This window comes from Thamnophis sirtalis, unplaced genomic scaffold (genome assembly GCF_051295495.1).
Source record: "Thamnophis sirtalis isolate CommonGarterSnake01/CBP01778 unplaced genomic scaffold, rThaSir2_p1.2 scaffold_3, whole genome shotgun sequence".
NCBI lineage: Eukaryota > Metazoa > Chordata > Lepidosauria > Squamata > Natricidae > Thamnophis > Thamnophis sirtalis.
In genome coordinates, this window is record NW_028261383.1 from 33199242 (window position 1) to 33271330 (window position 72089).

A 72089-nucleotide genomic window follows, 5' to 3' on the forward strand; every position below is an offset into this window, starting at 1 on the left:
GCATGGAGAATACAGAAGAGCCAAATTATTTAAACCATTGGCAATCACAATCTTTCAATGCTCTTTAATCTCTCCTTTTTTATTTTAGAACCTCACTTGTGTTCCCTCAGACTGGATCCCCCTAAAAATCAAGATTTTTTTTCCTGAGGAGCACCCTCTTAATCCATATGCTGGGTGTCAAGAACAAGTTTCAATCCTTCCCTGATTAGGTATAATAAAACAAAGGGAGAAGTCTATCAAGATCCTTCACTGTATGTTTTATTTGTTGCAGTAGCCTAGACAAACCATTCTTATTTTAACATAAGGATTATTTTATTTGATGATACCAGGGTTGAGGGATAGAGGAACCTGATGTGTGAATTATTTTGATCGTGACGAGGGGAGCAGTCATGGCACATGCAGTTATCTCTACCCATAGGCAACCAAGCTTCATTGGTTGCCAGTTTGCTTCTGCATTCAGTTCAAGGTGTTGGTTTTAACCCTCAAAGCCTGTATGGAATGGGGTTAGGTTATTTGAGAGACCACCTCTCCCTGGTTACATCTACTTATCCCAACAGGTCAGCAGGAGAGTTATGTTATGGGTAACATATGCTAAGGACTTGTATCTGATGGAACCTGCTTTCTGGAACATCATTCCACCTGATGTGAAATTAGCCCCAACTCCAAATGTCTTTTAAAATATATTTTTTCCCATTGGCTTGGGGATCCCATAGAAACAGGAACCCTGCAAGATGGTTACATTGCATATAGGATATTGATCCATTCTTCCTGTCTTATTTATACATTATGTTTTATGGTTTTAATGGTTGTTTAGCCTTTTTAACTCTTTGTTTCATTATACACTGCCCAGGGTCACATTTATGAGATGAACAGCTATATAAATTCATTAAATAAATAAAGGTAAGAATTAAAATGTTTTGCTGAAGCATACCAAAGTCTAACTGGTCCAGCATTTTGTTTCCAACAGTGCGTAGGATATAACAGATATATGTGACCAGCAGACCACGAAGGAACATCTTATTGTCATTTCTTATAAGTACTGTATTCAAGATGGGTATTTTAAGGAAAAGATCTATGTAACTGTCATGATGAGTAGAGGAATGAAGACTACAAATTATCGTGCAACATCATTCTGGTTTATTGTTAATAATAATAATTACATGTAACAAAAAACACTGATGGAAATGGCTGGACACAGCTTCTTCAGCCCTCATTTAACATACATTGATCTTTGCAGACCCCATCACACACCTGTCAAAGAAAAATATGTCTGCAGTATTCAGTCACTCACTCACTTATTCATGGGCTTTATGTTTGGCTGTCCCAGCAGTGCAAAATAAAAGGAGAAATGATAATTAAAAAGGGTGCACAGATAGATAAATTAGTAATGAAGGGAGAGAGAAGATATGCAATTTTCTCTTCTGTACCTTCCATTCAAACTTTTACTTCTTCATTCAACAGTTTTTGTTCCTAAAGCCTCATCTTTCTCCTTTCATACATTCATCAACTTCCTCTCAATCTGCATTCTCGTTCCATTGATGAGTTGTGCCATTCTTTGACTAATTTAATCGAGCACGTCAACCAAGCTTCACAGTTGGGGAAGAGAAGATTCCTGTTCAACAATTTAGAAGAAGTTTCAATTTTATTTGGACACTTCCATCTTAAGGTCAGATTTTCAGCCAGGAGGACAAAGGAATTATACTTTTGGTTCCAAAAGGTGGAATTGTGAACTATTACAGCCCTGAGACAGGACCTGGGTTGTGGAATAGGGTAGGGTGGAAGGTTTGGAGGGCCTCACTGGCCCTCAGCTTCCCTGAGTCAACCCACCTCCTCATTTTTTTACTATCAGCACTACAAATGATTTGCCCCCTGCCTCACTGCCCAAGGTGAAAGGTCATCCTGAGAGACCCAAAAGCTATATAGCTCCTCCTTCTCCTCATCAAAAATGAACATGCACAAGATGTGCAAGCTGAGCAGTAGTGCTCAGATTTTCAGGTGATGCATAGAAGTAGCCAGGAAAACATCTTCAAACAAATGCACCATGGCTTTGCTTTCCTTAACCTTAATTAAGAATTTGTCCTAGTTAAAAATACTATGCAGTATAGAATGGCAAGTACAGGTAGTCCTCAACTTATAATCATGATGGAGAGAGCAAAATTCATCATTAAGCAATGAGGTCGTTAAGTGAATCATTCATGGCTATTAAGTAAGCTATCATGTGACTGTGACTTGCAACCTCCTGCTGGCTTTTCCATCAATTTTTGCTTGTTGGAATCTGGTTGAGAAGGTCACAAATGGCAACCACATGATTGAAAAATTGATAAGAGTGAGCTGATTCAAAAGTGCCTGGATCACAATCACAAGGGAACACTGCAGCGTGTGGACCAGCCGTAAGTCTCTTTTTTCAGCACCATCATAACTTTGAAAGGTTGTTAAACTGATGGCCATTAAGCGAGGATTAACTGTACCTATCAAAATGGATGGTAGAATAATGTTATTAGTATTATTGCTAGTAGTAATAATACTGTTTTGGCCAAATAATCCAAAGTCCCCTGGGGTGAGTGGGGGGGGAAAGGTCAATTTGGTAGCCACAATTGTCCAACTGAAGGGGCAGTCCGAGTGTGTTGTGGACACCATCTAGACGATTCCCTGTGGCCACCCCTGAAAGCATCGCTTCTTTTTTTTTTTTTAACCATTCATGGCTCTGTTCACTTCACTTCATGCCCACCCATCTACGTCCATATGAGTTGTGAATTCTAAACATGAAATGGATGCAACTAAAACCAGAAGCTGTACTTTTCTCCTGATTCTGCTTTGTTTGTCCATTCCATCCCCCCCTGCCTCCCCCCCTTGTTCCGTTTACTTACTTTAGCCTGGCAGTCCCACAAGACCACCCCAGCCTGAAGTCAAAGAGAGAGAAAACACAAAATGCCACCACAAAGAACAACGGTCTCTGCCCCCTGTGCAGAGATAACTTTTCCCTAATTGCTCAATTCCATGCCTTACTAAGTGCTCTTGTTTTAAAACACAGAGAGGCCCATCCCCATTGCCCAGTTACATGCCATATTACTCACACCTAGAGTCATGCTATGTTGAATTGACTTCCTCTTCAATGGCCCCCCTCCCGCCCCCCGAATACTGATAAAAGCAGTGTGAAACCTTCCCTGCTCTCCCCTCCCGAAATATGGTGCTTTGCTTTGTTTTCCTTTAAACATCATAACAAGACAAGATACTTTATCAAAAAGAAAAAAGCAGAAAAACAACAACAACAACAACCAGACAAAGTTACATCGATGTCCCTCAGCCCGGAGCTGAAACTTTCAAATGCTGTGTGGTTGATGGTAAGGAGTAAAATAGGTCAATGATGTTAGCCCTTGGTGTTTGAAGGTTCAATGGTCTTTCCTTAGGGAAAGTTTTAAAACATGTCCACAGGCTCCTCACTGACTGATGGGAGCGGCAGAAAAAGCATTGGTTGAGATTCCCCTCTAAGATAGGACTGCATTTTGCACCATTTGGAGCCATCTAGATGTGGGATATTTTTTTCCTAAGCGAAGAGATTCTGTTTTCAGGGTCAACGCAAAGAGAAGAGCGGGTGAAGATGGTGCGTAACACCCGAAGAAAGAAACATTTGGCCTTCAAAGCTGTAGGAAAAGGCTGATAGGTCTTTATTGGTCCCTGTTTCTTTTTCCTTGGTATGTCAGTCATTGGAAGACAAAAAGAGATTCAAGGTCCAGCTGAAGGGTTTGGAACACGACTTCAATCTTGAACTGGATTCTACCTTTTCCTGCACCGGAAGGAAAAGCTATCGCCGACAGGACTCATCTAGAAAAAGGAAAAGAAAGAATACTGGCATAGTTAGCAAATGAAAACAACAACTCCTGAGTTTGCATTCCCCATTTCTGCACTTCTTAAAAAGGCCTTTAGATGGCACTTCAGTATTATTTCTAAAGCTCCTGTTTATGACTATTCTTCCAGCTATAGCATTTCTGGTTTTACTTCTCTATTTATAATGGTACAGGGGTTGGGTTTTTTTTGGTGGAGGGAGATCTGGATGAAAATTAGTGTTTCATCTGATCTCAATTACAAATACTTGTAGTCTGATTATTATTATTTTTTAAACTTTGCTCTCCTTTTGTTGCGATTGCTGGATATAGTTCTAGACATCAGAATCATCACACTGATATTCAGGGACAATCTTTCTTCAGGGTTGTCGAAAGCTCTGTCTATCATGGAAATAGATGGTATTATTCCTGAAACAAATCTTTGAATTCAGCTCAGTGAATGTGCTCTTTTGATCAGCAGAGGTTGACATTTGTGAGCCTTTCCAGCTATAGCATGCTTGAAAGTTCCCACTGTATGAGGATAAGCAGGGAATTTTTAACCTAGGGAAGCTTTCAAGCACTACATACAACATCTGCTACTGCAAGTCAAACAACAGACAGATGTGTGAAAACTCCTTAATCTCTATACGATGGCAGTTGTCTACAAGACCTTTCTTCTCTTACCAATAAACATAATGTCTGAAGTGATGTAGGGTTTCCTGCCTAAGCAGGGGGTTGGACTAGAAGACCTCCAAGGTCCCTTCCAACTCCTATTCTATTCTATTCTATTCTATTCTATTCTATTGTATTCTATAACAGGTTGTCACCCCATTTTAGCTCAACTCGCAATTTACAATTGTACAAGTTACAATTCAAAACCCAGAAAAAGAGACAGAATTTGTATCAAGTGTGATTGTGGAAAGGTTTTGTCATCCACTTTAATCCAAGCATTTCCAGGGAATTTCCAGATACTCACCTACAATAAGTGGTTTGCTCCTGAGCAGGCCAGGGAGGCCACGATGAAGCAGCAGCAACTCCTCTTCTTCCTCTTCCTCATCTCCAAGGGGGTTTGTGCTAACCAAAGACTCTGACTCTTCTGGGGGCCCAAACTCCTCCAGTAAGGAACTCTCTGATGGGTATTGGAATGTCCTCTCCAGCTGATTCTCACTGAATGAAATCTTAAGCTGCAGGTGGGGAGAGAAAGAGGGAGAGATGGATGGGTGGACATGGATGGTAAATACTACAAGTCCGTACTTGCAGTCACCCCATTGACTTCTGGCTATGCAAGATTATGCCCTTGGCCCAGTGGTGAAATTCAATTTTCTTTACTATTGGTTCTGTGGGTGTGGCTTTGTGGGTGTGGTGTGGCTTTGTGGGTGTGGTATGGCTTGGTGTGTGTGGCTTGGTGGACGTGGCAGGGGAAGGATACTGCAAAATCTCCATTCCCATCCCACTCTGGAGCCAGCCAAAGGTGACATTTGCAGGTTCTCTGGACTACTCAAAATTTCCGCTACCAGTTCTCCAAACTACTCAACATTTCCGCTACCGATTCTCCGAACTACTCAAAATTTCCACTACCGGTTCTTCAAACTACTCAAAATTTCTGCTGCCGGTTCTCCGAACTACTCAAAATTTCTGCTACTGGTTCTCCAAACTACTCAAAATGTCCGCTAACGGTTCTCCAGAACCTATCAGAACCTGCTGAATTTCACCCTTGCCTTGGCCCATCTCAAACTAGATTTGCTTTCTCTAATCTGATGCCTTTGAGATGCCGTACAAATGTGTTGGACTTCATCCCCTTAATCCCCAGAGAACAGAGTACATTATGGAGGACATCAGTTGGAAAGCCTTCACTAGATTAACAATAAAATCTTGTGCATGCACACTCAAAAATAAGGTCTATTAATTTAATGGGGTTTACTCTGTGCCAGGTAAAGTAAGTATAGGATGAAAACATGTACAGGCAGGGCCATTTTATTCCCACGGGCTCATCTTATGTATTGTACCCATACGGCAGGGGCAATTTCTAGCCTGCAAGAACTCTTTGTTCTTGGGAGTAAAATCCTGGTAGAGAATTGCCAATCAAAACTTGATGCAAAGAACATACAGGTCAAATTATCGAACCACATATATCTGATACACATATCTGATACTCCATATAATGGAAAATCCCCAGATATCAGCACAAGAAACCCTTTCTATTTACCCTCCATTTTCAATAGTATAATTTAGGAAATTTAGGAGAATGATCAATATTCACCACTTTGATACATTACCCTGAAAAACAACTTGAAGGGGCATATTATGCTAAATCATCATACAGTAGATCTGGCCCTTTAAGGTGCTTAGATGGAAGAAGCCTTAGAGAAGGCTGACCATGCCCCACATAGGATGCCTTGAGCTCCCCAAGGAAAGGTGGGATGTAAATTACATCATATTACCATATTATACATCAGGTGGCTCGGGGGCTCAATGGGGGAGCTTTGTACTGGAGGTAGTTGATTAATCAAAATTCAAGCATACCTGCCCCTCTCCACCGCCCTCTGTGTGTCTGGCTCACTTCTTAACCATCTTGTGTTAATGATTTTATCTGCTGTGCTTTTATGATGGTTTTAATGTTTTTCAATGTTTTTTATGTTGAAAACTGTCCAGAATCATTGGCTAAATCCTGAATCCCCAACCCTCGAACCCCAGCCCACTACCGGGTCAGGGCTTATTCGGAATTGGGCTGTGTGAGTGGCTAGATGGAGCACTCACCTGCAGTTTAATTTGCACAACTGGCACGCTGTCGTGCATGTGTGCATGCTGGCCCACCACTTGGGCAAGGGCTATGTGCTGCCCCCCCAAACATGGTACAGTTCCCCTCTCCCTCAGCCAAGCTACCAAGCCGCAAAGTTAGGGGGCCAATGAGATTAATAAACAAATAAACAAACAAATACATAAATTGTAAGTAAATGAATGCTACTGATATACATCTGCTTCAGTGGTGGGATTCAGCCAGTTCGCACTTATTCGGGAGAACTGGTTGGTAACTTTCTATGTAGTTCAGAGAACCGGTTGTTGGAAGAAATCTTTTGTTTTTTCCCACTTTACAGGGCTAATCCTGTAAGGAAGGCAGGAAGGAAACATTCTGGTGTTGTTTCTAGCCTAATCTTTATTGCCCTGCTTACAGAAACTGCCTCTCCAGTTAACCCTTATTACCATTGTAACAACTAAGCGAAGTGCCCATTGACCTGAGTGACATTGACTTGGCCACGGTCACATGATCACATGTCCACTGAGCCCCGCCTACCCAGCTGATCATTAGGGCAGAGAACTGGTCGGTAAATTATTTGAATCCCACCACTGATCTGCTTCTACCTTAAGTCTCTCTACTTAACAGGGATGGTCTTTAAAGTTTCTTGTTAACTGTTGTAGCAAATTAAAATTTGGTCCTTTACTTTTCGAAGGGAGGTTATAGTATACATCTGTGAGACTCTAGGGGTTAAGTCTCTTAGGAGGCCAAAGATGCCTTATAAGAAAACAAAGGCTTAATGAGTTTGAGTTGCACTTATAGTACAGTAACTACATTTAGAGCCATAGGAGAATTACACATGAAGAATCCAGGATGGGATCATGGGAGTAGAAGCACAGTGCGTCTGGAAAGCCCAGTAATGTTAAAGGAAAGTGTGTAATTGAGTGTGTGTGGCCTCTGGAGAACTAAATTAAGGGAAAGGATGCAGGCAAGACATCCAATTACGTCTGCCTTGCAACAGAACCCATTTATCAAAAACAGAATATTTGTAGCTCAGGGTTAAAATGAAGGGTCCTTGGTGCTCTCTGAGCTTCGTTGTTTTCTTGCAGAGGCTTCATTACCCAAATTATGTAGTATCATCAGTGCTAGCACTGATGATGTTACTTAGTAACAAAACATCTGCAAGGAAACAGCCAAACCCAGGGAATACCAAGGACCCCTCAAAACCCTCTTATGTGCTGCTTCCTGGGCTCTTCTCATCCTGAAAAGATTTACTGTAGTTTGCTTGGGTTCAACCGCAGAAATAGTAATATTAAAAAAAAAAAAGTTGAAGGACTTCAAGCAAAAGGGCTGCAGTGTCCTGGGAGATGTAAATAAAAAGGTTGCAAATGTTTTAGTCAATAAATCTTTCTTCCTTGGCTTCCTAGGATGTCTCCTCACCATCCCAGGTCACACCCTACAACCATTTTCCAGCCGATACGGTGTGCAAATTACAGCAGGTGAAAAACTTTCAGAAAATAATATTAGGCACTCCTGTGGCAAGGGGGTATCTCTTGTGTGAGAGAAGAACGTATGGGTTATGCCATCTTTGGTGATTTTTAAGAAGAGACTGAAAGGCTATCTTCTCAGGGATGGTTTAATTTATTTTCATGCCCTCTACACAGGATCAAGACTAGATGATCCTTGAGGTTCCTTTCATCATCTTTTCCAATTCTATGACGTTAGAACCAGGTGTGCTTTTTATCATCCTCTAGCTTAATATACAAGAAAGCCCAGCAGTCAAAAATAACAGGAGGAAAAAGAGAGGATGTGTACCCCATGAGAATTTCTCAGTCATCAGGAATTAGATGGTATACACATTTAATAAATTAATTAACAATTAATTAATTGTCAAGATGAGCAGGAAGGTTGTCGTAACTGATCTCAAGCCAGACCCCCCCCACACACACCCAAGGATGATCCCCATTTGGGGTACACATCAATATGTGTACAGTAGTGTGTGCTACATGACAAAAACCCCAGCAAGAACCAGTTTGGTGTAAACCAGGAGACCAAGTTCTAGACCTGTTTTAGGCATGAAAGCCAGCTCTGTGATCCTAGGTCAGTTTCTATCTCTCAACCCAACCCACCTCACAGGGTTGTTGTGGGGAAAATAGGAGGACGAAGGTGTATTAGGCAAATATATCCCCTTGGGTTATTTATAAAAATAATAAAGGAGGTACAAATAAAGGTAAAGGTTCCTTTCGCACATATATGCTAGTCATTCCCGACTCTAGCGGGCGGTGCTCATCTCCGTTTCAAAGCCGAAGAGCCAGCGCTGTCCGAAGACGTCTCCGTGGTCATGTGGCCAGCATGACTCAATGCCGAAGGCGCACGGAACGCTGTTACCTCCCCACCAAAAGTGGTTCCTATTTTTCTACTTGCATTTTTACATGCTTTCGAACTGCTACATTGGCAGAAGCTGGGACAAGTAACGGGAGCTCACTCCATTACACGGGGCTATGGATTTGAACCGTCAAACTGCTGACCCTTCCTGATCAAGCCACCGCGTCCCTTCAAATACATGAGTACAAACGCAAAGTTACCCTATCCAGGGAGCTTACGATGTTAAGTAAATGCATAGTGGGAAGGGGAGAGAGATCAGAGTGGCAAATTGACACCTTCAAGGCACATGCAGCTGCCTTATGCTGCATCAGTCAATTGGTCCATCTAGCTAGCTCCGTCTTGTAGACCTGTTCTTGAAGTTTCCAAAGAGTTTCCCAGTTGCTCCTGAAGATTCAGCTTCTCTTTAAAGCTTTCTGACTAAATCTCAAGAGACACAGCTTAATGGGTGCGTTCCGTAATAATCATGCAACAGATTGCAGAATTGATCTTATTTAGAATAAAAGCTATCTAACAGGATGGAAAGTCTGGGTCAAGGGCTTGCCCTGGCCTCGGAGATCAAGGGGCAGTTGAGAAGAACCTACTTCGATGGCAGCAAGCGTATGGAGCAGGCGTTCAAAAACACTGAAGTAACAAAGAGTGACTGTGAGCATGTATAGCAGGCATTTTCTGCGTCCCATGAATGCTTTTAATGAATGAGGGTTTGTACTAGTAGCAGATTCCATCTTGAGCTCCATTTGTTCTTATCCATGGGATAACCTTTTGTTTGGCAAATCATTGTATGCCTTGGGATTTTTATAGACCTGGAAGAATCTTCTGCCACAATACTTCACTGTAGCAAATGAATGAAACAGTCTGAAACAGATTACCAACTATATTAAGACAGCTGAGGTAAGTGCTTAAACTAGACTATGTGGCTTCTTAGCAAGATAAAAATTCAGCAATAGGAAGAGGTGGGTGGCAGGAAAAAAAAATACGGAAGAAAATGTTTTGTCCTTCAAATCTAATTCCATGCTAAGGGAAGTCAAGCATAAGAGGCAATCTGCTAGGTCTAACTGAAGATCCTGTTTTTTACCTCTTATGAAAGAAGGGCATGAAGATAACAATCTTGCCTAGTTTGCTCCAATACCACTTGCAAAATTGAAAGAAGGTGGGGAAAGTCTCAATCTGTGCATCCTTTCCCAACTCAAGATATAGGGATGTCAACTTCCAGAATTCTCAGCCTATGTGGCCACAGTCCCTGAATTTGAAATATATCTGTTGGCACCATTTGCCACCTAGGTTGGTATAAGAAAAGACACGAAGAAAGAAACACCAAGCATCTCATTTACAGTACACCGCTTTCAAATGTACTCTATAAATGATTCATAGCACAGGTTGAGGTTTGCAAACTCAGGAAGCCTATTTTTAATCCGTAAGCAGAGCTTCACCAATTCTGCCCAAGAAAGGTGAGGTCTTATCTGCATGCTTCTCTTTCCTGTACTGTCCCCGACTTACAACCATTTTTAATGACCCTTTGACGTTACAACAGCAGTGGAAAAAGTGACATGACAGTTTTTCACACAACTGTTGTAGCATCCTCATGATCATGAGCCATGCTGGTGCAGTGGCTAGAGTGCAGTACTGCAGGCTACTTCTGCTGACTGCAATTTGGCAGTTCAAATCTCACCAGGGTCAAGGTTGACTCAGCCTTCCATCCTTCCAAGGTGGGCAAAAGGAGGACCCAGATTGTTGGGGGCCATAGGCTGACTTTGTAAACCGCTTAGAGGGGGCTGTAAACCACTGTAAAGCGGTATATAAGCCTAAATGCTATTGCTGCCATGTGATCAAAATTTGGATGCTTGACGACTGGTGTGTATTTATGAGACATTGCAGTGTCCTGAGGTTATGAGATCCCCTTCCGTGGCCTTGTGACAAGCCGAGTCAATGGAGAAATCAGATTCACTTAACCACCGTGTTCCTAATTTATCAACTGCAGTGATCCACTCAAGAACTATGGAAAGAAAGGTCGTAAAATGGGGCAAAACTCACTTAACAACTGTCTTGCTTAGCAATGGACATTTTGGGCTCAACTGTGGTCATAAGTCAAGGACCAACTGAAATGGTATTAAGGATCCTGCTTTTGCCGCTTCCCCCTTTCAGTGCAGGTTCTTCCCAGCCCTGCTGCATAGAGTTCGGAAGAACATGCGATCTTTGACATTATCTCCTTCCCAAGCAGTTCCCATGGGAATTAATCCAAGTTAATCCCAATTAGGTGAAGTCTATTAATGACAAGCGTAGAGGTGAAGGCAGAGGAGGAGGAGAGGCAGAGATTGCTTTATAGATCAAGTTCACAGCAGGGGTAATGCAGAGGCTGGTTCGGACAACAATGTGCTCTGTTTAACCTCAACTTGATCTTCAAATACCTGCAAAAACTATCCAACGGGTATGTTATTAGGCCTAGTTTCAAGGTCCTTGTATTTATATGTTTGTATATGTATATTTCCTAATGTGATACAAAGTCTGTCCTCTCTCTTTTTATAATACTATGCGATCCCTGCAAGCAATCCAAACATTTTAGGAAGTTCTTTTTATTTGTTTTTATATGAATAAAATGCTATTGCATGAAGTCCAAAGAAACATGGATTCCTCAACAACGGTCTTAATAAAACTTTAAATCAATCTTCCCAATCACAGGCCTTCTAGATGTGTGGGGTAACAACTCTCATGGTCCAGCTCTCAACAGAGCTGGGTTTCAAGCCATGGAGTTAGGGTACTTGTGGGTGCTCTGTTCTGATTTTGAATGATGCACTGAAATGATTGACAAACTTAGGACCCCACTTTGACCGAATGCTTTATTTTCCCATGTACCTTATTTTTCGGAGTATAAGACACACTGGAATATAAAAGATTTTGAAGAGGCAAATTAAAAAAAAGTTTTTGTACTCTTTAGACCACCCAAAAAGGGCCCATTGTTTGCAAAAATGGCCTAGCCTTTAGGAGTGTTCCTGGGGGCTGGGGAGGGCAAAACCAAGCAAAAAACGGCCCCATTTTTCTCTCATTTTTGCCCTCCCCAGTTCCCAGGAGCACTCTGGAAGCCTCCTAAAGGCTATGCATGGCCATTTTTGCAAAGGGTGGGGTGGGGTTTTAGGAGGCCAAAAATGCTGTATTCAGTATATAAGATGCACCCAGATTTTTACCTTCTTTTTTTGAGGGGAAAAAGGTGTGTCTTATAGTCCAAAAATATGGTATGTCAATAAAAGGCACTTCTGTTCTGGTTGTTCTCCTATTATCCCTTGCCATCTAATATCCCTTTTCATCACTTTCTTTTCTTTTTTTTTAAAGGTTGACAGAAAGCACTGGGTGTTAACTACACTTAATTAGTTATATTATATATTGTATTACTAATTAATGTTATTGCTAGCTGTGAAGTCGTTTCCGATCCATCGTGACCCCATGGACAATGTTCCTCCAGGCCTTCCTGTCCTCTACCATCCTCTGGAGTGAATTTAATCTCATGCCTATTGCTTTGGTGACTCCATCCAGCCACCACATTCTCTGTCCTCCCCTTCTTCTTTTGCCCTCAGTCTTTCCCAGCATGAGGCTCTTCTCCATTGAGTCCTTCTGTCTCATTAAGTGGCCAAAGTACTTGAGTTTCATCTTCAGGATCTGGCCTTCTAAAGAGCAGTCAGGGTTGATCCCCTCTAGGACTGACTGGTTTGATCGCCTTGCAGTCCAAGGGACTTGCAGGAGTCTTCTCCAGCACCATAATTCAAAGGCCTCAATTCTTTGGTGCTCAGACTTTCTTATGGTCCAACTTTCACAGTTAATTAATATTATATTACAATTAAAAATCAGTGCCAAGTGACAGCAACATAAGGAGTACAAGAAGCTGGAGAAGTTCCAGGGCCTGAAGCGAGAACTAGAAAGAGAACAAAGTAAAAGGCCAAAGAGGCCCCTGTTGTAGTAGGGGCTGTGCATCCTAAATTGGGAGAGTGGCTTTGACAGACTCCAGGAACAACCTCAGAACTAGACTTCAGAGGCCCCTTCCAACCCAAGGATTTTATGTTCTAAGTTCTCTGTCGAGAAAAGAGACAGCTAAGATGCTGTGCTGAATCCCCCCCAGACTCTGGTAGATGACCCATATTGAGGAAGACCAATCCATCCATTAGGATGAATAACAAAATACAGACTTGGAAGGGACCTTGGAGGTCTTCTAGTTCAACCCCCTGCTCAGGCAGGAGACCCTGCACCATTTCAGAAAAATGGTTATCCAATCTCTTCTTAAAAACTTCCAGTGTTGGAGCATTCACAACTTCTGGAGGCAAGTTGTTCCACTGATTAATAGTTCTGTCAGTAAATTTCTCCTTAGTTCTAGGTTGCTTCTCTCCTTGATGAGTTTCATCCATTGCTTCTTGTCTTGCCTTCTGGTGCTTTGGAGAATAGCTTGACTCCCTCTTCTTTGTGGCAGCCCCTGAGATATTGGAAGAATTCTATCATGTCACCCCTAGTCCTTCTTTCCATTAAAATAAACATACCCAATTCCAGAAACCATTCTTTATATGTTTTAACCTCCAGACACTTAAACATCTTGGTTGCTCTTCTCTACACTCTTCCCTTCTTCTATTCCCTATGAGTGGTGTGTGTATATATGTATGGTATATCTACATATACATGAATGAATGATTCAGTGAATATGCTTCTTACCCTGTCTCCAAAAAACCTATGTCAGAGGAACACTTTTTTTGCCTTGGGTCACACGAACTTATGTATGGTTAAGTTAGGCTCTGAAATAATCCCATGAAGTAATTGAAGGTACAGAGAAACTGGCTTTTGTTCAACTTTTACACCCAAGTCAGCAAAAAAGGCTTTGTATGACATTCAATTTTTAAGTTTTAGTTTAACACACTAGCTCTATTTGCACACTACCATGTTGAATCATGTTTTAATCTAGGGTATTCTTCAAATGCAGCCTGTGCAGAATAGTATATGGTTCTCTGTAATCTGCGAACTCAGAAAACTGAAGGAATTGAGCAAACCATTATTTACCCTGAGTAGGCTTTCCGTGTGAATTGAGTTACCAAGGGCAATTTTAGAAAAAAGAGTAAAAAGTGAACAATCCTAACTGAGGATTAAACCACACTAATTTGGAGAAGGTAGGAGATGAGTTTGGTTCTTTTTCTCAAAGCATCATAACCCCCTACTCAATTCCATTCATCCCTCCAGGAGCCTCTATGTCAAATTTAATTTTTAATTTAAACTTTCACAGCTGATTCGGGATTGGCATAGCTGCTTACTGGATAAACTGGGCTATGGCCACCAGCACTGTTGCTCTGATTGCAGCACAACTCGGATTGCCTGAGCAGAGTTAGAATTTGGAGGGAAAATGAAGGAAGCCCAGAACTTTATGGAATTGAAGGAAAAAGGAGAGGTAGGGAGGAGGAGGAGGAGGAGGAGGAGGAGGAGGAGGAGGAGGAGGAGGAGGAGGAGGAGGAGGAGGAAGAGGAGGAGGAGGAGGAGAAGGAGGAGGAAGAAGGGGATGGAAAAGAAAAAGGAGGAAGGGGACAAAGGAGGAGGAGAAGGAAGGAAGGAAGGAAGAAGGAAAGAAAGAAAGAATTATTCGTGCATTGGTGCTAAGACTATATTTACATAGACACCAGGAGTTAAGATAGGCACATGGAAACTTCTTTTAAGTACAGCAAGAGACTATAACTACCAGTACAAAATGGGTATGTGGCATTTGATTCATCATTAGCTTTTGGACAGCAAAGCATTTCTTCTGGGAGGAGTACCTCACTCTCGTCTGGGTTTTTCCCTTTGCTGTGGCAGCAGCATGCGCAGGAAGGGAGGTTCTGCAAAATTCTCCTCGCTTCTCACAAGAGGTTGCAGCGTCAGGCAGCTGTCCTCCTGGCCCTCCCACCCCGACCAAGCGCTTCTGCCCTTATTTAGAAACTGAGAGGGTGACTCAGACCTGGCGAATTCCTTAGGGGAGTAGGCCTGCGGGTGGGGCAGAGCAGCTGCTGTGGGCGGGGGGGGGGGGAGAAGAGATGCTGGTGGAGGAGGAGATGCCCAGTGGCAAAACTGCAAAGCCAGATGTGGAGGGATGGCAGAAAACAAAAGGAAAGAAAGCCAGGATGTTTCGTGAGGAAGCAGGGTGCTTACACCATACAAGCCTTATTTCAAAGAACCTGCCTTTGTTGGAGAAACATCTGTAAGATGTCTTCCCCTCCTTCCAGTCTGGACCGCTAAGTAGCATTCATCCACATTAGGGACATTCTAGCAAGCTGTGGAGACCCTGGGATTTGCAAATGTATAAAAGACCTTTAGGGAGAAGAAAGTATACTTCACTACGGGAGCAACAGTTGAAAACCCTAACCCAGTTCTATCCTGCTGGGGGGTCAGGGAGATCTGAGGGATTAACAAAAGAAAATATCTCAGAAAGTGAGCTAGCCAAATTCCTGAACAAAATCACTCTAATCATTTGCTCAATTACAGCAGGGGTGGGTTCCTGCCAGTTTTAACCTCTTCTATAAAAGAGGTTCCACAAATCTACAGTGCTGTTCCAGCTCCCTCCCCCCCTCGCCCGTCCGCACATCATCAAGATGAAGAGTGAGAGGAGGAATTCTGGGAATTGAAGTCCACAAGTCTTAAAGCTGTCAAGTTTGAACACTCCTGGGGTTTTTTTTCTAAAGGGTTAGGGGTGCAAGGATCTTGTAACTTGATAGCTTTAAGACTTGCACACTTCAATGCTAGAGTTCCTGAACCAACATGACTGGAGGAGGAATTCTGGGAGTTGAAGTCCACAAGTCTTAAAGCTGTCAAGTTTGAACACCCCTGTTTTTTTTTCTAAAGGATAAGGGGGTGCAAGGGTCTTGTAACTTGACAGCTTTAAGACTTGCGTGCTTCAAATGCCAGAGTTTCTGAGCCAACATTTTGGTTGCTAAGCAAGAGCGTTGTTAAGTGAGTTTCACCACATTTTACAAGTTGGCCACGCCTACCCAGTCACATGACTGCCAAGCCACTCCCACTCAGTCACATGGCCAGCAAGCCACTCCCACAAAACAGGCCATACTTACAGAAGAGGTTCTAAAAAAATTTGAAACCCACCACTGAATTACAGACCATGTTGATTTTCATAGCTGAGTACTTTCTTTTTTATTTCTGATCTCCAAATCCTTCCATCAGGGAAAACCACGGGAGAACATGCCAAGTTGCTAACATCATCATACAAAGTACAGAAGATGCAGAGACCTTTATGGACCATTCTAAGTTTAGAAAATCACATGGCTAGATATTTTTAAGGGAGTAAAGAATGGGAACTATATTTTTTCTTGTCTAAGTAGGGAATTTCAAGAATCCCAGAATCCTATATTCTGTTCTTTTGCCCTGTTTTTAACTTTGCTACACCAAGCCATTCCTGGCACGTTATTATGTCCTTTCCTTCCTTCTTCACTAAATGCAGTAACCCACTTCCTGAGTTTTACTTCTGTGTAGAGGCCTCTGCGTCTCTCATGCCTGCCCTCATCCCCCCCCCCCACCACCAAAAAAACTAGCAATTTCCTGTTTTCAGAACAACTATGAAGTGGAGCTAGTGCTCAGAAAATTTAAATAGCTATGAAATGGATCTTATGGAGCCAGACCAAACTGTTTAGGATTACCTAATAGAAACATAAAAATACACACGAGAGTTGTATTTAGTTTATAACTTGCAAGAACAGTTGCAAGAGCCAACTTGACATGAAAACTATTTGGGTGTCTCTGGGTGAGTCATTCTCTCTCAGTCCAACCCATCTCATAAGGTTGTTGTTGTGGGGGAAATGGGAGAAGGAAGGAATATCAGGTATATTCACAGCCTTCAGTTACTTATAAAGCAATAGAGTTGGGGATAAACACCTAATAAATAAACATCATTGCTCAGACCTAGCCTACCTCTCAGGACTGCTATGAAGCTGGGAGATGCTCCTACTCCTACAGTACTGTTAATTCTCCCCAAGTCCTGGCCTAAGTAGGCCAGCATGAAGAACTGGAAATCTAGTAACCAAGCCATACTTCACAGACTAAACCACAACTGAATGGATTCATACAACATGCTAAACCATAGTTCATAAGCCAGAGTAGACGGTTCACAAAATAAAAACCAAAATAATCATTTTGCAGTTTAGTCCCAGAACCTGGCCATGCTGTCCATCCACTCCTGGGTAAGTGAACTTATCTATCTCACTGATAATGTTTTAAATGTCCACTCTTCATGGGTACATTGACCACTAGGAGGTCCTATTGGCACCCAGGGTGGGTTGCTGAAGGTTTTATTACCAGTTCGCAACCCATGCACAACAGTGTGTGTACGTGCGCTCTTCAATGTAAATTGTTCTTTGTGCATGTGCAGAACAATTTACAGTGATCTGTGCATGCGCAGTAACTAAAAACCAAAATGGTGGCAGCCCAGCAGCAGCAAGGGAACTGGTTCGTGGGTATGGCAGGTCTGGGTTTCTGCGACCCAGGCCTGAATTCCACTACTGGTTCAGCAGAACTGGGCCAAACCGGGAGCAACTCACCTCTGATTGGCATGTGACCAATTTCATCCTTTTGGGACTAATCAAACATCTAGAATTCGATGGCAGTGTTTTTCAACCTTGGTCACTTGAAGATGTGTGGACTTCAACTCCCAGAATTCCTCAGCCAGCATGGCTATCTAGGGAATTCTGGGAGTTGAAGTCCACACATCTTCGAGGGGCCAAGGTTCAGAAACACTGCACTATGGGGTTGAAGGTTTCGTAAAGACTTGCACATTGGGGCATGACTGAATATGAGCATCTACATCTCTCTGCTCTGAGAGTCAAAAGGAAAGTGGAGTGCATATATCATCCTGAGAGTTTCATTATGACTAGGTGATGATGCAAGATACAGTATATTGTGGCCAGTAACATACCATTTATTTTGTCTGTCTGTTGCATTTTGATTCTTCTGGGGTTTTTTGTAAATTGTTAATTGGTATCTATGCATATGTATATGTATGTAGATAGCCCTCGATTTATGACCATAATTGAGCCCAACATTTTTGTTGCTCTATAAGACAGTTGTTAAATGACTTTTCTTCCATTTCTTGCCACAGTTGTTAAATGAATCACACCACTCACTAAGTTAGTAACACGGTTGTTGCCAAATATGCCACCCACAATCAACTGGATGTTTTTTTGCTCTAATCCAGCAAGATATTTTCTTGTAAGATGTCCTAAAATTAAATGAAGAAATAAAATAACACACCAGCTGTCAAACAGCTTGTTGTTACACCCTGGGCCGGAAATTGTCTCTCAAGATGTGATAAGCAAGGCATAGGTTTTATAAACATATAAACAAACCCACTGAGTGACTTTGCACCAATCATTCTCTCTCACCCCAACCCAGTTCACAGTGTTGTTGTTGTGGGGAAAATAGGAGAAGGAAGGAATATTAGGTATGTGTGAGTTGTTTATAAAAATAAGAAAGGCAGCACATAAATAAATAAATATAGAAGTGATAATCTTTCTTGCCCATTTTCCTGGTTAAGAGGCAACGCCAAATGTATACTGTTGGTAAGGCATAGATATAGCTTTAAAGCATGCCCAAACAGCAAAGGAAGATCAGAGAATGTGAGCCATACAGAACCAGAATTTAAAAAAAAGAATTGAATACAATTTTGACTGTGGGACTGTCCTCTTTGTTGACTTCTGTGGATTCAAGCACTATTGCGCAGTTGAACAAACGAAGCCAAGATGGGGAACAGGAAAGCAGTGGTTGCAATCCCAACCCAGAGTGCGCAATTGTGCTATTGTCTCTCTCCCCCCACCCACTTTCTGCCTGTCATACCACCCAGGATATGCTGTTTTGCATTTTCTCCATGCTACTTTGTGCAACTCTGCTCACTCAGCCCTAATACATTGTGACGAAAGAATAAAACAAATTACCAGAAGGAAGAAGAGCTACCCAGAAGGTAAAATTGCACAACCGTGACTAGAATTGTCATTTCCAAAGGGCAGGAAATCAAGGAGGAAATCAAGAGTTGGAAATCAGCAGATCATCCCTTGGAATCATGAATGTCTTTACTCAACTGGACTGAGATAATAGACTGTGCCAGTGGAAACTAAAAAAGAGCAATGTAAAAATTATGGATTTGAGGTGATACTCTATGTGGCTGAGGATGCAAACTCTATTGCCAATTGAGAAAATACCAAATCAGGATTCTGAAATCAGCTTCACTTCAAAAATACTGTAGTGTCCCCCATTTTACAAGACAGACCTCAGGTAGCAACCTGGGGCTAAGAGGGACAAATGACATGAAAAGCAGCATATAAGCCCTTCGTCAATACCAGACTTAAGATGGTCCAGAGTCACAAGACTTGGGCGGCCCTATAAATCCTTTAAATAAAATAAAATAAATGGCATTCCAGGGCCTGCTGATTTTGCAGCCTTCTCTCCTTCTTATATTTTTAAAACATTTTATAGTCAACAGTTGGTGGGGTAAACATATATCTAATCACAGGGAATCCCCAACTTACAATCACAATTGAGATCAGAATTTCCATTGCTAAGTAAAATGAGTGTTAGGCGATTTCATGACCTCTTGCCATGGTTGTTAGGCAAAACACTACAGTTGTTCAGTGAATCATGCAGTCATTAAGTGAATGATACTTCCCCCATTGACTTTGCTTGTCGGAAGCAGGCTGGAAAAGTCGCAAATGGCAATCACATCAGTGGTGGGTTTCCCAATTTTTTACTACTGGTTCGCTCACAGACTCTTGCATGCTTGAGCATGCGCAGAAGCGTCCGGGTGGGTGAGCGGAGTCTCTTGCCGCCGCTATTACCAGTTTGCCCAATCTGGGCTGAACCGGGAGCAAGCCACTTCTGAATCACATGACCCCAGGATACTGCAACTGTTGTAAACACATGCCAGTTACGAAGTGTCCAATTTTTTATCCTATGAGCATGCTGCAGCAGTCGTAACTGTGAGGACCAGTTGTAAATCCATTTTTTTCAATGCCATTGTAACTTCGAACAAATCACTAAACAAATGGTTGTCAGGAGAGAACTACCTGTACAGATGATGCTCCTTCCTTCCTTCCTTCCTTCCTTCCTTCCTTCCTTCCTTCCTTCCTTCCTTCCTTCCTTTCCTTCCTTCCCTCCCACAGTTTTTCTAGAACAAAATGACATCTATTCCAAAATTAAAGGGTTTTCCACAAAAGCATTAAGACCAGAATTGTTACACCACTGACTCCAATCCCAGAATTTTCTCTCAGCTTCTTTCCCAACATAAGTGTTGGGAAAGCCATGATGACATCACATATGCCATGATGTCATTGTGCAAATGATGTAATTCCTGTAAAAAGGAAATCTCAGGAAACCCACCAGTACATGGAAGCATGGAAGCAAAGGGAGGAGCGCAAGTAATAGCCTTGTTAGCCATCTGTCCCTTTACTTCCTGTGCAGCAAATCAGTTGCCTGTTTGCCTCAACAGCTGGATAAGAAGTTAAACAAAATGTGCCAGGGATGAAGAAATACTTCCTTTGTCTGGTCCCAGAACATTTGCAAGCATGTTGTTTCCAAATTATTATTTACCAAAAGGATTTCCAGTTTTTGGGAAAGGGGAGGGGAGGAACCCAGCTCAAAATATACTTGTGTTTTAATAAATGTACTGCATGTAAATCAGCTGGCAAAGATTTTTCCCAGTTGAGGCTGAAGACAAGTGCATCTAAAGATTGGCACCGCAAAACAGCTGATAAAGAGTAGTGGTGAAAGATGACAACTCCCAAGCACTCTGATTAACAGTTAATCCCCTCTTTGGCGATAAAGTGGGAAAATAAATTGTGCTTTTAGGAGAGCCGCTTCTGATTAGAAAGATATAATCTGAGATAGAAGTGGCTATAGAGAGAAGAACTGGATGAAACTGGATGTAGAGAGGAGCAAAAAAATTATAGTGTATGCTGAAGGTAGGATAGTCAGAAAGAGTTAACAATGGAGTCACTGAGATCTGGCACATTCTATCTTAAGATTGTTTGAAGCCAATTGGACAAAAATAGCAGACTACGACCAATATTTCTCTAAAGAGAAACTATTAAAATGGACTGCAAAGAGTCCTGGAACGTTTTCTAGGACAAGGACGTTGACACTGAAAGTTGACATCAAATGTCTGAGGAGGAATAACAAATTAACAGAGTTGGAAGGGACCTTGGAGGCCTTCTAGTCCAACTCCCTACTTGGGTAGGAGACCCTATACTACTTGAGGCAAATGGTTGTCCAATCTCTTCTTCGAAGACCTTCAGTGTTGGAGCATTCACAACTTCTGGAGGCAAGTCATTCCACTGATTAGTTGTTCTAACTGTCTGGAAATTTCTCCTTAGTTCTAGGTTGGTTCTCTCCTTGATCAGTTTCCACCCATTGCTTCTTGAGAAAGGGAGAACCAGGTGATGCTGATAAAAAGCAAAACTTTTAAATTTTTATTTGTACAATATTTACACTCTGCCACACTCCTAAAGGATAGAACTCTGGTGTGTTACACAGAGTCCCCCTATCCCTAGATACTGGCCCTCTTCCCCTAGATGATCAGATACTGTCACCCAAATGGCTGGATTCCGTAAAATATTCTTTCTTTCTTTCTCTTTCTTTCTTTCTCTTTCTTTCTCTCTTCCTTCCTTCCTTACAAATAACTCAAGGCGTTGAGCATATACAACACACCTTCCTCATCCTATTTTCCCTACAATAACAGGGAGATGATTTGGGCTGAGAGAGTATCTGGCCTGCAGTCACCCAGCCGGCTTTCATGGCTAAGGCGGGACTAGAACTCGCAGTCTCCTGGTGATTGGCCCAAAGTCACCCAGCTGACTTTCATGGCTAAGGCGGGACTTGAACTTACCTTTTCCTGCTTTCTAATCTGGAGCCTTCACCACTAGGCTGAATTGGCTTTCCTTTAGGGGAAAAATTGTGTTGGATGGTTTAGAGTTCAGCACACTGTGATGCACATCGTATTATGTGAACCAGGCCATCACATTCAGCCATAAAATTAGATGTGTTTGGGAAAGATGTATTAAAAATAGACTTGTCTTTAATTAAACCCAGTTTAGCCTGTTATTTGAACTATAAAATTGAAGGTTTTAATTCAGATTTGACTGTTTCATGTTTCTGCGACAGACTCCCTATAGGGGAGACAATCATCAGGGACATTTGGAAAGCCGAGACCTCCCAAAAGCAGTAGCCACAATTGTATGAACAAAGCCCCTGGTTTTTAACGTTCTTTTGAAGAGCCTAGGTTCTTGTAATCAGGGAAAAAATTTTCAGCCTACATCAGTCATCATAATCAATCCACCTTAGGGTAAAAGTGATTTAGCTTTGCAAACAGATGAAAATCAAATAGAAATAATTGAAAACAAATTATTAATTATGTATAAAGAAGAAATGCCTGGAATGTGGTATCTTGCGCAGGCTATTTACAAAACTGCTGCTTACATGTCGGATTTATAAATTCTTCGGAAACTATTTTTCCAAGGAAAGAGCAAGCAAAAAGGCCCAGACTATGATCCATCACTTCAAATTGAGGTTAATCTGTTGGTCACTCACAGCCTCAGTTGGAGATTATCATTCTTTCCTCAGCATATCCCTTTCTGGATTGAACAGAACCAGCCCTAGTTTTATTTCATTTATGTCCTACGATTCTAACGAGTGTTCAAGGTGGATAACAAAATTTGACAAAAGAATATAGCACAGATTACAGTGAAATTAATACTAAAAAATTTAGCAACTCAACATCTGGTGAAAGACATCCATTTTCACACATAGAAAAAGTGAGACCAGTGGTGGGATTCAACCTTATTTATTACCGGGTCTGTGGGAATGGCTTGGTGGGCGTGGTGTGGCTTGGTGGGCATGGTAGGGAAAGGTTACTGCAAAATCCCCATTTCCTCTCGATCAGCTGGGACTCAGGAGGCAGAGAATAGATGAAGGCAGGGTCAGTCAGAGGGGGTATTTACCAGTTCTCCAAACTACTCAAAATTTCCACTACTGGTTCTCTAGAACTGGTCAGAACCTGCTGAGTATCACCTCTGAGTGAGACCCAATTCAATTTCCATGGGAATGACATGCAGGATCTGGAATCCCTTCCTTTGCACCAACATACCTCTGGAATATATTTCTGCAGCCCTTCTGGAACTCTTATGTGGCTATTAAATTAGGGGAATAAATCACAAATTAATAACAGGAATGTTTCTCAAGAATGTTCCTCAGGTTCAGGCAACTGGAGAAGGGATGGATTGGAGGTGAGCCGAATATATTGGGTGGTTGCTTAAAGGCACTTGGCATAGAGAGGTGAAGAGTGAAAAGAGGCCTTCTATTGTAACTGTAGCAACTCATACCTCAGTACTGGTTAATGACTTCCTTTGGAAAAACACAGCAGGCAGCTTCTGCTAGAGGAAGCTTTCTTTCGCTTCTTCTAAATCAAGCTGTAATTTCCCCCCACTCAGGCAAGAACATACCTGGAGAAGCTGGGCTTTTCTGGTGTTGACTAGGATTAGCAGATTTAGATGAAGGAAGGCCTATGGAGATATTTCAATCATCCAGGTCACAGTTGTCCCAAAAGTGCTTTTTCAAGAATTTTTCCTTGAAGACCATCCAAGAAGCTTCTTCAGTTCTGAAGAATGGGAATGATAAGTATTGGATGAGAAGTCAGAACTGAAGAAGCTTCTTGGATGAGAAGCAAGACATCTTCAAGGAAAAACAAAATCCAATCGCCTCTTAAAAAACCATATTTGGGATGGATGAAGAAACTTCCCATTACAGCCTAATTGTGAATACTATAAAGTCAGGCAAATGTTGGGCCTCTTACCTATTGGAGCATCTCATTTGACTAAAACCAGAAAGAATTTAGCAGATTTCTGCAATAATGTTGAGCATTCAGACCCCTTTGATTGTATGTTCTCCATGTTAGGTTACAGTGCTTGACTTCACAAATTATGCTCAGCAACATTTGTTGAGCCAGCCTGGTTCATAACATAAGATTAAGATATACCATGATTTGCCAGTCAACATTATCTGTGTCACCCATTACTCTAAGCCACAAACCAAAAAGCAGCATTAAGCCATTTCATCATATGATAAGTGCCCAATGGAACTCTGTGAGTGACACGAGTAGTCTCCAAATTAAATAAAATTTAACTACTTTGCAGACCAATTTTCTAGACATTGTAGAAATGTCTCGCTACAAGAATAATTGCCTGACCACTAAACATGGGTCTCAGTTTCATTGGTCTCCAGCACTGTTTTCCTTGATAGACCTGAATGGTCTCCCATGCCTTTACAGCTAAATTTTTATTTTAGAATAATCAAAAGTTTTTGCCTCACTACAGTCTTAGTCTGAATCCAATTCGCCCAATACCTCTCATTTGGAAGCATCACAAAATAAATTCAAACATAGAAGGTTAACTTGTTTGCCAAATATTATCTTTACACTGGTTCTTTATCCTCCTCCACCCAATTTTACTGATGGTTATAAAAGAGAAAGACAGGGGCTAAACTCTTATTTTTAGGAGGGAGAGGGCTTGACCTACTGTTCTGCACTATAGAGCCAAGGTGGCGCAGTGGTTAAATGCACCACTGCAGGCTACTTCAGCTGACTGCAGTTCGGCTGTTCAAATCTCACTGGCTCAAGGTTGACTCAGCCTTCCATCCTTCCGAGGTGGGTAAAATGAGGACCCGGATTGTTGTTGGGGGCAATATGCTGATTCTGTAAACCGCTTAGAGAGGGCTGAAAGCCCTATGAAGCGGTATATAAGTCTAACTGCTATTGCTATTGCTATTGCACTGATGTCACTTAAACCTCATGTTTGTAAAGCTACCAAATATTATCTATATATCTATCATCTATCTATCTATCTATCATCTATCTATCCATCCATCCATCCATCCATCCATCCATCCATCCATCCATCTATCTATCCTTGTTCTGTGTATATGAAATGATATACGATTATATTTATATATCAATAACTCCCTTTTTATTACCCATAATTTGGGATAGATGGAACTGAGCGTTTACTAGCTGGATGCCCTTCCTGATGCCACATGGAGTTTGCAGTAAATATTTTTTTCTTTGCGCCCTAGGAGAGAAACACCTACCATTACCAAGGTTTGAACTCTCAACCTTCCAAGTGGGAGGCAAGTGTCTTTATCACTAAGCCACCACACCATTCATGATCATGTTTATATATCAATATAGAATATATACGTAATATATGTTGATATCATATCATATATCAATGTGATATATGAAAGAGACTTCCTCTGTATTTACAAGGCATATTTGTACTGCACCCTAAAATAGTCAAAATCAAGATGGAGACATTTGAAAGCTGTATTACTCTCTTGCAAAAAATAAATAAATGAAAAGGCTAATACAGGTTTCCTAGTCCATAAACTATCTTATTATGGGCATAAAGAAAACCGCTCGTGCTTGCCCCGTTACTGTATGTTGATCCTGCAACCTATTAAAAGAAAGTTAATGGGTTGAGCTTTTCCAAGCTAAAAATTAAGTGTTGGAAAAAGCTTCCCTTGTTAGATTTCTACGTGTCAAGCAGCTGTGAAAAGCCCATGCGTATGCCATAAAAGGTTTCCTTTCTTCTTTTCTTCTGCTAAAACCCTAGAAAATCTTTTGCAGTGAGGAATGGGAATAGCATCCAGAGGCAAAGAATGAAATTCCTCTAAAGCAAGTCCTTTGCAGATAAAAAAGATTGCAACAGTGAAAAAGTGAAAAGAACCAGGCCTCTGTTAGTAACAGTGAGGAATTCCATCCCGCCACAGGGTTGCCGTCACTCAAATGCCCTAATGGCCTCTCGGTGCTCACTCAGCAGCCACATGGCTAGTCAGAAGCTGGTAAGAAACAAGCCAAGGTAAGGATCAGCCAACATCTTAAGAACCAAGAAATTACAGAACAAAAAGGAGAATCCTCTCTTGGCAGAAGCCGCTATCCAGACAAAAAAGGAAGGAAAACTATCTTATCTGCTGAGGTCTTGGATGAATTCTCTGCCAACAGAAGGATTGTGCCAGAAAAAAAAGGAAATATTCAAACTGCATTGTGGTAAAGCTTAATACGTTCATTGGGGATAGTTATATACCCCCACACCAATGCTTTCTGTCAAGATTGGATGTATGAATGGGTATAATGAGGGCAAAAAATAAGCCATAATTATAATATATATTATGCAAATAATAAGCTGTAACGGTTCCTTGAGAATAAATCATGCCAAGTTCAGTGAACATATCTACATGACCTACTAAGCCACTTAGAAGATTAATGGGGTTGCCTTGCCTCCAATCCTTTTCTCACAAGATCCTTTAATTGGAGTCTGTGATTTCTCCATCCCTAAGCATGGAGCAGCAGGATAGACAGCCACTTTAATAATACCCTGCAGATTTGTCATGTAAACATCTGGAGAATAACTAGATGGCAGCAAAGAGACCTCCTCCCAGCCACCTATTGATCAACTGGATTGTTGGAGTCCGGATCGATAGCCGTAGCCTAGCCTGTGAAGCAATTGCATAGACTGGATTGATTAGATATAAACAATGTATTCTTCCAGGCTAGAAGTATACGGGGCAAGTGCCTAGATTAGTGATGGCTAAACTTTCCCGGACCAAGTGCCCAAAGCGCATGCTTGAATCCCATAAATGCAATTAGCAACCTAGAGGTGAGTTTCTAATTTTTTTACTACCACTTCGGACATGCTCCTGCATGCGCTTGCACATGCACAGAAGCAACCAGGCGGGTGGGCGTAGCCTCCCGCTGCCGCTACTACCAGTTCGCCCGATCTGGGCCAAACCGGAAACAATCCACCTCTGGTCCGTGCCCCCGTGCATGTGCCCTACCCTTGCATGTGTGCATGTGCCCTGCCCCGTACATTGCCCCCTACAAGCACCCCGCTCCCCCCTACATGCACGTGTGTCGCCCCACGCACATGTGCAGCTGAGACCCAAAGATTAGCTCCCTGGCGGGAGACACACACATATGTGCAGCAGAGCTAAACTGGGCTAACGGCTCATGTGACCACAGAGAAGGTGCCGCATGTCACCTATGGCACACGTGCTATAAGTTTCCCATCACAGGTCTAGATTGTAATAAGCCATAATAAGACCTGCTTGTTATTTGCTTAGCATATGAACCCAACCACTGTATTTTTCTTCCCTGGGGTGTAAATCTGTGGTTTATTCAAATCATTACACTACAGATAGTCCTCGACGTAAAACTACAATTGGGACCAGAATTTCCATTGCTAAACAAAGGGTTGTTGAATGAATCACCACCACATTTTATCTCCTTTTTGCCACCGTGGTTAATTAAGCAAACAATGCAGTTGTTAAGTGAATCGTGCGGCCATTAAGCAAATCTGGTTTCTAGACTTTGCTCCTGGGAAGTCAGCTGGCAAAGTTGCAAATGATGATCACATCACCCTGGGAAGCTGCAACTGTTGTGGATATATGCCGGTTACCAAGCACCTGAATTTGATCACATGATGCTGCAAGAGTCTTAACGCGGAGGAACATCTATGCTTCATTTCTTTTTCAGGGCTGTTGTAACTTTGAATGTCACTAAATGAATGGTTGTACATGGAGGACCGCCTGCCTATGGTTCCATTAAACAAAGGCAAAATTGCCTTTCTTGGGAATGCTGTGATTGCACAGTCTTACACTAACCAGCATTAGGTAATCTTCAAAGTTCCTTCCAGCCTTCTGCGACAGGTATTGTGTGTGGACCCAGCTGGCTATAATCTAGTTATTAATCTATAGTTAAAACAAACCAGCTAAATATGATGTGCTAATTTATCCCCTGAGAAATAAGCACTTGTAAGCTCAGAGGGACTCAGTACTGCAGCACTGTCAAACTCATGAGCCAGATGCATGACACACTGGCCACGCCCACGCCTGGTTTAGCAAAGAGGAGGAAAGTTGCGATACGTCACGTGACGACACGAGTTTGACACCCCTGCAATACTGAATAGATCTGGTGAAGATTGAACAGTTTAGAACACATAAATTCCATAACACTGTAATTAATAATGAGCTATAGACTTGGGATACCCAGAAACACACACACACACACACACACACACACACACACACACACACACATATATATATACATACATACATACATACATAATACATATACATATACACATACACACACACACACATCTATATCTATATCTATATCTATATCATCTCTATCTCTATCTATCTATCTATCTATCTATCTATCTATCTATCTATCTATCTATCTATCTATCTATCTATCTATCTATCTATCTATCTATCTATCTTCTCAATCTTACACAGGAAAAGACCCGAATATACACCAAAACCTGCATACCTGTACCTGTGAAAATCTACGAACACAGGCACAGACATTTAAAAGGCTACTATAGTATTCAGGGAATCAAGAAGATGGGTAGGTTGGTTCACCCACCATAAATTGAGACTACCAGATCTGAGCTACAGTAACTGAAATGATCATTAAAGATAAAGGTTCCCCTCGCACATATGTGCTAGTCGTTCCTGACTCTAAGGGGTGGTGTTCATCTCTGTTTCTAAGCCGATAGACAGTGCTATCTGATGACAATTCGGTGGTCATGTGGCCAGCATGACTAAATGCCGAAGGTGCACGGAATGCTGTTATCTTCCCACCAAAGTGGTCCCTATTTTTCTACTTGAATTTTTTACGGACTTTCGAACTGTTATGTTGACAGAAGCTGGGGCAAGTAACAGGAGCTCACTCCATTACACGGTGCTAGGGATTCGAACCGCTGAACTGCCGACCTTTCTAATTGACAAGCTCAGCGTCTTAGCAGCTGAGTTCCCTAAATGATCATTAGATGGCAGGAAATAGTTAAGACATTTCTGTAACACTTTCCTATCACCTGGTGGTTGTCTGGATTTTTACAGGCCATTCTAATAAGTGCTGCAGGAATGTATATTACCAAATCACTGGTACAGACAGGTACTGCCTTAGGCACAAAGCCAGTTGGATGACGTTGGACCAACCACATTGTCTCAGCTCTTTGGAAAATGTTGAAGGAAAGTCCCTGCAAACACAGACTTGAAGGCATCAAAACAGGGAAGATGCAGTGCATCCTGGTTTTATCGTCTCCGGCCATCTGTTCAATTCAGCTGAGGAGAGAAGACACCCCCCCTTCTCCCCCCTCCAAATACACAACTGCCAGGTAAATTAATGAAAGTAAAAATAATATGTAAAGTACACTATTCAGTTTGCCCCTTGAGATGAAAGTGGTTCTGGATTTGGAAAGTATTAAAATTGCCTGCAGGTGTTTCAGATGCTAATGATGCATACATGGAACAGCTGCTTTCTCCCCACTACAATGTCGTGATGCAAGTTCTTGCATTAGGTTATCCTACTTGAGGTCCAGAATTACAGTATTTGGGACCTGACACACCAAACACAAAGTGTGCAAAGCTCTTTTGTATGGTTGATTCCCTCCTTCGTTGCCCTGCAGTTGAGGAATGACCCAAAGCCTTCTCAGGTGTGAAGGCAACCATATCTCCAGTTTCTTCCTTCCTTCCTTCCTTCCTTCCTTCCTTCCTTCCTTCCTTCCTTCCTTCCTTCCTTCCTTCCTTCCTTCCTTCCTTCCTCAGCAAGTAGCTCAACTAGCTGCTATGATATAAAAGACTTCCAACATTCCACTTTCGTTGTTCTTCTTTAAATGATTCACACCCTGAAGTGGAGTTGCCATTTCCAACAGTTCCATGGCAATTCTGCCTATGTGAGCTTATATCCTTCGGCCAGGTCTGACTCATAACTCTATACTAGTTTTAATCTAGCAGAAGTGCTCCTCAGAGAGAAGAACAAAAATGACCAGCTGCTGCTTAGGAAGATTTATGCTAACTAAGAAGCCTCCTGAGATCCTCCTAGGGCACTCAATGTCTTCTTCATGTGTTTTCCATCTTTGCTAAACACACTGGCCTGACTCCCCACCCCCCACCCCTACCCCCCCAGCACGTGAACTGATCAGGTCCTCTGACAATCCTTTTGAATGTTGTCTTTCATGATTGGGGTTTTCGGCCCAGGCCAGAAGTCAGAGCCCATGAATTTCCGTAGCTTTGCTTGCTCAAAAGAGGAAGAAGAAGGCTAACAGGCAAAGAGTTGCATTCAGCTGATGTCAGCTGGCTTTGCTTCCTCTGAGAGGTTGTTGTGTCAGCTCTGGACACCAGCCAGGCAGTGACAGCTCACGCCAATGAAATGCAGCCTGGAGGCAGGAGGGGGAAATCCAGTGAAGGCTGGCTGCTTTGGGCAAGCAGTTAGATAAAAGGGCTATTTGTGAAGGGAGAAAGGAAAAAGAATCTTAAGAGGGAATTAAAAGGCTGGAATTTTCCTAAGGGATGCCACAAAAGAGACTGGACAGAATAAGGCAAGTCAGGGAGAGACAGAAAAGGGCAAGGGTGGGGCAGGACGAAGATCCAAAATTAGGCTCTTCTGTTTCCCTTTAATGGCTATTCAAGAGCAGATGTTAATGGGGCCTATCATGCCTGATTTTCTGACTTTTGTTTCGTTACCGTTATTATGCAAATCACTGCAGCTGTTAAGTGAATCACATGGTCATTAAATGAATCCAACTTATCCCATTGACTTTGCTTGTCAGAAGCCAGTTGGGAAAGTCACAAGTAGCGACTCTGGAATGCAAAACACGATTTGGAGGAATGCTGCCTCTGGATGGCTTGCCGGATATTCAAAATCTAGCCTCTATTCAGACAGCAGTCCCCCTACGGATCACAGTGTGAAAACCCTTTTTGTTTGATTTTATAATACTGGAATACAGTATTTAACTATGGAATGCATACAGGTAGTCCTCAGCTTATAACCACAATTAGGGCAAGAGTTTTCATTGCTTATTTAAAGTTGTTAAGCCTTAATCAGCTGTGTTTGGGTTCTCAAAAATCCTGTCAATCGGGGGAAAACTCTTGCTTCCTTGTTGTTGTTAGTGGCAAAGTTGTGTCCGACCAATCGTGATCCCATGGTCAACGTTCCTCTACCTTTCCTGTCCTCTACCATCCTCTGGAGTCTATTTAAGCTCATGCTGACTGCTTCGGTGACTCCATCCAGCCACCTCATTCTCTGTTGTCTCCTTCTTTTGCCCTCAATCTTCCCCAGCATTAGGCTCTTCTCCAGTGAGTCCTTCTGTCTCATTAAGTGGCCAAAGTATTTGAGTTTCATCTTCAGGATCTGGCCTTCTAAAGAGCAGTCAGGGTTGATCCCCTCTAGGACTGACCAGTTTGATCACCTTGCAGTCCAAGGGACTCTTGGTTCCTATGATGGATATTATTTTCAGAGGCAAGTAGACTGAATGTTCTATTAAAGGGAAGAGGTTGTCTCAGGCATTAATACAATAGCTTTTTACCTCTGTTCCAGGGGTGGGCAATTATTTTTCCCAACATGGGAAACTAGGACTGTCATGGAGGACCATACCAATAGGGCTGTGAAGATGTTTGATCACACACAAATACACATACACACACACACACTTTTCAAAAAAAATATTGTAATCATCTTTAAAAATAAAAGCAATCCACATGAACTGGATAGGGATGACCAAAGGGCTGAATGTGGCCCAGGGGTTGTAAAATGCCTAAGTCTGCTTTATTCGTTCTGTTGGAGAACAGAGCTATGCTTTTTTGGCTAGAAAAGAGCTATGTTTTTATGGCTAGAGATTCACTCAGGACAATGTAATGCTCAGGCTGTCATTGGCTGGAAGAGATGGAGGCAAGAGAGCTATGGATACTACCTTGAAAAACTAATGAAAAGCAATAATTCATAGTAAGGTCGAATGGCTTGTACATTTTTTTTAAGTGTATGTGATGAAGCAGGAAGCCCCTTTTCATTCACGCCTGAAGCAGAAAAAGGCCTTGGGTAGATGCTGAGTTCTAAATGTAGAAATTAAAATATTGCATGATAATAAAATTAGAGAAAGCTTTTATCTATACAAGAATCAGTTGATACAGAGTAGGCAAACTATAAGCATGAAGCAGATTTTACCTACCAGTAGAGAATTGAGGCCTTTTTTCAGCTCATCTTCCAAAGCTGCTAGGCTGACTTAATCAATCATAATAGGTATGTTAGAATCTCATTATGGGGAATGCTCTAAATCAGAGTGTGTCCAATCTTGGCAACTTTAAAACCTGTGGACTTCAAAATTCACAAATTCCCAGCCAGCCATGCTTCTAATACACAAGTCCCTTTGATGTAAAGATGAAAGAGAAGGAATATGAAAAAGCTTGATTGGCAAAGGGAAGACGAGATCAAGAGTCTATGCCAGTGGTTCTCAACCTCATTCATTAAATCCAGTGCTTTAAATCTTGGAGTTACGTCTTGGGGGTCCATGGCCACAAAAGGCATTTAAAGAAGGTCTGTAGTATCAAAAAGAGGGCTGTGAAAATATATACAGACCAGTGGCGGGATTCAAAATTTTTAGTACCTGTTCTGTGGGTGTGGCTTGGTGGGTGTGGTTTGGTGGCAGGGGAAAGATACTGTAAAATCTCCATTCCCACCCCACTGCAGCGGAAGGTTACTGCAAAATCCCCATTCCCTCCAGATCAGCTGGGACTTGGGAGATAGAGAATAGATGGGGGTGGGGCCTGTCAGAAGTGGTATTTATTGGATCTCTGAACTACTCGAAATTTCCGCTACCGGTTCTCCAGAACTGGTCAGAACCTGCTGAATTCCACCTCTGATACAGACCCCTCATATCCTAGACATAAACTGTTTCAACTTCTACCTTCACAACGATGCTACAGGGCACTGCACACCAAAACAACTAGACACAAGGAGAGTTTTTCCCCAAATGCCATTGTTCTGCTTAACAACTAATCCCCACAACACTGTCAAATAATTTACTAAGAATGTATTACTATTATTCTTCTTTCCTTCCTAGTACCTCTCTCTTTCCTAGTACCTCTTTCTTCCCACATGACTGTAACCATGTTGCTTGTATCTTTAAAATTTATATTGTTTTGTTTCCTAGTAAAATTTGATTGCTTATTAGTAACCTATGACTATCACTAGGTGTTGTATCTTATGATTCTCGATGAATGTATCTTGTCTTTTTATGTACACTGAGAGCATATGCACCAAAGACAAATTTCTTGTGTGTCTAATCACACTTACAATACAATAGCAGAGTTGGAAGGGACCTTGGAGGTCTTCTAGTCCAACCCCCTGCCTAGGCAGGAAACCCTATACCATTTCAGACAGATGGCTATCCAACATCTTCTTAAAGACTTCCAGTGTTGGGGCATTCACAACTTCTGGAGGCAAGCTGTTCCACTGATTAATTGTTCTAACTGTCAGGAAATTTCTCCTCAGTTCTAAGTTGCTTCTCTCCTTGATTAGCAATAGCAATAGCAATAGCAGTAGACTTATATACCGCTTCATAGGCCTTTCAGGCCTCTCTAAGCGGTTTACAGAGAGTCAGCATATTGCCCCCAACAATCTGGGTCCTCATTTTACCCACCTCGGAAGGATGGAAGGCTGAGTCAACCCTGAGCCAGTGAGATTTGAACCGCTGACCTGCTGAACTAGCAGTAGCCTGCAGTGCTGCATTTAACCACTGCGCCACCTTGGCTCTTCTGATTAGTTTCCACCCATTGCTTCTTGTTCTGCCCTCAGGTGCCTTGGAGAATAGTTTGACTCCCACTTCTTTGTGGCAACCCCTGAGATATTGGAACACTGTTATCATGTCTTCCCTAGTCCTTCTTTCTATTAAACTAGACATACCCAGTTCCTGCAACCGTTTTTCATATGTTGGCCAATAAAGAATTCTATTCTATTCTATTCTATTCTATTCTATTCTATTGAAGAAAAATGTTGAGAACCACTGGTCTATGTAATGGCTGATCACTCAAAAGAATAGAATAAAGCCACCAGCTCAATTCCTCCTTTTTCTTTTTTATAAATTTGTTTTTCTTGAACCTACAGGAATTAATTCTACCCAGGAGACTTCACCCATTATGCCGAAGCAATCCCAGGAATGCACTTAGCAGAGAGTTAAAAGGTTTCTATGCCCAACATAGAGCAGTGGTAATCTGCCCCTCAGCTCTGCTACTCATGCAGCAAATGAAGAGGGAGTTTCCATGTTCAAAACCTGATGGTCTGTTGCAGGAAGCCAAAATCTGCCGGGAACCCTGAATGTGTACATTGCCTCAAACCAATCTCATGAGCAACTCGGTTCTCCACTGCCAACAGTGAAGCTGTAAGCAGAGGAACCTTCTTTTCATTTGCATGCTCAGAATAATGAGAACTGAACATAAGACCTGAACAGGAGTGAGTGAACAGGTCAATTCCAACTGCATGATAAAGATAGGTAGTCCTCAACTTACGACCACAATTCAATTTACTAAGCGAGACAGTTAAGTGAGCTTTGCCCCATTTTACGAGGCTTTCTTGCCAGAGTTGTTAAGCCAATCACTGCAGTTGTTAAATTAACAATATGGTTGTGGAGTGAATCTGACTTCCAGATTCACAACACTGAAACTGTCATAAATATGAACCAGTTGCCAAGCATCCGAATGGTTGTAAATCATGGATTAGAATTAATCCATTTGAACTCAAGAGTTTGTGGCAGCTAGCTCTGACAGTAGAGGTTGATCCTTGAAGCAACATGATGTCCCCCTTTAAAGAGTAAGAGATAATCTAACTTTCATTTTGCCCACAACTGTTAACTACTGGTTTTTTTTTCATTTTGATGTTCTGTGATCTAAAATCCGAGAATGAACTTACTTCTTTCCTGAAAGAGCAATTGCGTCACAAGTCCACTACATGCAAATATATATATATTTGCACAAATACAACAAAATGTAACAAAAAGGCAACAGTAAAAATATTGGGTTTCTGCCTGGATGGTCTCTTGTGACGAGACGAAGGACAGAGAGTGGAAGTAGTGATCTTCCTCCCATATTTGGGCATACCGGGGGTTGTAAAAATCTAATATATTAGATTTTTACACGTGTGTGTGTGTGTGTGTGTGTGTGTGTGTAGCAAAAAAACACCCCACCTTCCTCCATCATAGAGAGAGACCAGTGAGGATAGCATCATATAAATTTTCTTCCTTTAGGTATCAATTACCCGAATGAGATCCAAAAACCTCACAGTTCCACGACACAAAGGAATTGAATTCTCTAATGTCCTGCCCAATGGGTGCATGTTTTTTTTCCCCTTGACTAGCAATTATTTTTCACCTTTCTTTAATAAAGCTTAATCTGAAGGTACAAACAGTTGATCATTCTTATGCCTTTGCTATGAAAACATTCATTGCTGACTCTTGCAAGCAAAGCTGCAGTTAAGAGAACTGGAGCAGGATTATCTCTCCATCCTCTGTTGATTTGACACTGACTGGAAATCCCAAGGTCCCAAAAATGTGCTTGATTGTCAAGTTCTGACACCCTCAGTTACATCAGCAGTGGAATTTTACCCGCTGCTACTGTTTCTGTTCTTACACCTTTGAACCTGTTGCAGCAAGTTAAACAAAAAGATTTGGCTGGTTGAATTTCTCCTTTCAATGTGATTATGAATTGCAGAATTGTACTGCTTCTTTACATACGATTCATGATGTAAAGAACGAAGGATTAAAATGTATTCATGGTAGTGAAGAATTTTCAGAAAACACAGATCTGGCAGCTGTCTCTGGAATGTGAGTCTCCGAATTTCTTCAAACAAAGATTAGCTGGAATTCAGAGAATCCTGCCTGCAAATATGCAATACTTTTCTATAGGCTGATATGAGGAAAAACAATGTTATGGTTTTCTTTTCTCCTTCTTCTGATTGTGTGCAGGACCCTATCTCTGCAACAGTTTGGAAATGATTGCATGTGAGACTGAGATGCATTTGGGATATTCAGAGTCTTACCAGTAGCTGTGGTCTTTGAGATTTTTGTTCTGACATATCAGTCTCTATCACCAATATATGACCATTCCCAAGCTGATTTTTACATATCAAAGACAATGGCAACTTATGCTTTTCTAGCGAATCTGCAGCCCTACTTGGCCATAGCATTAGCGACAAGTGTAACCCTATTTTAATTTATTAATAAACTTTTATCTAACCATCTGAAACCAGCCAAACTTTAGGCAGTGTTAGAGGGTTTAACAAGATACAAATCCAACATTAATTTATGATTAGACTGATTATAGGCCATCAAATTGGCTTCGACTCCTAACAGCCACATTTTCTGTACAATGATCCATCCCTCACCTGGTGCTTCGGATCTTCCAACATTAATGAAAGTATAACACTAAAAATGATTAAATAGAGAGGAGATGGCTTCAAGAAATTGAGCCCCAGCCTTGAGGGGGAAGTGGGAGAGAAGAAAGAGTGGCTGGGAAAGTAGAATATGTGAAAAGAAGACTCAGAATAGCCCTTGTTGTCTTTAGAAGGTTCTGAAAAGGCTTTCAAAATTCTTTTAATATAGCCTGCAACAATAAAGGAGAATTTTTGGAATCTTGGTGGTATTTGTTGCTTGATTTGGCCTTCCTCAAAGGGATGATAGATATCATGATTTGTCAATCCTCCCAAAGGCCCTCTGGAAGGGCCACATTTTCATCATCTTCTGGACAGCTTATGAGGGTGGGAACCATATGGTTCCAGGAAACAAGCTCTTCCAGAACGGCCACGAATAGAGTATGTGCACCACTGGGCTCTTATTTCCATTCTTCCTACTAGGAGGACCATCAGAAGGTACTTCCCACTTATTTGGGTAGGAAAGGAGAAAACTGTTGTGGAAAGCTGATGTAGGTGACCAGGCTGAGCCTCAGGGAACAGTCAAACATGTCATCCGTCTCAAGTACCTTTGTGTCCACAAGTGATCTAAATCCAGCCCACTTTGAATGCCATTGACTCTTATCTACCACCAACTTTGACTGTTAGTGGTTCAGATTGTTGTAGAGAATTGTAGCATACAGTAAACCTATATCTATTCATCCAAATGGCCTGGACTTCTGATTTCCTGTGCTTGACAGGTGGTCTCCAAGATACTCAAGACCCTGAGCCATTAGCCTGGGATATGCCTAATTGTACTCCTTAAAAATGACCATTCTCCCTCACCACTTCTCTGTCTTCTAAATACAACACCCAAAGTTCCTTTTGAAAAGTCAAGTATCTTAAAATCCATTTACATCTATTCGCTGAATGCAATATAATATGCAGAATCCCATGTTCCAGCAGTAATTAATTACCAGAAGAAGGGCTCTCCTTAATGAGTGATAATGAAAACCTGACAAAAGATTTGCGTAAAGGGCTATATTTAGTTAAATTGTTAGCTAGTTACTCCAGGCACCCCACCTCCTTTTCATTCACTAATCAGAATGGATATTATACGTGGCTTATAAATGCAAAGTTTCCTTTCAGTCCTACTTGATTCCATGACTTCATCAGTATGTGTATCAGTGGTGGTTTCCTACCGGTTTGGACCAGTTCAGGTCCGAACCGGTAGTAGCTTGGTGGCCTGGGTTGCTGGAACTGGCAGAGACCCAGGCCTGCCACGTCCCCTAACTGGTTTTCCTGGCCGCCATCTTGTTTTCTGCTTCTGTGCATGCGCAGAGCAATTTTAGTTGTTCTGTGCATGTGCGCGCAGAACATCCCTGAGTGAACCGGCAGTAGTCTCTGCCAGAACCCACCCGTGACATGTATGCCATTTTCTTGGCCATGAAATTGGAAGGACTGAGAAGAAACCCAGTTCATAAACCTAAGGGGGAGGGAAAGAGATTCACAATAAGGGGCTAGAAAATTTGCAAAGCCAGCTGCAGGGGAAAAAAAGTCTCCAGAGATCCCTTCAATTGCTAATGATTTAACTAAATAACTTTCTTATGATGGACGGGGGAAAAACAGGCTTCCTCTATTCTGCTTGTGACCCAAGACATGGGGTAGACTTGTTAGGTTGAAAAGGCTTTTGTGGAGGAGGACTTAAGACTTCTGTGGAAATGTGTGTGCAAACAGTACCATGATGTTCCCAGTCTGACCACCAACCCGTTTTACACACACTGAACTTTGGGCAGCAAGTTCTGGATCCTCAGGCTCAAGTTTGTTGAGTTGATACTCAAGGAAGAGGACAAGCGGACACGCTTGGTCCTAAGTTGCCAAACATGACAATTTAACAGAAATGTCACATTATCCAAAAAAAAAAAAAACAACGTAAGAGATTGTCTCTTCTGTACAAGGAACGGAGGGAAACCAGACTTGGATGAAAACTGAGGAAACCTTTTTGTTGATGCTAATATAATCTCCAGCTAATTAAGAGGGTGTCCAGTTATGACTGATCTTCACTCCACCAAATAAGTTTTGCAGTTAGGGAGAACAAATGACCCAGACATCCCTTTGTCTCTCAAAGTCACAATGGAACCTCAACATGAGAATGCTTTTCCCATCTTAAGTTCTACCTGGAAGTCTCAAAGTGGATCTTATTCCACTAAAAAGTAAATGCATGGCGGCTGCTGCTACAGACATTCCTTGGCTCACTGCTCTGACCAGGCCTTCTCCTGTCTTTATATCGCTTACTCTAGAGACCTTTTTACATTCTCTGCTCATCTGGCTTTTTATATACTTCTGCTTTGCCAGCCTCACACCTCAATCAATCTTCTTACTAAATGGTCCAATTGGCACCTACACATGTTTCCTGCCGTTCCACTTTCATTTGGGGGAGGTGGGGGGGAAGGAAAATTGGTAACAGGCCCACTTCATACATCATCCTAAAAATACACACACCCGATCTGCACATATACGCTTTGAGGGAGAAAACCACATGCTCGATAGTGAATTGTGTCTTGGAACTTTCACAATCATTTTAAAGCAGCATTGCGCTCTTAAATGGGAGAACTGGCAGATAGAAAGTAATGGTACGCAGGTGTTTAATTCTTCTGCTCATGTTTTTACCATATTGTCCTCTGAAATTTGAGAAAGTTTCTAAGCAAGCACTTAGAAAGCAGGTGATGAAGGAAAGCAAGGTTAAGAGGAGACACTGTTTGGGGGAAGTCAAATCACCCTTCTTCACCATTTCTTTATCCTGGCAGCAGGGTTTCTAGTCTTCAATCTCCACCACCATGCTTGGCTCTAAGCAGAAGATGTGAAAATTGGTGCTCAAATGTCATATTTAGCTGAAAAAAGTATTTGAGCTTCAAAAAACTCTTTGACATGCTCCTTGGGGAAATGCAAACTTTTCATTTCTATCCTATCATTTTACATACATGCGGACGTGCTAAGGTGTATGTTGCTCAGAAAAAAATGGTGGTGGTTGACTGCCATTATGTGAATCATGGTATTCCCACTATTGTATGATTTTGTTACTATAATTTATAATTAACTAATAATGTTACATTGTTAGTTTCTTCATGAACTGTGAATCTATATGGATTTGGTAGCACACACGCGCCATAAATAAAAGGATTGGAGAATGGATGCTAAAGTTCAGTAAAGTGCTTAATGTCTCATTCCATAATAGGAACGAATGACTTTTTAGCAGGAACTGCTTTCAAGAGGTTACAGCCAACACCTGGTGAAATTTCAGACGAACAGGCGGTGGCATAGTAACTACAACCATGATATTGATTACCCTTTGAAGTAAGCGAAGATTTGTATTCTGGAAGTGTGCTTGGAAAATACAGTCAACACAACAAAGGAGCTGGCCTATAGTTGCCACTCCTGAGGTCTGTCTATAAATGTCACATATGTTTAAAGGATATTAAAAATTGGCCTGCTAAACTAATTTGCAAATGAATAAAACAATTCTACCTGCCTGTATTAGTTATTTCCTTTTGCTTAGGCGTTGTACAAACCCTGAAACGTGCAAGGGCAGCTCCAAAGAATATTTTGCAGCTTGCACAAAAACATCCCTACCAAGAATGGTGGTTTAAGCCTCAAATCCAGCATGCTTTGTTTTTTTAAATCGTATATTAGGAAACCTTAATGCATTTCGCAGGATGTAGCTGTCTTCCTCTGAGCATTGCTGACAACTCAAGGTAAGGGGGAAATTACAAGGCAGAACCGTGTGGAAGAGATAAACACAGAGCAACTGGGGACAATATTGCACCAGGGGAAGAAAAGGACAGCGTGACTGGATGAAGAATTAATCATTCATGGAATTTTGGGACGGTGGGGCTGGTTTCCTTGTATGGCTCCTTCCATCTTTGTTCTTAGTGTGGAAAGCTCATTCAAAGAAAACAGCAGCCTCACACAATCCTTGAAGAGGTGGGTCTCCAAGACTTCAATTTGGAGGCAACCTCACTGACCTCTGCTGAACAAGTGATCAGAGGTACTGGAGATTAATTGTTTTACTGTGTGAGGCGGGGTGTGAAATTGCTCTGTATCCCAAGGACCTTTCAACAGACAAAAAAAATATATTGCGCTATTGTAGTTAGCATAAAAGGAAAGGTTAGTATTACAACTACATTGTCAATGGAAAGTCAGGAACCCAAGGCTAAAGCACTGAGTTGGAGACAGGGATTTAAAGCCTTGTGCGTCCTGAACTTTTGTGCCAACCAAGAACAAACTCAATTTTCTTTGCTTCGTTTGCTCATCTGAAAAAAGGGGAGGAATTAGGGATCTGCTTTACAGAAGCCAAAGTTTTGTATTATATGAAAAATATCAAGTTCTAATAAGGCAAAAGAGTAGTTTGGTTGCCAGCTTCGAATCGAATCCCTGCATCCTTCATCAACAAGAATTTCTAGAAATTGAATTGTTCCAAAAATATTCACTTTCTGAGGTAAATGTCTCCAATAGTGTCAGAGGAATAAAGGAACAAGAACGCAGGAAAAGGTAATAGCGATCACGGGGGGGGGAGGGGGTGTTGATGGGCGTAACAAGTGAAAGAGTAAAACCAAGCACCTGAAAAAGTTGTGGCCACTCAAAGGCCTTAGAACGAGACAAATGCAAAAGTGCAGATGTTTACAAAATGCAAACAGCTGCAAAGCTGACCTTCGGGAAGGGCTTGGAGGATCACCTACCTTTTTCCGATGTCGGTCGTTCTTTGCAAGACACGATCTCTGCAGGGAGAGGTAGCCTCCAATCACCTGGATCTCCTCCACTGTGGGGTAACGCTTCTTCATGGGCATCGTGGCCATTGGCGGAGAGCTCTCGATGCCGTTCTCCACAGCTGTGACAGGTGACACAGGGGCCTTCCGAGGATTGATTGTGATGGTGTTGCCACTGCGACGCTGCATGGCTGGATGCGGGGATGAGCCCCGGGCCAGGCTTCCCATCCTGACGTCCTCCTTAACTTTGCTGTTGCTGCTGCGTCGCATGGCCTCGGCCTCAGACAGCGGCTCCTCAACAGCGTCCGGGAGAAGTTGTTCACAGCTGGGTGAAGAGCAGGAAGTGGGGACTGGGGGCTTGGCTGAAGGAGGAGAAGGACTGGCTTCCTGCTTGGGTTCTGGGGGAGGGGAAGCCGAAGCCCTCAGTGGCACTACCATGAAGGAGTTCCTGGAGTGGAGGCGCAGGTTGGCCAAGGCTTTGCCCTGGATATCGTCCTCAGCCGAGGGGCATTCCACTGCCGCCTCCATATCACTGGTCTCCATCCTGGGCCCTCTGTCTGGGGACACAGCCTCCCTTCCCCACCTTTTCCCAGTGGGTGAGCGCCTTGGGGGACTATCTGGCCAGCCCTCCCCACTGCTTGATTTAGCTTCAAATTGGCTTCGATAAGATGCCACAGTGCAAGGGCCTGGGGGTGTCAGTCCCGGGAGGTCACAGGGAGGGCTGGGGAGGCGATTGACACATGGCAGCCGGGCCAGGATGGGGTCTGCCGGAGAATGGACTAGCTTCCTTCCTCCAAAGCTGCTGCTTTCGGTTAAATTCTCAGTGCTGAGGGACTTCACCGGGGGCGATGGCATCGCCATCCCTCCACCGTCCTCTTGGCTGAATCGGCTAAGCAATTTGCTCACCCGCCCTTGGCGCTGCTCGGGCAACGATGCCCGATGCTCAGCTCGGCCCACGGCGTTGAGATCCTCCACGCTGCGGCTCAAAGCCGACTTGACGATGAAGACCTCCCCTGCACGGATCTCAGTCACGCTGCCCCCACGGCGGGCCAGCAGCTCATTGAGGGACTCCATGCTGCCAGATTTGGCTTCTGCCGAGTGGCGGTCGCTAGCCAGCTGTGCCGGTGGCGCCCCATGGGCTGTTTCAATGATAATGACATTGTCTGCCCGCAGGGTCCGGACGCCTGGAATCTGCCCACACAGATCCACTATTTGCTTGGCTTTGGTGTTCGCAAGTTCATTTTCCGGAGGGCCAGACTCATGATGATGGCGGCGCTTCTCCAGTTGAATGAAAGGATTTTGGTGGACTGGACCAATCTTCTCCTGTAGCACAGAACTCTCTGGCTCCCCCTCTTGGTAGGATGATGTTGCAGCAGGCATGGAGGATGGGCCACTCTCAGTTTCCCCTGGTCCGCTTGGTTCAGAAAAAGAAGTGCTTGAACCTTGCTTGGCCCGGCGTCGTTCAATGATTTCCCGTTTCCAAGCCGGCATCTTAGCCATGCGGTCTTGTTGCTCCTGTTCCCGCCGCCGTGTCTCCTCTTCCTCCTTTCGCCGACGCTCCAGTAACTGGAGTTTCCATTCTGGCAGTGGAGGAGTTGAAGACATTTTTGCTGGAGGTATGAGATAGCAGGAAACAGGAGGGAAATCTAGGGGGTGGGGGAAAGGAGTGAAAAAAAAAGGAAAAGAAAAGATTTGGTGGGATGTTCAGGGAGCGAGAAGGAAGGGAAAACAGAGACAGGAAAGGGGGCTTGACAGAGCAATTTAATGAACACGAAAAGCAAGACAAAAACAAAAGTGGCAAGGAAAAAAATGGAATGAAAGAGGGAGTAATGAAAGAGAAAAAAGAGGATCTGGAACAGGCTTGGAAATGAGTAGAAGGGGTTTAGAGAAATGGGCAACGGTTGGAAAGGAGAAGACAGACAGTATTAGAGTAACAGAAAATGGAGGCTCAGAAATAGAAAAATGATCAGAGGAAAATGGTAGGAAGTGACAGATGGAGGTGGAATGAGGGAGAACTGGATTGGAAAAGGAGAAGGAAAGGTGGGAGAGTACGGGGAATACATTCAGAAGAAAGAAAAGGGGAAAGAGTAGCTTGAAGGATCAGGAAGAGGAAGATGATCTGTCAGAAGATATTGCAAAATTAAGTCCCTTTAGCTATGAGAAAGGGGGGAGAGAGAGACAGAGAGAGGGGGGAGGGAGAGAGAGAGAGAAAGAGATAAAAGGCTTCCTTCAGGCTCAACCTTTGATGTTTTTCCTCCTCCCTCCTCCCTCTCCTCATCCACTCACTCTTTCCAACTCATGTCACACACACTGTCTCTGGTGTGTTGGGGAGGTGACAGTTCTACACGGAGGCTCCTTACACAAGGAATCCAGGCATCCTTGCAAGTCAAAGATTAGGTTTGTTTACAAGATTTGACACAACGCCCCCCCCCCCCAATCTTGATGGCCAGTGCAAGGGCAGTTAAAGGGTGGAAGAGCATGAAAAAGGGGAAGAGGAACTACAGGGGATTTAAAAAAAAACCAGCTTCCATGTGTTTTTGTGTTACTATCGGGTGTTCTAATCTAACCTTTTTAAATGGCTGTTAATAAAAAAAAAGAATGCAAGGACATAGTTGTGCCTGAGTAAGCAATCTAGATTTTTTTTAAAAAAAAGCCTTGTGCAGTGATATGGAAGAGACAAGGGACATGACAATGGGGCAGGTTTATTTACAGGGCAGTTTTATGCCATCCACTCAGAAAATAAGCCTGGAGTAAGAATTACTCACGGGCAAGGGGCGTACAGGATTGCAGCGGAAGCTAGGGAAGGCTTTTCACCCCAGAGAGGGAATCTGATTGCAAACAAAGGTGATCCAGGAGGAATAGAGTAGATCTCCCTCCTCGTGGTCTGTTTAAGTAAAATTGGCGCTTCAGACGCAAATGTTTGCACAGATCTCTAGAGTGATAGCAGACATGTCTTTAGTCTGAAACATTACACTGGGAGGTGGTTTCGAGAACCCCGAACTGGCAAATTGGCAGAAATCAGAAGATTTGGATGGATTTTACAAGAAAAATGTAGCAACAGTGATAAATGTTAGTATGTTCAAAAGCAAATGAGGATGAAACTAAATGTTATTAAAGAAAAGGGATTCTGGGTTGGTCCAAGAAAACCCCCAAAGTTGGACAGGAAGGGGCTCGTGATAGAAAGGCCAATAAGATAAATATAATTCAAAATTACCAGAATCCCAGCGTCAGAATTTCATGTTAATTCCAGCTGTTCACAAGCCTACAAAAACAAGGGAAGGAACAAATGGCAACACCCGAGTACGTTTTGGTACCACAATCCAACTTTTATGTTCTGGAAAGCCAAGACATCTAACCAGAGGATGGGGAAGATCAGAGTTCACTTAGAATCTAGGCACCCAAAAGACTAAATACTGTTTGGTAATTTTCCCGGAAAAAAAGAATTGCGTACATCCGGAGTCTTCCAAGAACTGATACCTCCAGGAATTTGGAAAAGAAGCCTTAAAATAATCTTCTTAAAACGTTAGTGTGTTCCACAGTCCCCAGATATGCAAAAGCGATGCAGGAGATGGGGGGAAAAACACCCTTTGAGGAGCTGGGGAAGTTCTCTTCCGGAGAATTAGGGCTGGATCCGTAGAAACGTCAGAAAGGGAGCAACACGTGTACTGTACCATCCAGGAGAGGGAGATCCAAAGACCCTTTCCCCCCTTCTACTTTCCGCCTCCCGCGGAATGCTTCAAAGATCCAGAGGAAAATCAGACGGGATCTGGAGGCTGAGCAGATGGGGATCCCCCGCCCTCACACCATCTGAGGAGAACCCCAACTGAAGATCTGGGTCGTCGATTCCTCCCAGCCGCCAGGAATCCCCTGATCCTTCCAACCAGGAAGCAAAGGAATGGATCCCTCTACGTACGCTTTTCAAGCCAGCTGGATCTTGGAAGCCCGAGGCAGGCGAGAGACAAGAAGATCCCCCGCTTGGTCCATGGCTTGGAGGAAGCTCGTCTGGCTCCAGCCGGTCGGTTAGCTCGGAATGGAGGGGATTTTTTCCCCCAGCCGCCTCGCTTTCTCTTCCTTTTTTTCTCTCCCCCACAGTCCAAAGGAAGGGAGGGAACTAGGCGGATCTGAGTCAGGGTTCTTGCTTGAGGTGACGGGTTGGGGCGCTCCGATCCTTTCCCTCCTCCTCCTCCTCCTCCTCCTTTCTTCGGCTGCTTTCCAAGAAGACGCGTTCGCGGGCGAGGCGACAGCACACGACGGAGGAGCGGGCGGGCGACGGGGTGGAAGGAAATCTCTGCCGGTCTCTGAGCGCATCCACTTCTAACCCTCTGCCGCCGAGCTCCACCTCCGCCCGGCTGCTAAAATCCTTTTCAGAGGAGACGGGGGGGGGGGGGCGGGAGAGAGAGAGAGAGAGAGAGAGAGAGAAGAGAGAGAAGGAAGGAGGGAATGTGAAGAGGAGGAAAGATCGGAAGCGAAGGGAGGACGGAGCCCGAGACGGGAAGAAAGAGGAAAGGGGGAGGACGGGGGTCTTTGTGTGTAAACAGAAGGGGAGGACAATGAAAAGGGGCGGGGCGGGCAGCAGACAAATGCGGCGGGGGGGGGGAGGCTGGCGGGCGGGCGGTGAAGACAGGAAGGGAGGGGTTGGTCTGTCGCAAATGTTTCATTTGAGAGATTTCCTATTTATTTCAGGGCTCTCCGGTTCTGGACCCCCCCCCCCCCCGGAGACCGACGAGGAGATTCTGCTCCGTAGAATCAGGCGGCCCTTCTCTGATCCGTAATAGCCGATGCCTCTTCCTGCACCTCCGTGCATGGAATCCAGTGGTTCTCCCATTCCACACAGATCCTTTGCGCAAACACGTGCCTTCCACAATTCACACAGGCCGGGTTGCCTCATCCACAGCCACCCTGGCTCTGGTGTGGCTTGTAAGTCACCTCACCTGGAAAGGATCAGGTTGGGGGGAGGCTGGGTGTTTCACATGTTATATGTTTGCTCTCAGGAGTAAGCACCCATGTTAGTGCTACCCTGTTCCCCTGAAAATAAGACCTCCTTGGATAATAAGCCCAATTGGGCCTTTGAGCTCATGCACTAAAATAAGCCCTCCCTGAAAATACTGCAACACAGCAGCAGCCATGAGGTGACCACGCTCGCCGCCTCCTGCACCTCAAAAATAATAAGACCTCCCTGAAAATAAGGCCAAGCGTTTATTTGGGGGGGGGGGTCAAAAGAAAATAAGACCCAGTCTTGTTTTCGGGAAGCACGGTGAATCAGTGATTCTCAACCTGGGATCGGCAGAAAAGGGGGTGGAGATGTCATCACGAGGAGTTCACAAGGCTTGAAGAAATATTATGATTTAAATCTTGAGTTAAGTCTTGGGGGTCTGTGGCCACAAAAGATATTGAAAGCGGTCTGTGATGAAGAAAAGGTCACTGTGCTGGATATCTAATGGAGGTTCTCAGCCATCCAGGTCATGGTTGTCCCAAAGGTGTTTTTTTTTCCAAGAGGCAACTGGACTTTCTGGTTTTTCTTTCAAGACGTTTCGCTTCTCATCCAAGAAGCTTCTTCAGCTCTGACTGGATGGTGGAGGGGAAAAGCACCTTTGGGACACTGTGGTAGATACCATAGTAAATACTAAAAGTTGCTGGGCATTTTATAAAATTCACACCACCGCACAATTTTTCTGTCAGGCCTTCAAGCACAAAAGCTGTCCCTTCTCCCCTCATCTGTGATGGTCATACTAGGGCCATGATGGCAAACCTATGGCACACGTGCCACAGGTGGCACGCAGAGCCCTCTCTGTGGGCACGCCAGCCATCGCACCAGCCCAGCTCCACAGCGCATGTGCACAAGCCTCCTGCTGGCCAGCTTGTCTTCAGGTCCCTGCCATGCACGCCCAGGGGGTGGGGGGACGCATGTGCAGGGGGTATTTGCATAGCATTTTGGGGCCTCGCAGAGTTCCCCTGTGCCCCGGTTTGGCTTTCAGGTTGGTGCAGGACGCCATGTACCCCAGGGGTGAGTTCTGTCTTCTGCTACTGCCGGTTCACTCTGGGATGCAGTTCACACGCACGCTTGATGCACACTACACACACATGCACAGTAGTAAAAAAAAAGTGCTTCTGTGCATGCGCAGAAGCAAAAAATAAGTTGGCAGCACTTATAGCGCTGCCAATAGAACCAGTTCAGGGGCGTGGCAGGCCGACTTACTACCTACTCGGCTGAAGCGGTCTGAACCAGTAGGAACCCACCTCTGGCATGCCCTCCGCGCCCCGTTTTGGGCCTGGAAGGCCTTCTGCACCAACCTGAAAGCCAAAAATAGGCAGGGAGGGTGCATGCGCGGGGCAGCTCACATGAGCATTGAATTATGGGTGCGGGCGCGTTTTGACACATGACGACAAAAAGGTTAGCCATCACAGGGGCTTTAAATAAGGTAGTCCTCGACTTACAAATATTTGTTTATTGACCATGGGAATTTACAAAAAATGACTTACGTCTTCACACGTATGAGTATTGCAGCATCTTACAGTCAGGTGATCAAAATTTGCACACTTGACAACCCTCCTATTTTGGTTGCAGGATCCCAGAGTTGTATGATCATGATTTGGGACCTTCTCAGCTGGCCTCCAACAAGGGAGAAACTGGATTTGTGATGCACTCAACAACTGCAGTGATTTGCTTAACAGAGTTGGCAAAAAAAGGGAAAATTGGGCCTGACCAGCTTTATTAGCAGCTGAAAGTCTGATCCCATATATGCCTTCCAGTGGTGGGATTCAATTTTTTTTACTACTGGTTCTGTGAGCTTGGCTTGGCTTGGTGTGCATGGCTTGGTGGGTATGGCAGGGCAAGGATACTGTAAAATCCCCATTCCCTCGGCACCCCACTAACTTGCTTTCCAGCTCTGTTCTCCTGTGCAGGGCAACAGAAGAAGACCCAGCATTATCTAATAAAATGAAATTCAATGGTGAAAAGAGTAAGGTTCTACATTTAGGCAAGAAAAACGAAATGCACAGATACAGTATAAGTGGTACCTTCTTCAATAGTAGTAACTATGAGAGGGATCTTGGAGTCCTAGTGGACAACCATTTAAATATGAGCCAGCAGTGTGCAGCAGCTGCCAAAAAAGCCAACACAGTTCTAGGCTACATAAACGGATAGAATCAAGATCACATGAAGTGTTAATACCACTTTATAATTCCTTGGTAAGGCCACACTTGGAATACTGCATTCAGTTTTGGTCGCCACAATGGTTGCAATGATGTAAAAAAGATGTGGAGACTCCAGAAAGAGTGCAGAGAAGAGCAACAAAGATGATTAGGGGACTGCCGGCTAAAACATATGAAAAATGGTTGCAGGAACTGGATATGTCTAGTTTAATGAAAAGAAGGACTAGGGGAGACATGATAGCAGTGTTCCAATATCTTAGGGGTTGCCACAAAGAAGCGGGAGTCAAACTATCCTCCAAGGCACCTGAGGGTAGAACAAGAAGCAATGGGTGGAAATTAATCAAGGAGAGAAGCAACCTAGAACTAAAGAGAAATTTCCTGACAGTTAGAACAATTAATCAGTGGCACAGCTTGCCTCCAGAAGTTGTGAATGCCCCAACACTGGAAGTCTTTAAGAAGATGCTGGATAGCCATTTGTCTGAAATGGTATAGGGTTTCCTGCCTAGGCAGGGGGTTGGACTAGAAGACCTCCAAGGTACCTTCCAACTCTGCTATTGTATTGTATTGACTCCAATCAGCTGAGTCTCGGGAGGCAGGGAATAGATGGGGGTGGGGCCAGTCAGAGGTGGTATTTGCCAGTTCTTCGAACTACTCAAAATTTCCGCTACTAGAACTGGTCAGATCTGAATATCACTTCTGATGCCTTCCATATTTAAATACTGTATTGGCAAGAAATGTAACCATTGTAACATCAAATATCCAGGGCTTTCACAGTGTGATCTGGGGACACCATTTTCTGAATACATGCGAGATTTTGCATATCTTCCAAGCCATCCAGAGCCAGCATTACTACACACTGTGTTTTGCAAAACCCTGTTGCCATGCTGAGCTGGAGCCAATGGTTTTCTTGGCGCAGTCCATCAGGATTGACTGCAAGCTGATGAAGATCCATTTTTCATAGTTGTTCCAAGAATCGAGGAAGATCGTTTAGAACTCAAGTACACTTAATCAAAAAATTCTTTCTGAAGATACTTACCAAAAAACCCCCAAACCCTCCTCTTTATGGAGGAGCTATCTTGGGATAGCATGAGTTCAGTGGTGGGATTCAAATTTTTTTACTACTGGTTCTATGGGTGTGGCTTGGTGGGCGTGGCAGGGGAAGGATACTGTAAAATCCCCATTTCCTCCCATCAGCTGGGACTCGAGGGGCAGAAAATAGATGGGGAAGGGGCCGGTCAGAGGTGGTATTTACCAGTTCTCTGAACTACTCAAACTTTCTGCTACCGGTTCTCCAGAATTGGTCAGAACCTGCTGAATCCCACCTCTGCTTGACTTCAATAAAAGGCAGGTGGGAGATCTACCCACAACCAAGGTGGCATTCCACTTTTTTCTTGAGAGCACATCAAATAAACAAAGAAATAATCTTCTCTTGTTGACAGACGCATCTTGGGATGCTTACCTGATTCAATGTCCCAAAGGGACTTTTCCAAAAGACAACTGGATTTCCTTGGTTTTTTTTTCTTTGAAAATGTTTTACTTCTCATCCAAGAAGCTTCTTCATTTTCAAAGGGAAAAACCCCCAAGAAAATCCAGTTGCCTCCTGAAAAAGCACCTTTGGGGCCACCATGACCTGAATGACTGAGAATCTCCATAGATATCAGACTGAAGAGGTTGGGACCAAGAATGAGTATTGGTATCACCAAAACATAAGAAGACATCTGCTGAATTGGTTCATAAGCGTTCTGTGTGATGTAGCCAACTTTATATTTAGGAAGTTCTCAAGGCAAGACCGGAGGGTGATGCATCCCTTCAGTTGTCACTCCCCAGAATCTGAACTCCCCCAGAACTCTCTAGTACCTGTGGATGGTTTGCCAATTGCACAGTGGCAGATAGGACAGTGTTCCAGAGGGTTAACGTCATTGCCCAGAAGATCATGGGTTGCCCTCTCCCGTCTTTGGAAAAGCTTTATAGCTTCCACTGCCTTAAGAAAGTTCAAAACATCCTTAAAGAGCCATCTCATCCTGGGCACCCTTTTTTGGAACTATTACCATCTGGCAGACGGTACAGGACAATAAAAACAAGGACAAATAGGCTGAAAAACAGCTTCTATCCCAGAGAAGTGTATTGAATTCTACTGTATAGTGCAATATTAATGCAATATCAGGGGTTTTCAATTCAATTGTATAGAATGTGAAGGATGTGTGTTTGTGTTTTAGTTTTATAGTTGTAATGTACATTGAGATGGCATTTAATTTCATTATATGAGGTGCAATGACAATAAACTAAACTAAACTAAACTAAACAGAAGGCAATATTAAAAGAGATTAAAAAAAAAAAACAGCCATCTGATCTTCCATGAACTAATTCAGTCCCCTTTAAATAAAGCCATCGCTACTGACTGTCCTTGACTTAGAACAGTGATGGCGAACCTATGACACGCGTGTCAGTGCTGACACGCGTAGCCATTTGGGGTGACACGCACAGGATTTCATGCGATTCATCCTCGGCTCCTGCACGGCCGCCGAGGATGAAAGAATCTGTGCTGGAGGAACGGGGGGGGGGGGGGCGGGACATGTGATCTCCCCCGCCCACACTCACTTACTGTATCGCCGCCGCCCCTTTCTGAGCGCAGGGGCTGCTGGTAAGGCGTGCGTGCCGTGCGCACACACGTCATCAGCGCAGCGAGGGAGGACCTGCAGGAGAGGAGCGCGGGAACAGTGCGCGCCTCTCTCCAGTCAGGCCGGCACAGAGAGTCTACTCCTGGGACTGTCGGTTACGACCGCACCACAGCAGGGAACAGCGGAGTGCCAACGGGAACTGTGAGCGCCATTAGCAGCAACTATTGGGGTGCCATGGACTTGTAATTGCCCACAATAACTGAGATAAGTGAGGGGGAGGTTGTGTTAGCTTGTTAGGCTAGTTAACCCCTAATTGGCTATCTATAATTCTATCTGCTGTCACTGGCCCACTGATGGAGCACCCAAAAAATAAAAAACAAAGGTTAAGTAAAGGGAGTGGTAGTGGCAGTGGCCGACCCTTTCAAGAGACATGGAGCGAGATGTATGGCATTATAGAAAAAAATGGCAGATCATTTTGCGTTCTATGTACTGAAACGGTAGTAAGCAGAACGTGGAATATAAATAGACATTTTGAAACTAATCATTCCCAGCTCTTGGAAAAAAGTGAGGATGAAAGGAGGGAATACATTTCCAGGAAGCTACACCTTTATAAGAGCCAATCTAACTCCATCCTTAAATTTATGAAAGGCTCTACAAATTTAAACTCTGCAAGTTTGAGCATTGCTCACTCCATAGCTCAGCATGCAAAAGCGCTTAACAAAGAAGTTACTAAGCAGGTATGTTAAATAATTTGTTTTTGGTTTATTAAATACAATTATATATTGCAATTATACATTTTTGTAGTTTAAACTATAAATTGCGCAAAAATATGTTTTTGTCGAAGTGACACAACGCGAGTTATGCTCGATTTTTTGCCGATTTTTGACACACCACGCCAAAAAGGTTGCCCATCACTGACTTAGAAGAATAGAATTCTTTATTGGCCAAGTATGATTGGACACACAAGGAATTTGTCTCTGGTGCATAAGCTCTGTCATCTATAACTGTCTGGTTTGGTTCTGCAACCCAACAAGACAGACACAGACTTCAGAGGATAATTAGAACTGCAGGAGAAAAAAAACTACTATGACTATTAGTTTTCCATTGAGCACCTGTATACTGCATGAGTGCAAAAGAGGGCTGTGAAAATATTTACAGACCCCCCTCACATCCTGGACATAAATTGTTTCAACTTCTATCCTCAAAAACGACAACACTATAGAGCACTGCATATCAGAACAACTAGACCCAAGGACAGTTTTTCCCCCCGAACACCATCACTCTGCTAAACAAATAATTCCCTCAGCACTGTCAAACTATTTACTAAGTCTGCATTTCTATTAATCTTCTCAGCGTCCTATCATTCATCTCCTCCCACTTATGACTGTATGACTGTAAATTTGTTGCTTGTAGCCTTACAATTTATATTGATTGTTTCCTAGTATGATTTGACTGCTTAATTGTACCCTATGACTATCATTAAGTGTTGTACCTTGTGATTTGTGATGAATGTATCTTTTCTTTTTTGTACACTGGGAGCATATGCACCAAAGACAAATTCCTTGTGTGTCCAATCATTTAGAATTCTATTCTATTCATAAGATACAACATTCAGTGATAGTCTTAAGATACTAAACAGGCAATCAACACAAATCTGACTAGGATACTAAATAAAACAATCAGTATAAATCATAAAATACAATCCATGAGGTTATAGTCCTAAGAAGGCAAGGAAACAGGTAATAGGAAAGATGAGAAGGATAGATGGTGAAGGATGCTGCAGTCTGCACCTGCATACATTTAATTTCAGCCAGTAATTTTGATTTTGAATATGATATCTCTCAGCCCCCTTTTTTGCAGCTTTTCCATCTCTATATTCTTTTTAAGGTGTGATGGCGAGAGCTATATACAATACTCCAGTGGCATAGCTTCATAACAGGCCTCATTATACTTGATGTTCTATTATGAACTGGCCTACTAATGATTCCAAGCATAGATTAAAAAAAAGAAATTAGCCGCACACTGAATGCTCACTGTGGATGTTGGTGTTACAGTGACAGCAACATTTCTTTCCTGTTCCTTTTCCTCTTAATGTAATATTTGGAATTGTTATTCCAGCTTGCTTCACTTTACTTGTGGTAACTTTAACTTACTGTTGCCATTTTGAAGATCCTTTAAAAACTTTTCATTATCTCTTTTTGATTTAAACACGCTGAACAGTTGGTATTGTCCATAGATATGATCCAGGGGTGGGTTCCTGCCAGTTCTAACCTCCTCTATAGAAGAGGTTCCACAAATCTACAGTGCTGTTCCAGCTCCCTCCCTCCGCCTGTCCGCACATCATCAAGATGAAGAGCGAAGAGGAGGAATTCTGGAAGTTGAAGTCCACAAGTCTTAAAGCTGTCAAGTTTGAACACCCCTGGGGGGGGGATTTCTAAAGGTTTAGGGGTGCAAGGGTCTTGTAACTTGACAGCTTCAAGACTTGTGTGCTTCAAATGCCAGAGTTTCTGAGCCAACATTTTGGTTGCTAAGCAAAAGCGTTTTTAAGTGAGTTTCACCACATTTTACAAGTTGGCCACGCCCACCAAGTCACATGGCTGGCAAGCCACTCCCACCTGGTCACATGGCTGGCAAGCCACTCCCACAAAGCAGGCCACACCTACAGAAGAAATTCTAAAAAAAATTGAAACCCACCACTGATATGATCAGTCTAGGGGGCGGTGCTCATCTCCGTTTCAAAGCCAAAGAGCCAGCGCTGTCCGAAGACATCTCCGTGGTCATGTGGTTGGCATGACTAAATGGCAAAGAAGCACAGAACGCTGTTACCTTCCCACCAAAGGTGGTCCCTATTTTTCTACTTGCTAGGTTGGCAGAAGCTGGGACAAGTAACGGGAGATCACTCTATTATGCGGCACTAGGGATTCGAATTGCTGAACTGCCAACCTTTCTGATTGACAAGCTCAGCATCTTAACCACTGAGCCACCGCATCCCATTGGTCACTTCTGTGCTCATCCTCAATTAAAGCATGCATCTACAAGCTGAAAAAGCTTGAACTTTAACAACTGTGGCAAGAAAGGTAAAATGGGGCAGAATTCATTTAACAGTTGTCTCACTTAGCAACATAAATTTTCTGTTCAAATGTGGTTGTAAGTCGAGGATTACCTGTAAATAAGAGTTGTTGTGTCACCCTTGTCCACACACTTACTGCCAATCTCAACAAATCTAGAAGTCGTAAATCAAAACTTACGTTTTTAGAAGCCATGTTGATTCCTTTCCAGCAAAACTGTTTAGGAATCACCATTATTTTCTCTTCTATAATATTTTTAGCCACTTTCCCAAGAACTGTTGCTAACAGTTTAATGTCACTTAATCCCTTAAAAAAAAAACAGTCACAGAGGTTATTTTCCAATCCCTGGAAACAGATTGTAAAACTAGACAGGTTACATATTTTTGTGAAAAGAAAATCAATTTCAAATTACCGTTCTTCAAGAATTATTTGGAGTTTGTTATCTGGTCTCAGAGAACTTGTTTTTAGTTTGTCAATTTGAGGTATGACTTCATGTTTTGTTACTTCTTTTTGTCGCAATTTTAAATCAACCTTTACTAGGGTGGCTCAGTGGCTAAGATGCTGAGCTTGTCGATCAGAAAGGTCAGCAGTCCAGCAGTTCGAATCCCTAGCATTGCAAAATGGAGTGAGTTCCCGTTACTTGTCCCAACCTAAAAATGCAAGTAGAAAAATAGGAACCACCTTTGGTGGGACGGTAACAGCATTCCATGCGCCTTTGGCGTTTAGTCATGCTGGCCACATGAACATGGAGACGTCTTTGGACAGCACTGGCTCTTTGGCTTTGAAACAGAGATGAGCACCGCCCCTTAGAGTCGGGAACGACTAGCACATATGTGCAAAAGGAACCTTTACCTTTACCTTTCTAAGGTCACAGACCAAAATCATAGTTAAATATTGGAATAAAATCAAAATAGAACAGAGCAGGACGGGAAAGGACATAGTAATGGATGTTATGGCGAAATCATAATGGGTAACCAGAATCTGCCTAATTTAGTAAATATAGCAAAACATAGCTACATTAAAAAAAAATCTCACTTTTTTGCAAACGGTCTTCTGAAGAAATCAGCTGAGGTGTAGATGCGTGGCTTGTATCCTCCACGTGAAGACCATAAAACATTCGTTCAATTTCAATTTCTGTGGTACTTTTCTATCCTTTCTTAATGCCCCTTTAGTTCAATGATTGGTTTCCTACTGCAAATATATTTTAAAATCGTTATTAAAGCTTAATCAACATCTCTGATCAATTGCTTGCATATATTTTGTGTTACATTAGCATTGTATTACATGGACTTATATTTACATCACATTAGACATTTTTCATCTAAAAAACCTGGCCTCAAAATGTAGGCAATAAAAATAGAAATCAATACGTTCCAGTTTGAGCTCCCTGGCTTTTACTTAATCTAATACTTTTAATTTAGTTTTTGAATTAAACCTTTTCCGAGATCTTAAAAAACACTGACTTATAAACTAACCAAGAGAGTAGGGTTTGTACAAAAGGCTAAACCACGGAAATCTAACCAAAGTTAAAACTAACCAGAGAGAATCTTAAAGGATCTAATTACAGTAAGCATGTTATACAAAAGATTTGGAGTACCCCCATGAGATTTGATCCCGTCTCTCACATTAATTTTGGAGTTTTAATAAAAGAATTGGCAGTTCAGATTATTACTTTTAAATGTGTTGATGGAGTCAATAATTTATTGGAGACAATCTGATTTTATGGATAAATGGGGGTGATTTGAATAATGATTACCCATATTGGGCTTCCTTATTCTGCATCCTTTCAGGATTTGGAAATGATGAGGCTGCAGATTCCAGAATTCTTACTCATCTTCCGAAGACATTCGTAGGACATTTCCAGTTGAGGGATGTAATCCTACATGTTTCATAAGCTGATTTCTTCTTCTTAGAGATTGTGTTCACAACACAGGCTTCAGCTGTATTTAATTAAAAGCACAGTGACTGCATTATTTGATTTATTTATATTAAATCCTTTATATGGCTGCTTATCTTATGCAACAATGTCTCTCGGTGGCGGGCAAGAATTAAAACTAAAAATAGCAGATTAACAGAGTTGGAAGGGACCTTATAGGTCATCTAGTCCACCCCGCCCCGCTCAAGCAGGAGACCTTACACCATTTCTGACAAATGGCAGTCTAATCTCTTCTTGAAAGTCTCAAGAGATAAAGCCCCCACACCTTCCGAAGGCAAAGCTGTTCCATTGGTTGATTGTTCTCACTGTCAGAAAGTTCCTCCTTATTTCTAGGTTGAATCTCTTCTTAGTCAGTTTCCATCCATTATTCTTGTCTGGCCTTCAGGTGCTTTGGAAAATAGCTGGACCCCCCTCCTCTCTGTGGCAGCCCCTCAAATATTGGAACACTGCTATCATGTCTCCCCTGGTTCTTCTCTTCCCTAGATAGCCATGCCCAGTTCCTGCAACCGTTCTTCGTATGTTTTAGTCTCCAGTCCCCTATTCATCCTGCTTGCTCTTCTCTGCACTTTTTATAGAGTCTCAACATCTTTTTTATAGTGTGGTGACCAAAACTGAATGCAGTACTCTAGGTGTGATCTTACTTAAGGCTTTATAGAGTGGCATTAGTACCTCACTTGATCTTGATTATATCCCTCTGTTGGCTATTTTGGCTGCCGCTGCACACTGCTGGATCATATTTAGCTGGTTGTCCACTAAGACTCCTAGATCCCTCTCACAGTTACTGCTATTAAGCCCGGTTTCACTCAGTTTTTATCTGTACTTTTGGTTTTTAATCGGGACCACAATCCAAGTAACAAATGTCCAAGAATATAAAAAGCGATCCCAGTTTTGCAAAAACAGCATCGGTCAACAGCGCTCACTTAACATTATTTGCAACATATATTAGAGTAAGCTTAATAAATTATAGCATACATGAGCTTTTGGAGGGTTTCTGACCTATGATGATCAGTTGGTTAATTTATGATTCAGCGTACTGTTCAAACCCAGGAAATGGGCACATTCAGTAACCGCTATGACGTCTCCGTGAATGGAGCTACAGAAAATCACAGGGGAACACTTCAACAACTGTTAAGCAACCACCCAACACTTCCTGTTCTCTGGAGTTTACCAGAGTGCCTTATGGGTACATTACAGATAGCCTACATTGAACCAGAATTTGTAAGACTCCTTGCAATGGAGTCCTGTTTTTGTGAGGCTGCTTTTGTTATCCCAAGAAAACTTGATTATAGCGGTTTCAGTATTATACATATTTTAGGAATTAAATCAGCTTAACTGGATAAAGAATGCTAATATGACCACCATTGGCTGATCCTAGGAATTAATGGCTGTCCATCTTTAAATATGCCGCACAAGAGCAACTTACTAGGATAATCACCAATACAGATCAGTGTAGTGTTGTAAGCCACCCAAATAAATTGTGGAATTAGTTATTACTGTATGGTGCTCCCTAGGCTTGGTGCTTGGTGTTATAATACCCTCTAGTGTTTTGCAAACATTATAACATTTTCTGGAGATGTAGCCATGTTTATTTTTCATTTAACATGTATTTCTAATTTATATTTCAAAACATTGGTCTTTTGCAGCCGCCCAGCAAACAAGAATCTAGTGATACCTTGAAGATTGGTCTATTTATCACTACCATGCATTTCTGTGGATTTCAATATACTTTCTCAGATGCTTGGTTCGAAGTTGCCAAGGAGTTAGGGTGTATGCACAATTATTTCCAAGAAGAGGGGAAAAGGAGGGACAGTGTGGGTGGGGAATTGGTGAAGAAAATTGGAGGACAAGAAATAAAGTTGAGTGGCAAACAAGCCTAATAAACAAACAAATGAATTTGAAAACCTAATATTGTCCGTGTTGCACATAATAGCCATTTTTTGTTAGTTTAGTTATTTTATCAATAAAGGAGAATATTTGTAGCTCAGGGTGGAAATGAAGGGTCCTTGGTGCTCTCGAAGCTTGGTTGTTTTCTTGCAGACGTTTTATTACCAAATGAGGTAACATCATCAGTCCTAGTGCTAGTCATTTTATGCCCGCTCTTAATTTTGTCTTTCCTTTACAGTACTGTCTTATCTCCTCCTTGTTTTCCCCAAGCAACTAAATGCATTTATTTATTTATTAAATTCATATGTTGCCTATCTCTCTGTCCAGCAACTCTGGGCAGTTTACAACATCTTTAAAGCACAGTGTAAAACAATGAGAGCATTAAAAACATTTAAAACCCTCAGCATTAAAATTAAAACATTAAAGATTAACAAGAGCTTAAAGGACCAATACATGAACCACCTCCAAAGTGGAAAATCCCCATCGGGGCCCACAGCTAGTTGGCAGAGCAAGGTTTTCAGGCCCTTTCGGAAGACCATATACACCAGGGGTGGGTTTCAAAAATTGTTCGAACCTACTCTGTGGGCGTGGCCTCCTTTGTGGGAGTGGCTTGCCACCCATGTGACCTGGTGGGAGTGGCCAAGACGATGTTACTAGATATTACTAATTACTAGATATTATTAATATTACTAGATCATTATTAATGTATAGATAACTGCGGGACATTACACACCCACCCACACCCACAAACTATGACAGTGCTAGGAAAACACCCAAAAAATAAAAATCCCCCCCCCCCAAAAAAAAAGACTGCCAATGAAACCAGGTTTTTTTTCCTAAGCCTAAGAACAGGGAAGACAAAGTCACTGGAATAAAAGCCATCAAGGCAACGTGGAAAATTATAAAGGACAGGCACTCACAGAACCATCAACCACCTCAGAATTACCTAAACAAGGAGTGTCAGCCTCTGCTTCACTGTTGCTTCGGCTGCCATGAAACGGGGAGGGAGGGCATGGAAGAGTTCTGGAATTCAAGCTTCTGCAGAGGGGTTTTTAAAAAGAAAACAGTCTTTTTGGGAGGGGGAATGGGCTGTGCTTCTGGTTTTGGGGATCCCCCCACCACCAAAGACCAGTTGCAAATCTCTCCAAATCCTTTTCAGGATTTTCTTTTTAAAAAATGCCTCTCTGCAGATGATCTTGAAAACCCCCATCCCATCTCTGCTTGGAAACTTCCGCAACTTCACAGTAAAAGCAAGTAAGAATTTCTCTCTCGCTCGTGAGATTTTCTTTACTGTGCAAAGGCTTGGTTTAAAACTGCAGGCTCCCGGGGAGGGGGGCAGGGGAAAATGCTGCCCATATGCCCCCTTCCAAAGCAAGCTTGCAGGTTTTCAAGATCATCCGGAGAGGCATTTTTTAAAAAGAAAAACCCTGCAGGCACCCAGCGACAGGGGCTAGGAGCTAGGAACCCGGAAGTTAATTACTTCCGGGTTCACTGACGAACCGGATCGCAAGAACCGGTGCGAACCGGCAGGAACCCACCCCTGATATACACACACAGACATACACACACACACACACTTGTACAGTGGTACCTTGATACTCAACTGCTTTGAAACTCATTGCATTTGGTACTCAATGCATTTTGATGCAAAAGTTTTGTCTCAGTACTCATCATTTGTTTGATACTCAACACACACAAGTTAGAACATGCCAGTGTGTCAGATGCCTTGTAACTCATTATGTTATTCCTTATGGAAAAAATTGTTTGGTACTCATTGTTTTTGGTACTCATTGCATCTTCTGGAACAAATTAATGATAAGTAGCTGTATATGAAAATTCTTTCTTGGGATTGTTAACTCATAGAACAGTGTTTCTCAACCTTGGCGACTTTAAGTCCTGTGGACTTCAACTCCCAGCTGTGCTGGCTGGGGAATTCTGGGAGTTGAAGTCCACAGGACTTAAAGTCGCCAAGGTTGAGAAACACTGTCATAGAAGAATGGAATTACTAGTTATTCAGATTTTTTTTTGGGTAGCAACCCTGAGAAGGCTCATTCTAAGTACACAACATTATTTGACAGTCCTACAGTGATTTTCACTCTCAACTCCAGCTATCATTGCATTGTTAGTGAAAGTATGGAAAGGCATTATAATGGCAGTGAAAATGGCCTTGGGAAACAGGAGGAAGAGCCACAGGTCAGGCAATGGTCAGATAAGAGGCACCTAAGCCCACAGTGAGGCATGGCAAACATCTCAGAAGGGATCCTACTGAGCTTCTTGGACTGTAAAGATGAGTGGGTGGGGGGGGGAGAAGAGATATATTTTTACACAAAATTCTGTTCATTTAATGTTACACTGAAGATATAGATGGTACTCCTTGGTGGGCTTCTTGTCTGGACTATATCACAGCTACAACAGACATGCCTCAATTGACAAAATGGGCTTTGAACTATATATTTTTCCTCCTCCTCCCCCTCCTCCTCCTCCTCCTCCTCCTCCTCCTCCTCCTCCTCCTCCTCCTCCTCCTCCTCCTCCTCCTCTTCTCTCTTTTTACATTTTGATTTTATTGGGCAAATGGGTCTATAGTAACAGACTGATGGCGCAGCAATGACCAATGCTGCAAATGCTTTTAATACTGGACAGAAGGCTCTGTAATGGAGCTACAAGCATGTGTGCTTCTATTACAAAATGTTTCTGAGCAAAACAAAGCCCTTTATACGTCTGCCTTACAACATCTTTGCCTCATTTGCAATCTGCCAAAACGCTAGCCACCTACGTGCTTTTGAGCTTTTCGTATTCCGTGTGTGTACATAATGGGTATTTCCTTCTGGAGAAAGAATGGCACACCACAAGTTAGGCTGTTTATAGTTCTGAAGCCATAAATACAAGGAGTTTATGTTTTGCTGTGGTGCGACTTCTCGCTAGCTTGGGAGTAGAGCAGAACGCGTAACACCAATTTTAGTGTGACACACACAAATAGCAATCCAAATTCAACAACAGGAAATGGGAAGACTTTTTTTTTAGAACCGAGAGACTCGGAGGCTGCCATCATTTTGGCTCAGGCGTTTGTGGAGGAGAAATAATAGCTTTCGATCTGTTTTTTATCAGGGAGCAGCAGGTCTCCTGTTTAAGAAATGAGGTTAACCCTTTCTAGGCTGTATCTCTCTCCATCTGATGCCAGGATTGTTTGGACATGTGTTTGCTGGTTTCTGAGGAACATAAACTTTTGGTGTTAGCAGTTACTCTTATCACACATATTAGATTAGATTAGATTTGTTTATTTATAGGCCACCCTTTTCCCTGAGGGGACTCAGGGCGGCTTACAATCAAAAAAGGAAGGGGAGTGTAGGACAATACGAAAAAAGAAATGTGCACAAAGTAAATTAGACAATAAAACTCAACATTCACTCAGCATTCGGGAGGGGCGAAATAAGTCCCGCCCAGCCGCCCTGTTTAGGATAACCCGCTCCCTCCTAAATAGGAGGGAGACGGGGGACTCCTTACAGGGTAAGGCTGAGGAGTATGTCCAGTTCTTGGCGGACAAAGTTGCCCGGTTTCGAGCGGACCTGGACTCCACCCCAGTAGATCCAGCCGAGACACAAGGAGAAAACTTGGCAAACCATCTCTGGGTTGAGTTTCAGGAAGTTGCCTCTGGGGATGTGGACAAGGCTATGCGAGCTGTGAGTGCCTCCACCTGCATACTGGACCCGTGTCCCTCCTGGCTGGTTGCCAACAGCAGTGAGGTGACACGAGGCTGGATCCAGGCGGTTGTTACCGCTTCTCTTCGGGAGGGGTACTTTCCCACCGCGCTTAAGACAGCGGTGGTAAGACCCCTCCTGAAGAAGCCGTCTCTGGATCCAGCTGTTCTTAATAACTATCGTCCAGTCTCCAACCTCCCCTTTGTAGGGAAGGTTGTTGAGAAGGTGGTGGCTCTCCAGCTTCAGCGTACCTTGGAGGAAGCTAACTATCTTGACCCCTTCCAGTCTGGCTTCAGACCCGGTTACAGCACAGAAACCGCTTTGGTCGCATTGACTGATGATCTCTGGAGAGCTAGGGATGGAGGCCATGCTTCCATCCTAGTTCTCCTGGACCTCTCAGCGGCTTTCGATACCATCGACCATGGTATCCTTCTGCGACGACTGCGGGAGATAGGGGTGGGCGGCACTGTCTTGCAGTGGTTCTCCTCCTATCTCTCGGACAGGTCGCAGTCGGTGTTAGTGGGGGGGCAGAGATCGTCCCTGAGGCCCCTAACTTATGGGGTGCCGCAGGGGTTGGTCCTATCCCCCCTACTATTTAACATTTACATGAAACCGCTGGGCGAGATCATCCGAAGGCACGGGATAAAATATCACCAATATGCGGACGATACACAGTTGTATCTGTCCGCCCCGTGCCAACTCAATGAAGCGGTGGACGTGATGAACCGGGGACTGGAAGCCGTTAAAGACTGGATGAGAGCAAACAAGCTGATACTCAACCCAGACAAGACCGAGTGGCTGTTGTGTTTCCCTCCCAAAAATTTGACCACCATACCATCACTCAGGCTGGGGGGACAAAATTTAAACCCCTCAGAAAGGGCCCGCAACTTGGGAGTCCTCCTGGATTCACAGCTAACTTTTGACCACCATCTCTCAGCTGTGACCAGGGGGGCATTTGCCCAGGTTCGCCTGGTGCGCCAGTTGCGGCCCTACCTGAATCGGGAGGCCCTCACAACAGTCACTCGAGCCCTTGTGATCTCTAGGCTGGAATACTGTAATGTGCTCTACATGGGGCTGCCCTTGAAGAGCATCCGAAGACTACAGCTAGTCCAGAATGCGGCCGCGCGAGTGATCGTGGGCGCACCATGGTTCGCCCACATAACACCGATCCTCCGTGAGCTGCACTGGCTACCTGTTGGTCTCCGGGTGCACTTCAAGGTCCTACTCACCACCTATAAAGCGCTCCATGGTAGTGGATCTGGCTATTTGAGAGACCGCCTTCTGCCAATTACCTCCCTGCGTCCCATCAGATCGCATAGAGTTGGCCTCCTCCGTATTCCATCCGCCAGTCAGTGCCGACTGGCGACTACTCGGAGGAGAGCCTTCTCTGTTGCGGCTCCGACACTATGGAACAATCTCCCCGTGGAGATTCGTACCCTCACCACCGTCCAGGCCTTCCGCACAGCCCTCAAGAACTGGCTAACCCGTCAGGCCTGGGGATAATGGCGGGACATATGATTGCACATGGGTATTGTGGAAGATAGCAATAGCACTTAGACTTATATAGTGCTTCACAGTGCTTTACAGCCCTCTCTAAGCAGTTTGTAGAGTCAGCATGTTTTCCCCAATCATCTGTGTCCTCATTTTACTGACTGTTGTGGTCCATCGGTGGCCTGCGGAGCAGCAGAGTCAGACAATGAGGAGGTTGGAGAGGAACATGGGCCAGTCCTGAGGGCTGAGGAAAGCTCAGACGAGGGCTCTGCATCTGAGGCAGAGAGGGAGCTAGACAGCAGTGAGGCAGAGGAACAGCTGGAGCCTATTCCCAGTGCGTGCATGCGCAGAGCTGCCAGAAGACAAGAACAACTAAGAAAGCAGGGGCGACTCAAGAGTAAAGCCACACCTTGGAGGTGATTGGCCCCTCCCATAGGAAACAAAAGAGGAATGAACGAGGAGGGGGCTTTTGCAGGAAACCATTCATCGGTCTGGAAAGTTCTGTCTGTGAGAAATTCTGTGTAAAGTTTTGCTTTGCTCTGTGTTTGGACTCTAGTTATCTGGCAGCGCTCCTAACAGGATAAGGTGCGTGTGGATAAACATTCCTCTGAGAGACTGTTTGATAAGCCTTGCCGACTGTGAATGAAAGGAATTCACAGTTGTGTAAATAAAATAGATTTTGTTGGGACTAAGAATTTGCTTTTGCTTTCTAAGGAAGCCTGGGTCAGAACACCGACTCGGAAGGATGGAAGTCTGAGTCAACCTTGAGTCGGTGAGAATCAAACTGCTAGCAGTCGGCAGAATTAGCCCTCAATACTGCATTCTAACCACTGCACCAACAGTGCTCTAGAAGATCTTGCTAGAAGCCATACTAGAGTAAGGGGTACCGTTATACTCAGGACTGATCTTTAAAACCTTAAACATCTGGGCACACAGTGCCTGCTTAAGCACCTGATGTTGAATCAGCCTTCTCAATATTGAGCACTTTCTCCAGAAGAGCACTTCAGCCTTCTTCGCTTCTGAGATACAGGTTTTTTCCCCCCTCTCATTCATTTGACCAATTCATACAATCCCTTCATGAATGAGGAAACTTGCCCTTTTGATCTGGTCCTTTCCAATGTTATCTGCTAACATAGAAATATGTTATATTTTGGTCTCCGTGGCAGCACAGCACCAGGTCAAATCTTAAAAGGGATGCATTTCCATGTGATTGTAGCCAGGGGTGGGCTTCAAAACTTTTAACAACGGGGTCTCTGCCTTGCTGGGTGACTGTGAGCATGGTGGGCATGGATTAGTCATTCTCCTACACCATGGTGGGTGGGTGGGGGGTGATTTTCGCCCTCCCTGGACTCCAGAGGCTCTCCGGAGGCTGGAAACAAGCCCATTTCTGACCGTCTGGAACTTCTGAGAAGCCCATTTTTCACCATCCCTGGGCTCTGGAGGCTCCCTGGAGGCCGGAAATGGGCTCATTTCCAGTGTTCCAGTGCCTCTGGGAGGCCTGCTTTTTGCCTTCCCTGAGCCTCCACTCAGGCCCTGCACTTACCTGGCATTCAAAACAGGCCATGTAAAGACTCCTGGGAGGGGCGGGGTGGGAAGGGCAGGGCCAGCCAGGAGTGGGATTTGGGGGTTTGCTGAACCACGTAGAATCTTTGCTAGAGGTTCGGCCAAACCTCGACGAACCCGGATCAGCCCACCCTTGATTGTAGAACGCCCATGGATTCTTTTCTGCTTGGTGATTCGCTTAACAACGGTGGCAAGAAAGGTCGTAAAATCAGGCCAAACTCATTTCACAAATGACTTGCGTAGCAATGAAAATGTTGGGCTCAATTGTGGCCATAAATTGGGGACTATCTCTATATGTCAATGGCTGGTGAAGGATGAGCTCCCAGAAAGGGACAGTATTGTATGAATAAGGAAGCAGCCGATTCTGTTTATGCCAACAAGGATTCGCCACAGTAAAATGTGTGATGAGTTTTCCAGCTTGCAACCAAGTCCTTCAGAGAAGTTTCCTATGAACTGAACTGCACACTGCTGTTTGGTTTTTCATTAAAGAAAACATGTGGAGAAATGTACTCCTGCAGGGGCTCTCCAGAGTTCACAACAGCCGAAAGAAAATTAAGCAAATAAAACAGGGCACCCTTCTATTAGCTAGAGATGTCAGAATGATAGCACCTTGGCTTGTATGTGTGTAGAACTCATTTCTAAGAAAAATTAAGAGTGAACATCTAACTGGAAATTTAGTTTCACTTATATTAATTCAAATAACCATATGCTTCCCTGACTTAGTTGGGGGAGAGACATGAACTGAAAATGAACATCACATAGAGAGCAATACGGAAATAAAAACACAGCGCCACCAAATTAAATTTCTAAAAGTACCTTGCTCATTTCCCCCTACAGGAATCCTATGGGGGGGGGGAAAATAACATTAAAATATTTAATTTTGAATGAATGAAGAAACAATATTACATCTATATGTTCCTATTACAGGCAGTCCTCGACTTACGACAGTTCATTTAATGACCATTCAAAGTTACAATGGCATGGGAAAAATGACTTATGACCATTTTCCACACTTACAACCTTTGTAGCATCGCCATGATCATGCGATCAAAATTCAGATGCTTGACAACTGGTTCATACTTAGAATAGAATAACAGAGTTGGAAGGGGCCTTGGAGTAACTGTGTCGCTATCTTAACAACTATAGTGATTCACTTAAAAACTGTGGCAGGAAAGGTCGTAAAATGTGGCAAAACTCACTTAACAAATGTCTCACTTAACAACAGAAATTTTGGACTCAATTGTTGTCATAAGTAAAGGACTACATGTATTCATAGGCTGGCTTGGATCCATCTTCTCAGTCTCACAAGTCTTCTCTCCATCCGCGCTTGTGTCTGAAAAGTTGCTGCTCTTTCAAATGCTTCTAGATCCCTGATGGTGAACTTACAATACACATTTCAAAGGTGACAACCCACAACATTTTAGGTGATACATAGGCATTCATCAACATCCAATAACTAAAAGCAAGCTCCATTCTCATGTCATTTTTGGAGGCGCTGGTAGACATGCAAGAGTAGGGCGTGCTCTTGTGTGGTCTCCTGACCTTCCAAAAATTGAGGGTTGATTGGGGCAACCAGAAAATTGAGGGCAAGGTACCTCTGGCTGCAAAAGAAAGATGAAGGGGAAACATTTAAGAGATGGGAAGTGGGATGAAGCAGAAGTCCCCAAAGTGCTTTTTCAAAAGGCAAGTGGACCTTTGTTGTTTTTCGTTGGAGACATTTCACTTCTCACCCAAAAAGCTTCTTCAGTTCATGAGCATGAAAAACAAAAGAAAGTCCACTTGCCTTTTTAAAAAGCACCTTTGCGATAACCATGACCTGGATGGTTGAGAATCTCCAGATACAGATTAGATACAGATACAGAAGAAAAGTGTTGGAAGGGACCTTGCAGGTCTAGTCCAACCCCCCCCCCCCCCCACTCAAGCAGATGATGAAGCAGAAGTTTTTGCCAATAGGAAACCTTCTGCTCTGCAGCTCTTGAGGAAATGCTGCAAAATTCTCTTCGTCATATTTCCTCTGGAACATGTGTTGAGCTGATAGCGCACTCCACTTCCCAAAGAGCATCGTGGGAAAACATGTGAAATTAGAAACAACCTCCACGTGCAGATGGAACTATTGTCTTTACTGGCAGTGAATAGGTTTGCCAGTAAGAGCAAACAATTGCTTTAGTACTAGTGAACTATTTCACTGATATTTATTTAGAAAACTGGTATAAAATTAGGATAGTTTTTGGGGGGACGGGGGTGGGGAGGAAGAGCCAGTTTGGTGTACAGTAGTGATACCAGGCTAGAAATTGGGAGAGGGTGAGTTCTAGTCTTGCCTTAGGCACAAAGCCAACTGGTGACCTTCAGCCAGTCAGTCTCTTTCAGCCCTAGGAAGGAGACAAAGGGACATCATTCCTGAAACCTTGCTAAGAAATCTTCAGGGATTTGTTAAAGTGGTTGCCACTCACTTGAAGAACAAATGAAAAAAAAAGGAGGGGGAAAACTTATTTGTTTTCAGTACTAACCATTAATTTTTAAAAAGTTGTCTCTGGTTAGTGATGGTAGGTATTAATATGGTAGATGCTTCAGTGGGCGATAACTGGGAGATAACAAGTCTTAAAATGGGTGCATTATGGGTCCATTGAAAGGACGCAGTGGCTCAGTGGCTAAGATGCTGAGCTTGTCGATCAGAAAGGTCGGCAGTTCGGCGGTTTGAATCCCTAGCGCTGTGTAATGGAGTGAGCTCCCATTACTTGTCCCAGCTTCTGCCAACATAGCAGTTCGAAAGCACGTAAAAATGCAAGTAGAAAAATAGGGACCACTTTGGTGGGAAGGTAACAGCGTTCCGTGGGCCTTCGGTGTTTAGTCATGCTGGCCACATGACCACTGAGAAATCTTCGGACAGTGCTGGCTCTTCGGCTTTGAAACGGAGATGAGCACCACCCCCTAGAGTCAGGAACAACTAGCACTATGTGCGAGGGGAACCTTTACCTTTACCTATGGGTCCATTATATCCTATAAAAAGTCATGCAGTACAGCAATGAAACCACAATAAGAGACAAAACCATATATGTTTTTATTTTAAAAAGCATGATCCTTGGTATACATAAGGAGTATCCTGGTATCAAATTAAGATAAAGAAATGTTTCCAACCTTCTTAAAATCCAGAGAGTTTATTTTGTAATATATGAATGAGTGGTTATTAATGGTAAAGAGAATATGTCTGTTTGTGATATAATCTGACTTTTTTCCCTCTCTCCCAGAGCTTAAAAAAACCCTAAACAGACCACAAGAAGATTTGTATTTGCTTTAATGTCAGATGTAATCAATGATATTGATTTTGGTCGCCACAATGTAAAAAATATGTTGAGACTTTAGAAAGAGTGCAGAGAAGAACAACCAAGATGATTAGGGGACTGGAGGCCAAAACATATGAAGAACGGTTGCAGGAACTGGGTATGTCTAGTTTAATAGAAAGAAGGACTAGGGGAGACATGATAGCAGTCTTCCAATATCTCAGGGGTTGCCACAAAGAAGAGGGAGTCAAACTATTTTCCAAGGCACCTGAGGGTAGAACAAGAAGCAATGGGTGGAAACTATTCAAGGAGAGAAGCAACTTAGAACTGAGGAGAAATTTCCTGACAGTTAGAACAATTAATCAGTGGAACAGCTTGCCTCCAGAAGTTGTGAATGCCCCAACACTGGAAGTCTTTAAGAAGATGTTGGATAGCCATTTGTCTGAAACGGTATACGGTTTCCTGCCTAGGCAGGGGGTTGGACTAGAAGACCTCCAAGGCCCCTTCCAACTCTTTTATTCTGTTGTATGTTACTATATAGACAGTACCTGAACGTTGATTTACATAAACGTTTGGAAACTCTAAACTATTTAAAAGTAGCTGTTGAAATCACAATGCAGTAAAAAGACTGAAGCTGATAGAACAATGAGCCGCGTTTTCCAGACTGTTGAGAATTATTATGTCAATAAATTCCAGCTGCCTTCTCTGTCCTTGAAGAAAATGACCCAAATAAAGGCCAAGAAAGCCTTTAAAGCCCGAAACATTCACACCTTTTCTCTCTCACACACATATGCCCACACAGAGGTAGTGACTGCTGTATTCTGCAATAGATGTATCTTCCGTGGCTGCTGGCTTCTTTTTTGCCTGCAGTACAGCTAGTTCCCAACTTACAACTGGTCTCTTAGCGACTATTTGAAGTTATGATGGACACGAAAAAGAGGATTTATGGTTGAGACCCAAAGTCCCAGTGGGTGCCCTCCCATAGTCACATGACCCGCACGTCAGGCGCTCAGCAACACAGATGCATTCATGGCCTTTTGTAGCATCCCATGGTCACCTGACTACATTTTACAATGGTTTTGCCAGAAAGTGGCAATTGCTTCCAGTTTTTGGCAAAACTGCATCCGTAGCAAACCATTGGTTTGCTTAATAACCGCGGCTTTCATTTAATGACTGCAGCATTAACTTAACAATAACACAGAAACGTTGTAAACTCAGATTGATCACGTAATGGCAGCCTCCATGATAGTCATTAACCTGAAGTCTTTCTGTAAAGTATCTACCCAAGATGAGGCATATCTGAGAATTTGCTGTTGAGCAAGCAGATTTCCCCAGAAAGACTGGAGAATCTACAGTACATGGATAATTGGGCCAAGCGGAAAGGTGACAGCAATTGCACAATTTCCCACTTGCACAAGTGACTAATGCTACTTGAAATCAGATTTTGTCAGTCAGATAACTGACTGATATCATTCAGCTCATTGCATTGGAGAGATGATGGGAAGCCAAGAAATGAAGGGAAGAGAGATGTCAACAATCAAGAAATAAAAAGTGAGTTGTTGTTGTCGTCGTCATCATCATCATCACCTTATCTTGTATTTTGTCATAAGTGCCATAATAGTTCAGGTGGCTGGAACCCCAGAAAAAAATATTTAAAATCATACCAAGAGACATTTCCTTAATGAATTCACTATAAATAAGGTGGAAAATTCCTGTCACTTCAGAGAGACAATTACGGTAGTTCAATTACATAAAGGGAAATTTATGTACATACAGTAAGTTCCTTATGTACAAGGAACTACATGGTCAGAGACACTCAGACCAGAAATAACAGAAGTTGCAGCTATGTAGATTTTGTTTAAATATAGAAAAAAACAAACTTCCTGTTGATGTGTATAACAATAAGAATAGAATATTTTGCCTACAGGAGTGGTGGATTTCCCATCTCTGGAGATCTTTTAAAGAGACTAGACAACTTGTGACCCTTTGGATCATTCCTCCATCCAGAGATATTTCCTTACCAGATTCAGTGCCTTTGATGATAGCAGAGTTTCTAATGTACTTAGAAAAAAAAAATCAGGTATATATTCACAGATGTATCTGCCTTGAAAGTAGCCCATGCTGAACTGTATACCACAGTCAAACGTCAGGAATTGATCACAAGAAATGTTTTACCTCATTTTGCATTATTCATAAAATGTTTTATGAGCCTTTCTATGTTGCAAAGCGTTTTATAAAATTTGCCAAATTTCAATTCCACAAGAGTCATGGGTCCCAGATATTGGACACATTCCATAAGTTAGTCCAGTTGAAGTTGTTGTTGTTAGTTGCAAAGTCGTGTCCGACCCATCACGATCCCATGGACAACGTTCCTCCAGGCCTTCCTGTCCTCTACCATCCTCTGGAGTCCATTTAAGCTCATGCCGACTGCTTCAGTGATTCCATCCAGCCACCTCATTCTCTATCGTCCTCTTTTGCCCTCAATCTTTCCCAGCATTAGGCTCTTCTCCAGTGAGTCCTTCCTTCTCATTAGGATTACCAAAGTATTTGAGTTTCATCTTCAGGATCTCACTTTCTAAAGAGCAGTCAGGGTTGATCTCCTCTAGGACCGACCACTTTGATCGCCTTGCAATCCAAGGGACTCGCAGGAGTCTTCTCCAGCACCAGAGTTCAAAGGCCTCCATTCTTTGGCGCTCAGCCTTTCTTATGGTCCAACTTTCACAGCCATACATTGCAACTGGGAAAACTATAGCCTTGACTAAACACACTTTTGTTGGCAGGGTGAAGTCTCTACTCTTTACTATGTGGTACCAGTTGAGGTACCTTGGTCCAAAACCTTTTGTCCTATAGTACTGTTTCATCTAGTTAAAGGTTAGAGATACAAGTCTTAGTAGTATATAGATTGGACAACCACTTCTCACGAATGATTGGGGTTTTTTGTAAACTGCAGAAGGCTGGAACAGATGATCTTTGTGATGTCTTGTCTATAGAGATTCTCAATCATTTAGGTCATGGTTGTCTCAAAGGTGATTTTCCAAATGGAAACTGGATTTTCTTGTTTTTTTTTTCCTTTGAAAATCTTTTGCTTTTCATCCAAGAACCTTGAAGTCCAGTTGCCTTTTAGAAAGCCTTTTCGGATGCAAAGAATCCCAGAGAAAACTTTTGGGATGTTTCCCAACCCCACAATTCTGTAAGTTTATGAAAAGAGTTCCAAGAAGTTACAGAGCAGAATATATTAGCCTTTAGAAACCTAACTTCTTACAATGATCCTAGGAAGAGGCAGAGACAGGGTCTTCTGCTTGGGCAGGGGGTTGGACTAGATGACCTGCAAGGTCCCTTCCAACCCTGTTAATCTGTTACTTCAATTAGCAGAGAGGCAACCTTCCTCAACCCAGTATTGTCCAGATGTTAGACTACAGATCTAATAAAGATCTTGCATTGGCTGGAAATTATGGGATCTTAAACTAAACACATCCAAAGGATAATAGGAGGGAAAGTTGTCAACAAATGAGATAAAGAATAATAAAAACACAGCCAGGGAGAAATTGATTTCATAAATTATGGTGGAATTTTTTTTTTGGCTTTTAGATTACTTGCTTTTGGAGATACGACTTTCCCCCCAGTTTGTCATCATCCTGATCTCTGCAATGAGGAATAATGAAAATCTGATTAATCAAAGCATATTTGTAAATCCATTAAACATAAGAGTATTCTCGGTGATACGAAAATCTATCTAGTTCCTATGCACAGTTACATTTCACCACAGCATTGACTTTACCCTGGATTTCATTCTGTGTCTAGTATGACTTCCCAAATTTGCAATTTTGCACTTGTTCCCCTTGGTGCAGCTTGGAATTCTAATTGTATTTTCTTTTTCATTAAGCCTACAAGCTGTAAGAACCGAGTACCATGGTGAATTTGCTTTATCAACTTCTCCCTCACTCAGTAAGTTCAGAGACAAGGAGAATCTGTTTAGATTTGTTTACCCTTTGGGACTGAATGTTTTGCTAACCCAGAAAATAGATGACTGCCAGAGTCCAAACAAAATAAATGCCCTTTTATGGTCTAGATTGTACTTGCATGATGAAAACATTTCCACACTGCTATGAATTTTCTGGAATGGATCCTTGCTCTTGGTTATCTGACTCAACTCTTTTTTCAGATGGGTTTTGACAATTCTCAGCAAGTCAACTTCAGGGTGTACCGGAGCTTGCCCGGAGCACAGGGTACCATTCCAGTATGGTGCTCCAGAGGGCCCACCCGCCCATGCTCCTTACCTGTCTTTAAAGTCTTCGGCACTTCCACGCACAGTGCATACAATGCCTGTGTGATGCTCCGCCAAACAGCTGGAGCATCACAGCGGCTCGCGGAGGTGTCGCTGGACAGTAAGACGCACGCATGTACTGTGTGCATGTGCACTGCGTGCATCCATGTACCGGTTGGAACGGGATGCG

At 43.0% G+C, this 72089-nt stretch overlaps 1 protein-coding gene across 3 annotated transcripts; it reads right to left on the reverse strand.

Moving 5' to 3' along the window:
• Window positions 1–1114: 1114 nt before the first annotated feature.
• On the reverse strand, window positions 1115–45349 carry PPP1R18 (protein phosphatase 1 regulatory subunit 18). 3 transcript variants are annotated; one of them, XM_087708571.1, is made up of 4 exons: window positions 44165–45349; window positions 40924–43104; window positions 4798–5005; window positions 1115–3822 (listed from the first exon to the last, which is right to left on the reverse strand). In XM_087708571.1, the coding sequence occupies exons 2-4, from the start codon at window positions 42553–42555 to the stop codon at window positions 3803–3805; spliced, it is 1860 nt and encodes a 619-aa protein (XP_087564697.1). In that variant the 5' UTR covers window positions 42556–43104; window positions 44165–45349; the 3' UTR covers window positions 1115–3802. The 3 variants fall into 3 exon arrangements, with proteins under 3 accessions (XP_087564697.1, XP_087564696.1, XP_087564695.1); XM_087708570.1 differs by lacking the exon at window positions 1115–3822 and having other exon boundaries at window positions 4760–5005; window positions 40924–42596; XM_087708569.1 differs by lacking the exon at window positions 1115–3822 and having other exon boundaries at window positions 4760–5005.
• Window positions 45350–72089: the final 26740 nt, after the last annotated feature.

Coding starts and splice junctions, on each gene's coding strand:
- PPP1R18 (XM_087708570.1), bottom strand. CDS start 42,555: ATGTCTTCAACTCCTCCACTGCCAGAATGGAAACTCCAGTTACTGGAG. Junction 5,006..40,923: donor ACGACCGACATCGGAAAAAG/GTAGGTGATCCT, acceptor CCCCACCTGCAG/CTTAAGATTTCATTCAGTGA.